The sequence below is a fragment of the Lolium perenne genome, chromosome 4 (assembly GCF_019359855.2).
Source record: "Lolium perenne isolate Kyuss_39 chromosome 4, Kyuss_2.0, whole genome shotgun sequence".
Taxonomy (NCBI): domain Eukaryota; kingdom Viridiplantae; phylum Streptophyta; class Magnoliopsida; order Poales; family Poaceae; genus Lolium; species Lolium perenne.
The window spans coordinates 20,834,358-20,894,269 of NC_067247.2; the positions used below are offsets into that span (position 1 = coordinate 20,834,358).

The window sequence follows — 59,912 nt, forward strand, 5'->3', positions numbered from 1 at the left end:
CTGAAACTTAATCTTCTGTTGTGTTGCTTCAATACCTTTACTAAGAATTTATTGCTTTATGAGTAACTCTTATGCAAGACTTATTGATGCTTGTCTTGAAAGTACTATTCATGAAAAGTCTTTGCTATATGATTCAATTGTTTACTCATTGCATTTACCTTGTTTCGAATCGCTGCATTCATCTCATATGCTTTACGATAGTATGATTAAGATTATGTTGGTAGCATGTCACCTCAGAAATTATCTTTTATCGTTTACCTACTCGAGGACGAGTAGGAACTAAGCTTGGGGATGCTGATACGTCTCCAACGTATCTATAATTTCTGATGTTCCATGCTTGTTTTATGACAATACCGACATGTTTTGTTCACACTTTCTATCATTATTATGCGTTTTCCGGAACTAACCTATTGATGAGATGCCGAAAGGCCAGTTGCTGTTTTCTGCTGTTTTTGGTTCCAGAAAGGCTGTTCGGGCAATATTCTCGGAATTGGACGAAATCAACGCCAAACCTCCTATTTTTCCCGGAAGGCTCCAGAACACCGAAGGAGAGTCGGAGGAGAGCCAGGGGGCCCCACACCATAGGGCCGCGCGGGCCAGACCCTGGCCGCGCCGGCCTATGGTGAGGCCACCCTGTCAGCCCTCCTGCGCCGCCTCTTCGCCTATAAAACCCCTTTCGACCTAAAACGCAGTACCAATTGACGAAACTCCAGAAAGACTCCAGGGGCGCCGCCACCGTCGCGAAACTCCAATTCGGGGGACAGAAGTCTCTGTTCCGGCACCCTGCCGGGACGGGGAATTGCCCCCGGAGGCATCTCCACCGCCGTCTCCACCGCCATCTTCACCGCCATCGCTGTCTCCATGATGAGGAGGGAGTAATCCACCCCCGGGGCTGAGGGCTCCGCTGTAGCTATGTGGTTCATCTCTCTCTCTTTGTGATCAAGTTGAATATTATCTATGTGCTACTCTAGTGATGTTATTAAAGTAGTCTATTCCTCCTCCATGATGTAATGTTGGCAGTGTGTGCATCATGAAGTACTTGGTTTATGCTATGATTGTGATCTCTTGTAGATTATGAAGTTAACTATTACTATGATGGTATTGATGCGATCTATTCCTCCTTTCATAGTGTGATGGTAGAAGTGTGCATGCTATGTTAGTACTTGGTTTAGTTGTGTTGATCTATCTTGCACTCTAAGGTTATTTAAATATGAACATTGAATATTGTGGAGCTTGTTAACTCCGGCATTGAGGGTTCGTGTAATCCTACACAATGGTGTTCATCATCCAACAAGAGGGTGTAGAGTAGTCCTATTATGTGATCATTGTTGAGAGTGTCCACTAGTGAAAGCAGGATCCCTCGGCCTTGCTTCCAAGCATCGAATCTCCGTTTGTTTACTGTTTTGTTGAATGTTTACTCGCTGCCATATTTTACTCGGATTGCTATTATCACTCATACTCATCCATATTACTTGTATCTCACTATCTCTTCGCCGAACTAGTGCACCTATTGTATTAGGTGTGTTGGGGACACAAGAGACTTCTTGTATCGTGATTGCAGGGTTGCTTGAGAGGGATATCTTTGACCTCTTCCTCCCTGAGATCGATAAACCTTGGGTGATCCACTTAAGGGAAACTTGCTGCTGTTCTACAAACCTCTGCTCTTGGAGGCCCAACACTGTCTACAAGAACAGAAGCTCCCGTAGACATCAAGCATCAATGTTATGTATATGCGTATCACTACTATCGAGATCTAACAGAAATAAGCCATTCTTTTCAGGTGCTCGACCATAAAAGATATTATTCATAAAAATAGAACAACCATTATTCTCAGACTTGAATGAATAACCGTCTTGCATTAAAAAAGATCCAGATATAATGTTCATGCTCAACGCGGGTACAAAATAACAATTATTTAGGCTTAAAACTAATCCCGAAGGTAGATGTAGAGGAAGTGTGCCGACAGCGATCACAACGACTTTGGATCCGTTTCCAACGCGCATCGTCACTTCATCTTTCAGTAGTCTTCGTTTATTCTTTAGTTCCTGTTTCGAGTTACAAATATGAGCAACCGAACCAGTACCAAATACCCAGGTACTAGAACGAGAACCAGTGAGATAAACATCTATAACATGTATATCAGATATACCTTCTTTCTTCTTCTTGACAAGGCCGCTCTTCAGATCAGCCAGATACTTGGAGCAATTACGCTTCCAGTGTCCCTTCTCCTTGCAGTAATAGCACTCAGCATCAGGCTTAGGGCCGTTCTTAGGTTTCATAGGAGGCGTGGTAGCTTTCTTGCCACCCTTCTTGAATTTTCCCTTAGACTTGCCCTGTTTCTTGAAACTGGTGGTCTTGTTGACCATCAACACTTGGTGCTCTTTCTTGATCTCAATCTCAGCAGCTTTTAGCATGCCAAAGAGTTCAGGTAACTCCTTGTTCATGTTCTGCATATTGTAGTTCATCACAAAGTTCTTGTAACTTGGTGGCAGTGATTGAAGGACACGATTAATCCCCAGTCTGTTAGAAATCACTATTCCCAAGTCACTGAGTTTCTTCGCATGCCCGGTCATGGCGAGCATGTGCTCACTAACGGAGCTGCCTTCTTCCATCATACAGCTGAAGAAATGTTTCGATGCTTCATAGCATTCCACGGCCGCATGAGTCTCAAAAATAGCTTTCAGCTCTTTCATCAACTCATGAGGATCGTGGTGCTCAAAACGTTTTTGAAGATCGGATTCCAGATCGCACAGATGGCACACTAAACTTGAGAGTACCGAGTTTTCCGAGTCTCGTAAACAGCTTTTACTTCATCGGTTTCAGTTTCTGCAGGAGGGTCACCTAGCGGTGCATCAAACACATATTGCAGATTTCCGCCAGAGAGGAAGATCCTCAAATGACGGAACCAGTCGGTGAAGTTGCTACCGTTGCTCTTAAGTTTTTCTTTCTCTAGGAACTGGTTAAAATTGATTGGGGACGCCATCTCTACAACATATATTTGCAAAAGTTTAGACTAGGTTTATGACAAATTGAGTTCAAATTTTAATTCAACATAATTAAAAATCTAGGTGAACTCCCACTCAAAACAATATCCCTCGCATTGTCTTAGTGATCACATGAACCAAATCCACCGCACCTAAGTCCAATCATCACGAGACAAGGTGTGATTTCAATGGCGAACACTCAAAGTGTTCATCATATCAACCATATGATTCATGCTCTACCTTTCGGTATCACGTGTTCCGAGACCATGTCTGTACATGCTAGGCTCGTCAAGGCCACCTTAGTATCCGCATGTGCAAAACTGCCTTGCACCCGTTGTATGCACTTGTTGATTCTATCACACCCGATCATCACGAGATGCTTCGAAACGACAAGTCTTGGCAACGGTGCTACTAAGGATGAACACTTTATTATCTTGAGATTTTAGTGAGGGATCATCTTATAATGCTACCGTCGCGATCTAAGCAAAATAAGATGCATAAAAGGATTAACATCACATGCAGTTCATATGTGATATGATATGGCCCTTTTGTCTTTGCGCCTTTGATCTTCATCTCCAAAGCACGGACATGATCTCCATCATCTTGGGCATGATCTCCATCATCGTCGGCGTAGCGTCAAGGTCAATGGCGCCGTCTTCATGATTGTCCTCCATGTAGCAACTATTACAACTACTTTGAAATACTACTCAACATGAAATTTAAAGACAACCATAAGGATCCTGCCGGTTGCCACAATACAATAATGATCATCTCATACATATTCATCATCACATTATGGCCATATCACATCACCAAACCCTGCAAAAACAAGTTAGACGTCTCTAATTTGGTTTGCATATTTTACGTGGTTTAGGGTTTTCGAGAGAGATCTAATCTACCTACGAACATGAACCACAACGTTGATACTAATGTTGTCAATAGAAGAGTAAATTGAATCTTCACTATAATAGGAGAGACAGACACCCGCAAAGCCTCTTATGCAATACAAGTTGCATGTCGAACGAGGAACAAGTCTCATGAACGCGGTCATGTAAAGTTAGTCCGAGCCGCTTCATCCCACTATGCCACAAAGATGCAAAGTACTCAAACTAAAGACAACGAGAGCATCAACGCCCACAAAACCATTGTGTTCTACTCGTGCAACCATCTATGCATAGACCTGGCTCTGATACCACTGTAGGATAACGTTGCATAGAAAACAAAAAAATTCCTACCGCGAACACGCAATCCAAGCCAAGATGCAATCTAGAAGACGGTAGCAACGAGGGGATTATCGAGTCTCACCCTTGAAGAGATTCCAAAGCCTACAAGATGAGGCTCTTGTTGCTGCGGTAGACGTTCACTTGCCGCTTGCAAAAGCACGTAGAAGATCTTGATCACGGCGCCACGAACGGGCAGCACCTCCGTACTCGGTCACACGTTCGGTTGTTGATGAAGACGACGTCCACCTCCCCGTTCCAGCGGGCAGCGGAAGTAGTAGCTCCTCTTGAATCCGACAGCACGACGGCGTGGTGTCGGTGGTGGTGGAGAAATCCGGCAGAGCTTCGCTAAGCGTGCGGGAAGTGGAGGAGCGGGGCGGCTAGGGTTTGGGGAGAGGGGGCGCCGACCACTAAGGGGTGCGGCCACCTTGGTGGTTCTTGGGGTTGGCCGGCCCCCTCCCCTTGGCCCTCATTATATAGGTGGAAGCCCCAAGTGTTGGACTACAAGTCTCCGAATAAGACCCGAACCCAAAACCTTCCATGTGATAGGGAAACCTACCCAAGGTGGGAATCCCACTTGGGGTGGGATTCCCCCCTTCCATGTGGGGGGGTGGCCGGCCCCCATAGGGGGAGTCCACTTGGGACTCCTCCCCCTCCAGGGTTGGCCGGCCATGTAGGTGGAGTCCCTTTGGGACTCCGCCTTCCATAGTGGTTTCTTCCGGACTTTTCTAGAACCTTCTAGAACCTTCCATAGAACCTTCCGGATCATTTTAAATCTCATAAAATGACTTCCTATATATGAATCTTATTCTCCGGACCATTCCGGAACTCCTCATGATGTCCGGGATCTCATCCGGGACTCCGAACAAATATTCGAACTCCATTCCATATTCAAGTTCTACCATTTCAACATCCAACTTTAAGTGTGTCACCCTACGGTTCGCGAACTATGCGGACATGGTTGAGTACTCACTCCGACCAATAACCAATAGCGGGATCTGGAGATCCATAATGGCTCCCACATATTCAACGATGACTTTAGTGATCGAATGAACCATTCACATACGATACCAATTCCCTTTGTCACGCGATATTTTACTTGTCCGAGGTTTGATCATCGGTATCACTCTATACCTTGTTCAACCTCGTCTCCTGACAAGTACTCTTTACTCGTACCGTGGTGTGTGGTCTCTTATAAACTTATTCATATGCTTGCAAGACATTAGACGACATTCCACCGAGAGGGCCCAGAGTATATCTATCCGTCATCGGGATGGACAAATCCCACTGTTGATCCATATGCCTCAACTCATACTTTCCGGATACTTAATCCCACCTTTATAACCACCCATTTACGAAGTGGCGTTTGGTGTAATCAAAGTACCTTTCCGGTATTAGTGATGTATATGATCTCATGGTCATAAGGACTAGGTAACTATGTATCGAAAGCTTATAGCAAATAACTTAATGACGTGATCTTATGCTACGCTTAAATGGGTGTGTCCATTACATCATTCATACAATGATATAACCTTGTTATTAATAACATCCAATGTTCATGATTATGAAACTAATCATCCATTAATCAACAAGCTAGTTAAGAGGCATACTAGGGACTCTTTGTTGTTTACATATCACACATGTACTAATGTTTCGGTTAATACAATTATAGCATGACATATAAACATTTATCATAAACATAAAGATATATAATAACCACTTTTATTATTGCCTCTTGGGCATATCTCCTTCACTTCTACTCTAGCTAACTAGCATGGTGGTCCTCACAAATGCGAGTGTATCATCTTTAGTTGGTTTCCGTAGAGAGGAGAATCGCCAGTGTCCAAATTACCAAAAAAACTATATATACATAGAAATTCACATTATGTGATAAAAATATAACATATTCTTTATCACCACTCATGCTAAATAAGTACCATGTGTGCAGACAATATCATCAATTGTCTATCATATTTTGTTTAATGATTATCAGGTTCTTTTCGGAAACATTATAATTACCATAGATATCATTAGTTGTCCATGATACAAAAATTTCATATACACTTAAGTTTAGTATGTGAGCTAGCTGGTTAAAATAAAAATAATTTATCCCCGTCGATATAAAGGTCGACTAAACAATAGGTATTTTAGTTTAACTATAATTTGATCTATCTACATATTGTTCCTTCATTAGTTTGGAAAATACATGACATTCTCACTGTGGTATGAAATACATGTCGTGTTAGACACAGAAAGTTTACATTACATAACTCTGAGCTTTGATTAGGAAATGAACATGTTATTAAAAAAATAGGGTATTATTTTAATCTCATATTTTGTGTTCTTACGTTATTTTTTCATGTTAAAGCAATACATTTGTGTATCATTAACTATGGTTGTCAATATTTGAATATTTGGATTGTTATTTTCCAATGAAAACAATATTATGTTTAACAATTTTCAACTCTCTCCCCACTAGCCCTACTCTATAGTCCAGTCATTCTATGACATATGTCATTGTATTTGGCATGTCACGTGACATGACTTCGCTGGTATGGATGGTATAGTTGTGGAATCTTAATAAAACATTTTTTTGCTTCCAAATGGTTATGAATTCTAATGGTGCGTCTCATTAAAATTTAAGGATAAGGAACCATATAAAATTTCTTGTAGAAACCATACAAAGTAACGTATAAGTATATGCAATCACATAAAGGGAAAGCCATACTGATTAGACATCAATATTCTCAAAACAAATTATGCTCAATGCAACTATATATTTCCAATTGAATGTGATTTACAGAAATACCTTATAAGACTTATAGTCTAAAAAATAAACAATGTACCTACACAGAAAATTCATATGAAGTAAAATTTAAAATGACTCTGAATTTCTTTTGAGTAAAAGTTGTTGCTTCTCGTGTAGTGATTCCATAGCTCAATTCTCGCCCAATTCTCGGCCGGCCGCCGCCGACGCCCCTCTCTTCTTCGTCCTCCTCTCCACGATCCGCGCGTCGCCACAGGAGAAGAGGAGGAGGAGGCCTTACAGGGCCGGCGAGGCGGCGCAGCCACGCAGGCGATTAATCCGCCGCCCCCTCCTCCTCCTCCTTGAGGCGCCTCCAACGGTGGCACCGCCCTCCCCTCTGTCTCCTCTGTCTCCTCTCGCAACTAAGGTACGCGCGTCAGTTCCTCTTCTCTTCTCTTGGTCGAACTGATGCTGGATCCGATTCAAATTCTTAGCCAGAATCATTTCAAATTCGCCTCTGACTCTCTCTCTCTCTCTCTCTCTCTCTCTCTCTCTCTCTCTCGCACCTGAAGAAGAGGGGCTGCTGCTTCCGGTGCTGCTATTATCTATAGTTGCAGAATAAGAAGGTGCTAGCATTGAGTTTTCCTCAGGGAGACAATCGCCTGCAATAATCGTCCTCTGCGGTCTCCTTAAGGGTTCGATAAAGGAATAAAAAAAGATCTGCAGGCCAGCTCATTGAGTTTCTCCATGGAGGCCAACAACAATAATAACAGCTCCCAGAGCCAGAGCCAAGTATGTCTCTCAGCGTCGCGCTGGCCCTCTCTTCTTGTATTACATGTTGATCTCTTTGTTCATAATTTGTTGCTTTCAGTTCTATTGATATTCCATTGTGCAAATACTATGTGGTATTCAGATCTGCAGCGCATGGGCTTCATCTTTTGTATTAACGATCTGAAGATATCACCTCAATATATGTAACTCACTTTATACAAACATAAATACATCACCTTGATGAATCTGAATGGCACCCAATTATCGATAGCAAGTGTATTTTGCTTTATCAAAGGCTAGATAGAGTATTGTCTTTGTCACTATGTAACTATTTTTCTGTTTGGGAATTCTCAATTCAGTTAGTGGCAGCTAAATAATGGATCCATAATTTATGTTGCAGCAACTGGAGGATGAAGATAGGCTCAGCATGCTGACTGATGATATTTTACTGTCTATCTTGGAGAGAGTCAGTACACGTCTGGCTGCAACGACATGTGTGCTCTCTACACGGTGGAGGCATTTGCCTTGGTTGCTGCCAGAAGTTATGATTGATGTCAAGGATTTCCTATCTGTTACACGCCCTAACCCTGTCGAGGCAAATGATATGGAGAAATCTATGGTGTCTTTGACCAAAGCAGCCAGGAGTTTCTTGGCTGATCATCAGAGAGGATCCACCATCTCAAGTCTGCATCTTAAGCTCTATTTAATCAACACTTTCTTGTGCGAAGTTGGCCCACTAATATGTGACGCAGTCGACAGCCGTTTGCTGAAAGAGTTGGATCTCTCCGTTCTTGACGAGACGGATATTTTGGACTATAGTGAGGAGGATATGCTGCAGCGAGCTCAAGAAATAGATGTTTTTTCAGTGCCTACCCTAGTGTGCCCCACTGCCTCACAAAGCTCACTCTATATAATGTAGGCTTTGACAAATTGGACATGCATCATGTCTTGTTTGACTGCTGCAACCAACTGAAGCATCTAATACTTGTACATTCTGATAGTGGTGCCAACTCCCTCTTTAAGATTGATGCACCAAACTCAAACCTCTGTGCTCTAAATATCTACAAGTGTCGCTTTGAGATAATTGAGGTTGTCTGCCTTCCGAAATTAGAGAAGTTCTTATGGAGTACTTGGGTATCTGAGTATGCCCCAGTAACCTTTGGTTTTGTTCCATCTCTTGGGGAATTAGAACTCTCATGTGGTTCATCATATGATCAATGTGAATTTAAATTAAGCGAGCTTCTACATGGAGTAACAGGCCTACATACTCTCACACTCGATTTCCAAGGAGAAAATGTAAGTACCATTACATTTTTGCTAAATGGTACCTTTTCTATGCTTGCAAACTAGTCATTCTTTATTTTATCCTGTGATCAGCTTTGGTTGCAACCTGAGATTGAGGGACTCTTCACCGCTTTCAACAAGCTAAGGAAGCTGTCAATACGTGGTATCTTTGTTGAATTTGACATTTTATGGACGATGGCCTTTCTTGTAGCAGCACCATCTATCGAAATATTACATATCGAGGTGATATTTGTTTTTCTGTATTTCATTCCTTCCACATTTAGAGCTTTAGTTTTCAAAGAAATAGCTGAAAGTCGATCAAAACTTTCCTTCCACATTTGCAGCTTTAGTTTTTTTTTAAAAAAAAAAATAGCGGAAAGTTGTTTAAAACTGGATTCCAATCACATATGTAATGAACTGGTCACATAAATACAGGTATGGGAACATTCATGCGATGTAGGTGACGCTAGACTTGACTCCTACCCTGAGAGAAGGACACCTCAGTGGGAAATGCGCCTTGGCGGCTCCGAGAACAGGCTTCTGAAGAATCTGGAATTCAATGGCTTTAAATCACTAGAGCAGCAGTTTACATTCATAAGATGTGTGTTGGAGCGATCTCCCAACATGCAGAAGATAGTTTTGAGAGGAGATGAGCAATGCAAGTACTGTGATGCCCTTGAGGAATCTCCTCATCCTTCGAAATTTCCAAAGAAAAAAGCTGATCAAGAAATGGTGGTTAAGCAGATTAGACATGGCACATTGTTGCCAGAGATAATTTTTAAAGAATGACATGTGCTGTAATAATATACTACTACCTACGTTCCAAATTGTAAGATGTTTTGGTACGCTATTTTAGCCTACTAGCCTACCAAAACATCTTAAAATTTGGAAATAAAGTAGCACTCCGTAGTATGGTACTCCCTCCGGTCCGGTATTTTGGACTCCTTGTGAAAAACTATTTGTTCCAAAATACCTAAGGAATAAGGCCTAATTTTGTTTAATTTCCTAATCAATTTTCTCCTAGATGTACTCCTAGCCACAACGTCTGCTTCTCTCTTCTTTTCCCTAGGTTGTGTGAAACGGTTTCCTTGCATGAGGTGGGCCAAAATGATGCTTCACTTGCCCACATTAATAGCGATATTTAATGGAAAAAATCAAAATGACATGCTGAGTCGTGGAGTTATACGGGAAAACGAGACTCAACTTAGCCAATAGTTTTGCACCTTGGTTGCGGTGTTATTTCTAATAAGCCCAGAATACCGGACTGGAGGGAGTAGTTAGTGATTGTATCTCTCAAAGCCAAACTAATTTGCTATACTTTAATGCTTTAATTAAGTTGTAAAAAAATAGTTTGTATTCCTGGTCGCAGACGATCTCAGATTTGCCTATGTCAACAGATAGCGTACACAACTAAGCTGAAATCATATTTATTATAGTAGTGCTCGGCTTCAGAGTTTTCCTTGTACTAGTTCTAGATGACCAATCTGTTCTTGAGCTAGCTTTCCGACCGTACGTACATATCGATCAGTTCTATTTTTTCCTTAAATCAACGATTAGTTTTGGAGTCAGCTTCTGTACGTCCAACCTGAACAAAAGTCAAAAGCACACAAAGAGAAGGACCGCTTGAAGCCTTACGTAGGTAAATGGGCTGCCAAAGATTGAAGCCCATACAAGCGATCCTTGAGCTCTTGAGCGAAACGACAGGTAGGGGGCGCGCGGGCGTCAGGGAGGAGAACCCTGCTTCGGGCTCGTGCTTCTTGGTGGCCCGATGGCCAGGATTAGCACAGACGGACGGGAGGAACCAGCGCCCAGCCCTATTCTCCGCTCAACGCGGGAGCGAGCGATCGCTCCGCTCAGAGCGGGATCGAGTTGGGCCGGCCCAGTACCGACGGAATTGGTTTTCCTTCGTTTTTTTTCTTCAGTTTTCTCATTTTCAACTGGTTTTTTATATGGTTCTGTTGGTTTTTTTTCTCCAGTTTTTTTTATTTTGCCGATTGGTTTTTTCTGAACTTTCGAAAATTTGTTTTTTTTTTGAATTTGAGCTTTTTTAAGTTTCAACATTTTTAGATTTGATTTTTTAAAAATTTGAACAATTTTTATTTCGAACATTTAGATATGAACATTTTTCGCGTTTGAACTATTTTCAGATTTCATAATTTTTTAAAAAAGTTGCATACTTTTTAATTTGAACTTTTTTCAATTTGGAACTTTTTCATATTTGAACATTTTTTAGTTTGAACATTTTCGAAATTTGAAGAAGTTCAGATTTTAAAATTGTTTTGATTTTAAAATTGTTTTGATTTCAAAAACATCAATATTTTTAAAATTGTTCAGGTTAAAGAAATGTTCCTTTTGGAAAATCGTTAAAATTTGAAAATTGTGTAGTTTTTTAAAATTGTTTAAATTCAAGAATCGTTCAAATTTAAAAAGTTCAAATTAGAAAATCTTTCAAATTAAAAAATGTTCAAATTCATAAATCGTTCAAACTTAAAATTGTTCAAATTCTAATTTTTTCCGTTCACGGCATATTTCCGTTCACGACATATTTCTGGTCACAACCTTTTTTCTGTCCCGTTCACGATATTTTTTTGTTCACAACTTTTTCTTTTTCACAATTTTTTTGTTCTTCGCAAATGTGTTCATGGCATTTTTCTGGGCACCTTCCTTTTCTGTTCTACATAAGTTGGTTCACGGCTTTTTCTGTTTAGGAAATTTTTCTGTTCACAACCTTTTTTCAATTCATGATCTTTTATTGTTCATGGATTCTTTTTTGTTCTTCGCAAATTTGTTTAGGGCTTTTTTCTAGTCACGACCCTTTTATGTTATTCATAAATTAGTTCATGGCTTTTTTTGTTCACGGAATTTTTCTGTTCATGGACTTTTTTCAGTTCACGAACTTTTTATTTCTTCTATTTTATTTTTGTTCTTTGCAAATTGGTTCATGGCCTTTAACTGATAAATTATTTTTTCATAAAAAATCGTTAGAATAAGATGAATGTTGTCATTAGAAATCGTTCACCGTAAATGAACAAATCGTTGCATAAAACTAATATGTTCGCATATTCAAATATTGTTCACGTGGTACGTTCAAATTTTTGAAGATCAACACAGTTGTCCAGGTTCTGGACTTATGAACTTCAACACATAGTAGTACTGTTTTTTTTAAGTTTGGTCCATTTCAAAAATATGTGACGTGAAGATCTATTACAATGTTTCTTTGTGAAGATTTACTTTCTAGCGAGGAACCAAGCGAGAGAAAAGAACGGCGAACCAGTCGAGTAAAAAAGCACGTGGAAAAAACTGAAGCAGACGAGAGAAAACAATGTGAAAAGAAAGAGCAAAGCAGGATAAACGATGGCTATTCCTATTCTCCGCTCATAGCGGGAGCGATGCGACGCTCCGCACAGGATGGATTATTTCTGGGCCGGCCCACTAACGAGGACAGCGTGTGTTTTCCGGTTTTCTTCAGTTTATTCATGGTTTTTTCTGTTTTCTTCAGTTTATTCATGGTTTTCTCGGTTTTTGATGGTTTTCCGATTTTTTGTCTGTCAGTTTCTTCGAATTTTCCAAAACTGAAATTTTTTAAATTTTAAATTTTCAAGTTTTTCTGAAGTTTTTAAAATCAGAACGAATTTTGAACATTTCGAAATTTGAACATTTTTTAGATTGAACAATTTTAGAATTGAACATTTTTAAATTTAATATTTTTCAGATTTTGACCTTTTCAAAATTCGAACATTTTTCACATCCAACAATTTTTAGATAACGATAGTTTTCAAATTCGAACATTTTTCAGATTCAAACGTTTTTTAGATTTGAACATTTGTAAAATATAAACATTTTTGATTCAGATATTATTCAAATTCGAACATTTTTTAGATTTGAACAAATTTTAGATCTAAACATTTTTTAATTCATTTTTTAGATTCAAACAATTTTTAAATTTGAATATTTTTCAATCCAATTTTTTATGAACATGAGTTCTGAAGCCTTATTTTAAAACATGAAACGTATGTGCGTACGTATACTCTACTGTGCGCTGAAATTGCCATGAAGCACGTACCCGTGCCTTGAACGAAGAAACGGGAAAAGATCTGCTCAGCCGAAATGGGCCGAGCCCATAGTTGCCAGGCTTATGCGGAGCCAATCGTCGCTCCGCTTAAAGCGGAGAATAGGGGCTCCCGGAACCAGCGCGTACGCATTTCGCCGAGCAGCTCTCCGGCGGGACCGTGCCGGTCGGCGTTCACCGGCGGCGACCCGCTTGGGATTCACCTCCTCCTCCTAGGGCGGCGGCTCCGTGCCGGTTAGTGGTCACCTCACTCCCTCTCCGATTACTCTGCACTGTTTGGCTTGTGCCCCCTGACAGCTCGGTAGCCCCAGCAATGGCAGCTTCTCGAACAACGCGACCTCCCGGTGAAGACGGCAGGACGGGAGCAGCGATGGGGGCGCGCGTTCGCTCGTTCTTGGTGGTGGCCGGCGGTCGCTCGCTTGCGCTTCGACGGCGAGGGCCAACGACGGCTTGCCTCGGTGTCGCGAGCAAGCAGCGATTCAAAATTTTCTTTGGACTACCTCGAAAAAAAAAAATTCTTTGGTGACCGTCAGCCCTATCCCTGCCACAGGTAATTTCTTCCGGCCCAGCACGACCACTCGAGCAGAGCTCATGTATTATTCCTGATTTCCCCATGTGAAACTGTGTGCAGGGTGTTAAACACTCTAGATCGATAGGTGTAGGATCTGTGCCGGTAGAGAGACAGTCTGTGAGCATTTACCTTATCCCTGGAGGACGACGAACCCGTCGGATTAGACATGGTGGCGATGGCGACGATGACGGTGTGAGGTTGAGGGAGAGAGGTGGCGGCGGAGCTTCCCGTCGGCACTGCACTAACCCTAATCGGTGGGTCTGGTGGGGCGAGTGGCTGCTCAGGGCAACCTCGTACCGTGTGCCACTGGCCCTCACCACTCTATATAGTGCAGGCGACAGGGGCCCACCAACCAGCGAACGGTTGGGCGCCCCCGATCAGGGCGCGGACGAGGTCAAGGGGTCGTGCCAGAGCCGTTGGGCTCTGGTGCGGTGGAGATCAATCCTAACATTCTCCCCCTTGATCTCAACTTTTCTTTTAACTTTATACTTTCACTTTATTCGTTTCATTTTGGATCAGTCCATAGGGCATGTTTCATCGTCACAGCTCTATTACCGATAGAATCAGACAGCCACAATACACTTCTCTGTTTTGAAACAAATTCTTTTACTTTTGGGCCTCTTATGATCCAGGATAGGTAAGACTTTCCCTTAAACCCATGCCGGCTACGTGTTCCTTGAACACGCTGGGTGGTAAGCCTTTCGTTAGCGGATCCGCAAGCATATCTTTTGTCCTTATATGCTCGAGACTTATTGCTTGATCCCGGACCTTGTGTTTCACAACATAATACTTAACCTCAATCGTTTCGTAGCATTACTCGACTTGTTGTTGTGAGCATAAAACTGCAGGCTCATTGTCGCAGTACATCTTTAGTGGTTTGTCAATACAATCTACCACTTTCAAGTCGGATATAAATTTCTTTAACCATAATGCCCGCCCCGTGGCTTCATAACATGCTATAAATTCTGCATACATCGTGGATGATGCAACTATGGTCTGTTTGGAGCTTCTCCACGAAATAGCTCCCCCTGCGAGGGTGAATACATATCCAGATGTGGATTTTCTATCATCTTTATCCCCCGCAAAATCTGCATCTGAATACCCTCTTATTTCTAGGGAATCAGATCTTCTGTATGTTAGCATGTACTTCTTTGTGCCTTTCACATAACGTAATGCCTTCTTTACCATTTTCTAGTGTTCAAAACCTGGATTTTCTTGATATCTACCGAGTACTCCGGTGATAAATGCTAAGTCAGGGCGAGTGCACACTTGTGCATACTGTAGGCTTCCAATAGCCGAAGCATATGGAACCGCTTTCATTCGATCGAGCTCGTATTGATTTTGGGGACTTTGATGTTTCCCAAAACTATCGCCCTTGACTATAGGGGCAGGTGTGGCACTGCACTTATGCATATTATACTTACTTAGAATCTTTTCTAAATAAGCCTTTTGCGATAGTCCTAATACTCCATTGTTCCTATCTCGGTGAATTTCTATGCCCAAAACATATGACGCTTCACCAAGATCTTTCATATCAAAATTTGAGGACAAGAACTTCTTTCTATCTTGCAGTAGACTAACATCACTGCTGGCAAGCAGAATATCATCCACATACAAGGTTAGGAAAATATATTTCCCACTTTTAAACTTTGCATAAACGCAATTGTCCTCAATATTTTCTTTAAATCCAAATCTCTTAATTGTCTCATTGAACTTTAGATACCACTGTCTGGAGGCTTGCTTTAATCCATATAAATGGATTTCTTTAGGCGGCATCCCATTTCTTCCTTGCCTTCCATGATGATTCATGTAGACATTTTCTTCTAAATCCCCGTTTAGAAATGCCGTCTTTACATCCATTTGATGCAACTCTAAATCAAAATGTGCAACTAGTGCCATGATGATTCTGAAGGAATCCTTACATGAGACCGGAGAAAATGTCTCATTGTAATCTATCCCTTCTCTTTGTGTAAATCGTTTTGACACAAGTCGTGCTTTGTACTTTTCAGGAGGTGGTTGTTGTTGCTCCCTTTCATGCTCAACAAATGGTTCATTCGTCTCCTGACGGACATGTTCCGAACTTTCACTCATCGTTGTCATGGGTGGAGTCACAACAGGCGCCTGCACCACAACAGGTGCACATGGTAGCGCAAAAAATGGCTCTTGAGTCATCGGATTAGGTGCATGCACCCTCTTCTCCTCAAGATCAATTTTCGGAGCTACCATGCTCCCCCTCATCATTTCGTCTTCTAAGAAGACATCATGTCTCGTTTCCACAAACTTTGTGTATTTCTCTAGACAGTAGAAATGATAAACTTTTGACTTTTCAGGATAGCCGATAAAATGGCAACTGACTGTTTTGGTATCTAACTTTGCGATATTTGGATTGAATACTTTGGCCTCAGTAGGGCTCCCCCACACTTTCAGGTGGTTTAGAGAAGGCACTCTCCATGTCCATAGCTCATACGGCGTTTTGGGCACCGATTTGCTTGGTACTCTGTTTAGAATGTGAATAGCGGTTTTTAACGCCTCAATCCACAATCCCATGGGTAGGGTGGAATAGCTCATCATACTGCGCACCATATCCATAAGGGTACAGTTGCGCCTTTCAGCTACCCCATTCTGCCGAGGTTCGCCCGGCATCGAGTACTGAGCGACTATTCCAGTCTCCTGTAGAAACCTTGCAAAAGGTCCAGGGACTTGGCCATATGGAGTATGTCGACCGTAGTACTCCCCTCCATCGAGTAATCATCCGTGAATGTTATGAACGAATCATAGCCATCCACACTTTTCACCGAAAATGGTCCACATATATCGGTGTGAATTATTTCTAGTGCTGCTGTGCATCGATTTGCACCTTTTTTTTAATTTGCTTTACAAATTTTTCTTTAATGCAATCGATGTGCTGTTTTATGGCTGAGAATTCTAATGGAGGAAGAATACCATTTTTAACAAGCCTTTCTATTCTCCCCCTTGAAATATGGCCTAAGCGACAATGCCATATTTCGACGATTCATCAGTTCTTTTCTTTTCTTTTGTTCTTTGTCCGACACGGACAACACTTTTTCTCATTCACTTTACACACAGACAATACCCACATAAGCATTATTACACCATATGGCACACTTGCCATGTCCTTCCTGTCAATGCGTACTTTTCTGTCACCAGTTGCTACAGCAGCTGGGTCGCACATATCTTTGAAGAACCAGTGAACTGGCTCTTTATTCTTTCAAGATACTTCCCTACGAAAGCACACTCTGCAATTGAGCCCACAATAGCGTTCTCAATTGTATTCTTTATAAATGGCACGTAGCCACTTTTTATTCTGCCATGCAGAATCATCTTTCTTGTCATTTCTGACTGGATCTTTTGGTCTGACCGACTGTGGGGAACGCAGTCCACCTCAGCCAAATCGACCTTCTTCTTCATTCAGTGTAGTTGTCACCTCTGAGGGTTGGAACATCCTTGATGCAACTTATCAAGTAGTACCCTCCTTTAAACCACAATGAAATGAGATCATAACAACAATTGCATGCAATAATTCAACGTTGGTCAAAATTAGAACATACAACTGTTTGTGCAATTAAAACTATATCACCGTTGGGCAGAAAATAGAGATAAATGCACACCTTATTGCAACAAAACATGATCATGTCATTAATAACGTTGGTCCAAAATAACATAATCATAATTCTCACAATAATCACTTTAATCATTTCTTTAAAATGTAACTTTAACTATTTGCAGCGGAAACTTTGAATTTGAACTTTTCAGAAGCATCTCTGTTACTTTTTAATTTTCTAAAACAAATATCTCGTTGGTTCAATTTGCTCAGAAAAAACTTAACAAAAATGCTTCTTTTACTATTGCAGCGGAAACTTTAACTTTAAACTATTAACTTTTCAACTTTTCAGAGACATAAACTTTCACTTTTAATTCCTGAACAAATATCACGTTGGTTCTATTTATTCAGAAAAAATCTAGACAAAAATAGGCCTAAAACTGACCTAAAATAGTCAAAAAAGCCTCTGAAGATAATTAACAGAAAAACTGTTAAAAAAAAATGGCCGCATGCCAGAAACCCGGCCCATGGCCTGCCCAGCATGGGCATTGCTTTTCTTTCGCCGCTCGGGGCGTCACTGTGTGGCCCACGCGGCCCGCGCACGCCACGCGGCGCTCACGCTGCGGCTTGCCACGCGGCTTTGTCGGCACGCGGCCGGCACACGGCCCACCACGCGGCCCGTACGCGGCCTCGACGCGGCCTGCCAGGGACGCGGCTAGGGTTTTGATCCTGGCCGTTGATTTCGATCGGACGGCCGTCCTTTCATATCGGGAGAACAAAACCGCCCCCAACCGGCCGCCCCTGCTGAAAAACCCTAAAAACATTTGCCCCTTGCTCCGTCTCCCGCTCGCTCGCTCGCGGCGGCGGAGATAAAACTCCGGGCGCCCGTGGCCGGCACCACGCCGGCGACGGCGAGCCCACCACGGCGGCGGCTCGGTGGTATTCAGCCCCGACGAGCTCCCCTCCTTTCCTCTCTGTATCCGGCGGCGGCGCGGAGGCTTCACCTCCCGCCCGCGAGCGCGGCCATGGCGGCTCGTCGGCGACGGCAGGCTCTCCCGCCACTTTCCCTTCTCTGCCTTTTCCATTCTCACTATTGGGGTTAGGGTTTGGTTGCGGGGATCTTCACAAGATCTATCCTGTTCATACTTTTCTACCCGAAAAAACACAGATCTACACACTACCTCGGCTCTGATACCAATGTTAAACACTCTAGATCGATAGGTGTAGGATCTGTGCCGGTAGAGAGACAGTCTGTGAGCATTTACCTTATCCCTGGAGGACGACGAACCCGTCGGATTAGACATGGTGGCGATGGCGACGATGACGGTGTGAGGTTGAGGGAGAGAGGTGGCGGCGGAGCTTCCCGTCGGCACTGCACTAACCCTAATCGGTGGGTCTGGTGGGGCGAGTGGCTGCTCAGGGCAACCTCGTACCGTGTGCCACTGGCCCTCACCACTCTATATAGTGCAGGCGACAGGGGCCCACCAACCAGCGAACGGTTGGGCGCCCCCGATCAGGGCGCGGACGAGGTCAAGGGGTCGTGCCAGAGCCGTTGGGCTCTGGTGCGGTGGAGATCAATCCTAACACAGGGGAGTAGGAGACAGTCCTCCTATTGGTACTTCCCCGGCATGGCCGCATGGGTGAGCAGTCTAGTTCTCTCCCCAGGAAGGAACGTATCTCCTTCGACTCCAAACAGTCTCTTCAGTCATGGTGTGTCCATCGATTTAACTCCTCATTTTACAAGCCAGGATGTTCAGTCAGAAATCACATGGTATGTGCACAACTGCACATCTCTAATTGTGCATCCACTAGAACATGACTAGTTGCTCGCACTCACGATCACGCGTCGTCGTATCCATCTTGCCTTTTTGTGACCGTAACTAGCACGAGTCAAATGCGTCTTGCGTGCATCTGTGTCACCCCAAGCAGAGGTCTCCAAGTCTTGCTCAACATCGCACAAGTCAGCAAACTTTTATTGTAGATGTTGATGTATGGAGTGCACACAGATGACCAATTCATGACCAAGTGGAATTGTCTGTTCCCTTTTTGATGTACCCATGGTCACGCGGCCCGTCTGGTTGACGACAAGGTGGTCTAAAATTTATATGCAAGAAAAGTCTTCCATGCTCTGAAGAAAAGATACATATGGTATACAACCTTCCCCCAGTTGCTATGCAAATCACTCTCTCCCACCTCATGGGTTCAACGAACAGAACTGTATTAGCTAGCAGGCAGCTGTTGTTGCTGATGGCGTGGAGCCTAGCACCCACTGCCATGAACATCAAGGTGGCATCTGCAACCCCTCCTTCTGCCGCTAGCCTTGCGCACTGCCCCAAAACCTGTGGTGATGTGAGCATCTGGTACCCCTTCGGCGTTGGGCCAGGCTGCTTCCGGCAAGGCTTCGAGCTCATCTGTGACACCGCCACTCAGCCTCACAAGCTCTTCCTTGGGAACACCACCACCCAGGTGACCAGCCTCTTCCCTTCAGGAACTGTCCTTGCATCAGTCATGTACACCATCCCCCCCATGGCGCTGGGCACTGGCACCTACAACCTGTCCTGGGAGTCTCCAGGAAGGAACCTTAACATCGTGACCTACAATTACCTGGCGTTTCTTGGCTGTGGCGTCGGGGTCTATCTATTCCACCCTGACACTGGTGGCCTTGTCGGCCATTGCACGGTCAAGTGTGCCTCCGTGGCGAGCATGACCGTGGCAACTGAAGGGGGGATCTGCAATGGCATGGGCTGCTGCACCGTCACTTTCCCCGTGTTGTTTCGACGGTTTAAGGTGACCATCATCAAGAACAACGAGACGGTACCACAGCCATTCGCCAATATAACCATCAAGGCCTTCTTGACATTCCGCTCGTATAAGTTTAGTATTGCGGATCTGTTGTCTGACAAGATAAATGCGAGCACTGTTGGTGCTTCCTCTGCATACCTCTCGACTGTAATCACGGACAAACCCAATTGTGCAAGAGCATTGTCCGATGATAACACACAGTATGCCTGCGGCAGTAGCGACTGTGTGGATGTGCCAAATGGAGGCTACTCATGTACCTGCTCTGGCAGTTCCGACGATGGCAATCCATACCTTCCTGATGATTGCAAACAAGGTACTTGCAAACACTCTAGCACTAAACCATGCCCAATGTTTAAGATTGTTTGCTCATCCAATGTTCTGATGTTCAAGAATATACTGGAAGTTTTAATAGTTTTCTTCAACAATTGGAATATATTAATATCGCTAATATACTACCTCTGTTCCAAATTAGTTGACGTTGATATTTAGTACAAATCAGCGTCAATTAATCTGGAACGGAGGGAGTACCGATAATATGGGACCTGAACTATAAATTTATAGAGTGGTTAATTTATTCGCTGGCTCTTATCTTATCACACATACTAATATTTCTTAACTGGAACAGAGTATAACCCTACCCCCAAACTGAATTGTTCAAGATCATGTGGTAGCATGAACATTCCTTTCCCTTTTGGGATTGAACCAGGCTGTTATGCTACAAGGAGATTTCAACTAAATTGTGCATCCAATCGCACTCTTATTGGCAGACCACCTGCAAAATATGAAGTGACAAATATTTCATTAGATGATGGACTCCTGTATGTTAATAAGCTTTCTGAGTTTGAAGATGCTAATACGAAATATCTATCAGTATACTATGGTGGCTCTGTATATTTTAGTCAGCAACTAGTATATGGGTTGGATAAGTCTGATTTATCTGAGGAGTTTGCTGTGTGGAGGTGGTCTGCGACCAATCTTACATGTGAAAATGCAAAAAGCGGCAGTGCATATGCATGCCGTAGCACACATAGTGAGTGCCTTGGTGTCACAAATGGGAAACTCTACATTGGTTATCGTTGCAAGTGCTCTCTTGGCTTTGAAGGAAATCCTTACGTCCAAAGTGGATGCATAGGTACGTCTTCTTGTAGTTTAGTGTGTTCTGTTTTGTGGTATGCGGCAGAACTATGGAGATTTATCATCGAATTGCCAAGTAAATTGATATGTTATACATGGAATTTTATGGTATGCTGTTTGCAGATCTTAACAACTTTTTAGTAAACGAAGGAAAATAGGACCATAAAATGATATATTGTCATGGAGATTTAACATGGAATTTCCAAGGGAAGTGATTGTTATCTGTAGAATTATATGGTATACCGTTCTCAGATATTAACGAGTGCTCACTCCAAAGAAAGAAAAGAGGGTCATAAAATAATATATTATACAACACCAATTTACATTTTGGCCTTTTATTTGCAGATATTGATGAGTGTCTGATACCCAATAACTGTAATGGGATATGCTATAACCTGAAGGGAAGCTTTCGTTGTTGCCCTCATGACACGTATTTTGATCTGATAGGAAAACAATGCACTCCCAATAAGCGGCAAAATCTTATTTTGGGTATGTCAGTGTTAGGTCTTTCTTACTGTTCGCTGTGTTGTGTATTCCGATTGTCATAGAACTACATTAAAACTTCATTTGTTGCAATTACTCATGTAGGAGTTGCTACTGGGATTGGCAGTGGTTTTGGTGTTCTAGCTATTGCACTGAGTACAATTGTAGTAGTGAGAAGATGGAAAAGAGACACTCAAAAGAAAATCCGAAGAGCATTCTTCAGAAAAAACAAAGGCCTACTCCTGGAGCAGCTAATCTTATCCACAAGTGAAAGTGTTACCCACACCACAAGGATATTTTCTTTGGAAGAGCTAGAAAAGGCAACCAACAACTTTGATCTAACACGCATTCTCGGGCACGGAGGCCATGGCACCGTCTACAAGGGGATTTTATCCGACCAAAGAGTGGTGGCTATCAAGAAGTCCAAGATTGTTGAGCAGAGTGAAATAGACCAGTTTGTCAACGAGGTTTCCATCCTGTCCCAGATCATCCATCGCAACGTCGTGAAACTCTTTGGGTGCTGCCTTGAGTCTGAGGTGCCGCTTCTTGTGTACGAGTTCATCTCTAATGGCACACTACATGACCTCCTCCATGGTGATCCGGGTGCCAAATGCTCGTTGACTTGGGACGACCGTATCAGAATTGCTCTGGAGGCTGCAGGGGCGCTTGCTTACCTCCACTCGTCTGCTGCAATGCCTATCTTTCACAGAGATGTGAAGTCAGCCAACATACTCTTGGATGACACTTTCACCGCGAAGGTTTCGGACTTTGGTGCCTCCAGGTCCATTTCCATTGATCAGACTCATGTGGTTACAATCGTGCAGGGGACATTCGGGTACCTCGATCCAGAATATTACTACACTGCAGTGGCGGAGCTTGAAAAAAATCCTTGGGCGGGCCAGGCTTAAAGAAACACCATAAAATTGTTCTGAGATATCCTCACCTCTTCAATAGATATTAATCATTGATCAAATCTTTTTGTTCCATTGGTTACAAAATCAGCAGATGAATACATATATCTAATATTACGATGTATCAAAAGAAGCTACACAAAAATAAGCATACGTATATCCTTTTTTTTTCAATACAAAATCTATGAGTGACCTTTCCGATTGTTGTTGGCTGTTGCATTTTACAAAATTGAAGAAGAAATTCCCAATTTAGTAAACAATGAACAACAAATATGCTATAAATTTCTACTCCATGAACAATGAACATCTAAGAATTTAGGAAAATAAATACGATTCTGTAGTATGTAACTCGGGCAGGGAATTGGAGAAGAAATGTGATTGATTCTGTCCTGGGTTTGGTCTCACTTTTCAGGCAGGAAAATCGCTCGGTCTCAGGCTGGCAGCGTGGCCCCGTGCCCTTGCAGTGTGTCCGTGGCTGCGGGCTGCGACGACCCCCTGGCCGACCCCCGGCTGCTAGCGGCGGCGCGGCACTGCTTTGCCTCCTCTGCTCCACCACTTCCCCCTGATTCCCCCTCTATTTTTGTCCAATTGCAAAACCTAGCGAGGAGAATCCATGGCGATAGCTTCCGTCCAGTCTCGGGACTGAGAGGATAGCTGACTAGAAGACAACGTAGGTAATGCGTGCTGGTGGGCTAGGCCTTAGATGTATAGGGGTTACAATTTTTTGGCAAAAAAGCTGGGCGGGCCATGGCCCAGTTCGGCCCCAAAGGAGCTCCGCCAGTGCTACACTGGACAGCTAACCGAGAAGAGCGACGTCTACAGTTTTGGTGTGATACTTGTCGAGCTACTAACAAGGAAGAAGCCAATTTTCCTCAACTGTCTTGGTGATAAACAGAACTTGGGTCATTACTTCCTTCGAGGGCTAAGAGATGACACTGTCATGGATATAATTGATCCTCAAGTTGTGTATGAGTCTAGCCAAAGCGAGATTGATGAGATCGTATCGGTTGCGGAGACGTGCTTAAGGAATAAAGGAGAACAGAGACCTAAGATGAAAGAAGTGGAGTTGAGGCTGCAGCTGCTGAGAGCTAGGAGACCTCCTAGAACACACAACGAGGAGTCGCAATGGGACAGCGAGGCCAAGCCTCTGTTACCTCCAACGAAGTCCAAGTCTACGTCTCTGGTCATGGAAAAGAATGTTGAGCTTGGCATTGTCGCTAATCCGGCGTCGCAGGCTCTGTCTAGGTGCTATACCATGGAGCAGGAAATGATATCTTCATCTGAATTTCCCCGTTAGATGTAGGTTTTGTTAAACCAAACTCACCGAGTGTTTTGTTTTATTATGTAAATACAATACCTTGTTGCTTTTAGTACTCGCTCCATAATGCATCACAGATTCAGTCTCTGTAACTAGTGACCAAGGGGTGGATAGTGTCAAAATGTGTACCCGAGATTCAGTATAAGAATGTGTTCAGGATGTTCATTGTAAGAATGTGTACACGATGTTCAGTGAAAGAAACACGTGGTTGTCTTGTTTATTCCCTCGAATTTCGTTAGCCAGGAATGTGGGTGAAGAACTACTAGAATTTCCTGTTATTTTGCTCGATTCTTTCCTCTGAAAGGCTTCTGACCTGGAGCGTCTGGGTAGAGCAATTTAATATTGCACCCAGGTTTTAGCTACAGCATACATATTACCACGGTTGCCGTTTCTCACAACAAGGTCGATATGTCCGAGTGGTTAAGGAGACAGACTCAAAATCTGTTGGGATTTGCCTGCGCAGGTTCGAATCCTGCTGTCGCAGATTGTTTGTTCGGTGACCATGTTTTCCCCTCCACTTGAGCACACTTCGACTAATGTTTTGTAGGACTTGGTGAATGGTGATTGTCTTGTCACGGTGTACAACTCTTTTTTTTAGACTATACAAGGTGTAAGAACTTAGGTAGTAAACTCTCGTGTTTACTCTTTAGCAAATGACATTGCACGGTTCATGCCACAACATGGCAACTTCACATCCCACGAGAAAAATGTCTTGGTCCATGTAATTTGAATATTTAGACTATACAAGGTGTAAGAACTTAGGCAGTAAACTCTCGTGTTTACTCTTTAGCAAATGACATGGCACGAGAAAAATGTTTTTTTTTTTTTGAGAATTGCTCTGCATTTATATCACGAAAAGATATAAAGTTGTTGACCCTTACAATCATAGAGAAACACAAACACAAAGTACCAAGAACACCTAGAACACCCTAAGTGATGAGGACATCCCTACCTCACTACTACCTCCGTCATTGCAAGCTGAAGATGAACCTGCTGTGAAGCTCAAGTCCAATGAAGTTCGGATTGGACCAATTACAAGGGCTCGTGCGAAGCTACTTAAACAACAGGTGAACTTGTTTCTAAACGGTACTTTGATTGATGAGAACTTTATACCGCCTAAGTCCTATTACTTATGTATCATCAGGTATCAAGAGGAGACGAGCATCGCACGAGGAGAGGAGCAGCTGGACATGAAGACGGACGTCAAGATGGCAGTGAAGATGGACATGGAGCTGGACATGAAGATATCTCATGAACGCGCGAGGGAGGAGCGGGAGGCATGCGCGAGAGGAGAAGACGACGTCCGGGTCCGTAACCCGGTCAGACCAGCCCCTCAGACGGACCGCCGGTCCACAGGCCGACCGGTCGGCAACCGGCCGCCAACCGGATGAGTTTTCTCGTACCGGGCAAAAATCGGAAAGTTGCGAAGTTTCCGGTTTCCGCCCGGTTGACCGGACCACCGACCGGCCCGCCCGGTCCACAGCCCGGTCGACCGGATCCCAGACCGGACGCGTCCGAGTCTGTCTCGACCAGATCTATTCTGGGTCGGTTTTCTTTGTATCTTTTCGACCAGAACTTGTCCCGGACGCCTATATAACTGTCCAGGACGCCCCCTAGCTGCTTTAGACCACGTTTAAGATAAACCCTAGTTCTTAGTTGTTTGCTCTGCAAAACTATTGAATTCCCTACACCATATTGCTTGATATTGTGTAGATCCTGATAAAGTCTTGTGTGATCTGCTGTTCCATTGGGAATTAGACGATTGCAACTTACCGCTTCGTGGTCGGCGGCTACGTGCGCAAGTGTGTGGAGTTGCGAATATCTTGCAGGGTTGAGAGCTGTTGCATTGGCGACAGGGACCAATCGAGAGAACTCGTTGCGTCATACAAGTTACCATCCACTACATCGTCGTGTTCCTCCGCTGCTATCACCCCGTGATCATCATCACCACCGTTGCTTACTGAGAAGATCGGGCCACCCCTTATCATCTTGGTATCAGATTTCCAGTTTTCCTCGGTAAGCCATCCACAATCCACCCCATAGTTGAGTTGTGAGTGTTTTCCTATCCAGAAAAAGCCAAAAAAAGTTAGGGTTAGGGTTTGCCATAGCCTTAGATTGCACTAATTTCAAGTTTTAGTTGCTTTTCGTAGTTGTTTTTGCGTATCTTTGTCTATCATCTAGTTGTTAGGGTTTGAGTCTCTACTTTCATCTAGTTTTAGTTTTTGTTACTCCGAGTCCACATAGCGTACAGTGTGCTTTTCCCAGCCATAGCCACAGCCTATCGATATACGTGACTAGGAACTTCCCCAGAAGAGACTAGTTTTACCGCTCGTCAGGCTGCTCATTAGGGTTTGGTGCTTTGCATACTTTGTTGGCCGTGTTATCAAGGAGTTGAGTCAAAACAAATCAAAAAAAAAGAGAAAATTGAAAAGAAGCAAAAAGAGCTACATAGCTGCGTGTGTTACAACAAGAAAAATCCAAAAAGAAAAGTGAAGTGCTAGTTGATTCAAGTGAAGGCCTAAGTTTACTTTACTGCACCCGTAGTTGAGCAATCTTGTGCCTGTCTCGTTGAGCTTTGCTAGCGTCTCTCTAGTGCATTGCAACCTTGTTCCCACATATAGTTGCATTGCCCCATTATATCGCCTTGTGTGAGTATCATTGGTTATCTACGGTCAGCGCTAGAGCTTGTTATTGGTGCAAATAGGTAGCCCACCTACAGCCCCACATATATCCTGCTTTGCCGTGTGATTTGTTCTTATACCCTTGATATTCGCTTCGCTACATTCGTGCACTAGTTGTTACTACAAGTGGTAAGCAACTCTAATTTACTTTGGAACGGTAAGATCTCCTTTTCTTATCAGTTGTTGAGTGAGTTGTGAGCGTACCACCATATATTTTTTGATTTAGTGCACTAATCTACTAATGATGTCTGCTAGTGATCATAAACTTGTTAACCAGGAACACAAGAGTGCTGCAGATATCATCACATGGAGGGAGTATGAGGCTCTTCGTAATGAGATGCGACGTGAATTCCGCGCTCAGGATGATGAGCTTCAGGGGACGGTCCAAGAGATCTCCCAAAAGTTGGATGCTACACATGTGACCGTCACTACAATGCAAGATCAAATGACGGATGTACAGCGTACTCTTGCTGATTTGCGCTTGGCTGTTGAGAATTTGACCGCGCAACAACGGCACGACAATGATGATGATCCTGAGCTTCAAGATGACGCACACAATGCTCGTGGTGCGCCACGTGGTTATCGTCCTCGCGGTTGGGCTCCACTTGGCCGCAATGGTCGTGGACAAGATGAGGAAGATGGATTGGGTAAGCCCAAATTCTCTATACCCAAGTTTGAAGGAGGTGCTGATGTTGAAGAATACCTCACTTGGGAGCTCAAGATTGAGAAGTTGTGGAATCTACATCCGCACTACACTGAAGATAGAAAGATCAAGCTTGCTTCTTCTGAATTTGATGGCTATGCATTGCGTTGGTGGGATGCTTTTGTTCGTAATCGTGAAGAGGATGGTGAACAACCTATACGCACATGGCTTGCTATGAAGGAGGCGATGACTTCTCGCTTTGTGCCTACAAATTACTTGCGGAATATATATGATAAGCTGACTCTATTGAGACAAGGTGTGAAGACTGTCGATGAATACTACATGGAGATGGAGATGCTAATGCAGCGTGGCCGTGTCCGTGAGTCTCTTGAGATGACAATGCAGCATTTTCTGAATGGTTTGAAGTATGATATCAAAGGCATTGTTCGTCACTATAGTTACACCAATATGAATCAATTGTTACATCATGCAAGAGAAGCTGAATCACAGTTGGCTGACGAAGCAAAGATCAAAGGACGAGCTACAGGAGCTGGGCGTTACACACCCCGCGTGGCCCCATCTACGGCGCCGGCGCCTTCGACGCGCTCCGCCCCTTACTCTACTCCGCTTAGTAAACCGGTTTCCAATGTGTCTAACACAAAGAAGTCCGAATCAGCTGCAAGTACGAGTGGCTCTAATGTGTCTACTGCGCGTAACCGTGATATGGTTTGTCACACATGTGGTGGCAAAGGCCACTTCAAGAGAGATTGTCCTAACCGTAAAGTTATGATTATCAATGAGGACAATGAGTATGAGACTGGAGATGATGTTGATCCTAATGCTCCAGAAGATGATGACTATGACACTGATGGTGAAGATGCATATCCGTCTGATGCCCGCACCATTGTTGTGTCGCAGCGTGCTCTTAATGTGTTGCCTAGTGCATCTACTCAGCGCTGCAATTTGTTCCAAACAAAAGCTTTAGTTGGTCCTGACAAGGCTTGCAAGGTCATTATTGATGGCGGGAGTTGCCGCAATTTAGCAAGCAAGGAGTTGTGTACCAACCTGAAGTTGAAGTATCTACCGCACCCGCATCCATACTATATTCAGTGGTTGAGCGACAATGGTGAAATGAAGGTAAACCACATGGTGCGAGTTGAATTTGCTATTGGACCGTATAAGGATTGCATTGATTTTGATGTGGTTCCTATGACGGTGTGTCACCTACTATTGGGTCGGTCTTGGCTCTATGACCGTTCTGTGCAACACAATGACCGTGCCAATACATATCACTTGGAGTTCAAGGGCAAGAAAATCAACTTACAACCTATGACACCACAGCAAATTGTCAATGAGTCTCGTCAGAAAGTTGAAGTGAACTTGGAAGATGCATCTTTAGATAGGCGAGAGAATTGTAATGTTGTGAGTGATATAACGAAAAGTGAGAGAGTGAATTCCTTAGTCTCATTAGCCACCAAAGAAGACATGAGAGAATTTAGTGAGGATCCTACAGCCATGCCTCTTGTGCTTTTATACAGGGGTACGGTTTTGGTTTCTAACGACATGACCCCACTTTCTCTTGGTGTTTCTAATGTTTTGCAGGAATTTGGCGACATGTTTCCGGATGAGGTACCCGCAGGACTTCCACCATTGCGAGGTATTGAGCATCAAATTGACTTGATTCCCGGAGCTTCGCTACCCAATTGGGCACCATATAGAACGAACCCCGAAGAAACGAAGGAGATACAGAAGCAAGTACAAGCGCTACTCGACAAAGGTTATATCCGCATAAGCCTTAGTCCTTGTGCTGTTCCTGTTATTCTAGTTCCTAAGAAAGATGGTACATGGCGTATGTGCGTAGATTGTAGAGCTATAAACAATATCACTATTCGATATCGTCACCCTATTCCCCGTTTAGAGGATATGCTAGATGAATTGAGTGGTGCTGCTGTGTTCTCTAAAATTGATTTGCGTAGTGGTTATCATCAAATTAGGATGAAAGAAGGGGATGAGTGGAAAACAGCCTTTAAAACAAAATTTGGTTTATATGAGTGGTTAGTAATGCCTTTTGGTCTAACTAATGCACCTAGCACTTTCATGAGACTAATGAACCATGTTTTGCGTGAATTTATTGGCAAGTTTGTGGTTGTGTACTTTGATGACATATTAATCTACAGCCGCAATGAATCTGATCATACTATACATATTCGACATGTTTTGCAAGTGTTGCGTGATAATAAACTCTATGGTAATCTTGAGAAGTGCACGTTTTGCAAAGATAAGGTCATATTTCTGGGTTATGTTGTCTCTAAACATGGAGTAGAGGTAGATGTGTCTAAAATTGAAGCTATTCAAAATTGGCCTACTCCCATGAATGTGAGTCAAGTAAGAAGTTTTCATGGTCTAGCTGGGTTTTATAGAAGATTTGTGCCCAACTTTAGTACTATTGCTGCACCTTTGAATGACTTGACTAAAAAGGGTGTTCTATTTGAGTGGGGCGCAGCCCAAGATCATGCTTTTGATGAACTTAAGAGATTGTTAACTTCTGCACCGTTGCTTGCACTTCCTGATTTCAATAAGCAATTTGAGATTGAATGTGATGCTAGTGGTATTGGAATTGGTGGTGTGTTGATGCAAGAGGGTCGCCCAATTGCATATTTTTCTGAGAAACTATCTGGTGCTAAGTTGAACTATCCTATCTATGATAAAGAATTGTATGCTTTAATTAGAGTTCTTGAGGTTTGGCAACATTACTTGTGGCCAAAAGAATTTATCATACATTCTGATCATGAAGCTTTGAAATACCTGAAAGCTCAGTCTACTTTGCATAAGCGTCTTGCTAAGTGGGTTGAGTTCATTGAGTCTTTTCCATACATTATTAAGCATAAGAAGGGAAAAGATAATATTGTTGCTGATGCTCTATCTAGGAAGAATATGCTATTAACTCAACTTGATGTTAAAATTCCTGGATTAGAAGTGCTATGTGATTTATATGCTACTGATCATGATTTTGCTGAACCATATCGCTTATGTGCTCTTGGTAAAGCATGGGACAAATATCACATACACGATGGGTTCTTGTTTAGAGCTAACAAACTATGTGTTCCAGAATCGTCTGTGCGTTTGCTCTTATTACAGGAATCACATGCTGGAGGTTTGATGGGTCACTTTGGGCGTGAGAAGACGCTACTCATGCTAGCTGACCACTTTTATTGGCCAAAGATGAGGCGGGACGTGGACAGGTATGTGAAGAGGTGCATTACTTGCAACAAGTCCAAGTCCAAGCTGAAGCCTCACGGTTTGTATACTCCTTTACCGGCACCTACTACACCTTGGGAGGATATTAGTATGGATTTTGTGTTGGGTTTGCCGCGTACTAAGAGAGGCCATGATTCTATATTTGTGGTAGTGGACAGATTTTCTAAGATGTCACACTTTATTGCCTGCCACAAAAGCGACGATGCGTCGCATATTGCTAACCTATTTTTCAGGGAAATTGTTCGACTACATGGAGTCCCGAAGACTATTGTTTCTGATCGTGACGTGAAGTTTATGAGCTACTTCTGGAAGACGCTGTGGGGAAAGCTAGGGACAAAGCTACTGTTCAGTACTACTTGTCATCCCCAAACTGATGGTCAAACTGAGGTGGTGAATAGAACATTGTCAAAATTATTGAGATCCATGATCAAGAAGAACCTGAAGGAGTGGGAAGATTGTTTGCCGCATGTGGAGTTTGCTTATAACAGGGCGGTACATTCTACCACGGAGCTGTGTCCTTTTGAGGTGGTGTATGGTTTCAAACCCATTACTCCACTTGACTTGTTGCCTTTGCCCATACATGAGAGAGTTAATATGGAGGCATCCAAGAGGGCAGATTTTGTGCGAAAGATCCATGTGAAGACTAAAGAGTTGATAGAGAAGAAAGGCAAGAGCAATGCTGCAAGGATGAACAAGAAGCGTAAGGAGATGTTGTTCAAGCCTGGTGATATGGTCTGGGTACATTTTCGCAAGGATAGGTTCCCAAAGCTACGGAAGTCTAAGTTGAAGCCTCGTGGTGCTGGTCCTTACAAAGTGCTTGCCAAGATCAATGATAATGCATACTCGATAGATCTTCCAATTGATGAGTTTGGTGTCAGTAATTCTTTCAATGTGGCTGATTTGACACCATGACGGAGAAGACCTTGGAGCGTCGGGGTCGACGCCTTTTGAAGGGGGGGAGATGATGAGGACATCCCTACCTCACTACTACCTCCGTCATTGCAAGCTGAAGATGAACCTGCTGTGAAGCTCAAGTCCAATGAAGTTCGGATTGGACCAATTACAAGGGCTCGTGCGAAGCTACTTAAACAACAGGTGAACTTGTTTCTAAACGGTACTTTGATTGATGAGAACTTTATACTGCCTAAGTCCTATTACTTATGTATCATCAGGTATCAAGAGGAGACGAGCATCGCACGAGGAGAGGAGCAGCTGGACATGAAGACGGACGTCAAGATGGCCGTGAAGATGGACATGGAGCTGGACATGAAGATATCTCATGAACGCGCGAGGGAGGAGCGGGAGGCATGCGCGAGAGGAGAAGACGACGTCCAGGCCGGTCCAGAACCCGGTCAGACCGGCCCCCAGACCGGACCGCCCGGTCCCTGGCCCGATCGACCGGTCGGCAACCGGCCGCCAACCGGATGAGTTTTCTCGTACCGGGCAAAAACCGGAAAGTTGCGAAGTTTCCGGTTTCCGCCCGGTTGACCGGACCACCGACCGGCCCGCCCGGTCCACAGCCCGGTCGACCGGATCCCAGACCGGACGCGTCCGAGTCTGTCTCGACCAGATCTATTCTGGGTCGGTTTTCTTTGTATCTTTTCGACCAGAACTTGTCCCGGACGCCTATATAAGTGTCCAGGACGCCCCCTAGCTGCTTTAGACCACGTTTAAGATAAACCCTAGTTCTTAGTTGTTTGCTCTGCAAAACTATTGAATTCCCTACACCATATTGCTTGATATTGTGTAGATCCTGATAAAGTCTTGTGTGATCTGCTGTTCCATTGGGAATTAGACGATTGCAACTTACCGCTTCGTGGTCGGCGGCTACGTACGCAAGTGTGTGGAGTTGCGAATATCTTGCAGGGTTGAGAGCTATTGCATTGACGACAGGGACCAATCGAGAGAACTCGTTGCGTCATACAAGTTATCATCCACTACATCGTCGTGTTCCTCCGCTGCTATCACCCCGTGATCATCATCACCACCGTTGCTTACTGAGAAGATCGGGCCACCCCTTATCACTAAGACCACCATAACCCATGAAGATCTCCGGAGCCCCGTGTCATCATCCCATAATCTTGAGAGAAGATCTCCGGAGCCCCGTGTCATCATCCCATAATCTTGAGAGAAGACCCTGCATCAGAAAAAACTACAACCAAGCGCAAGCAGGTCACCATCTTCGACCACAGTACAACTGCCACCATGCTGCTTCCTCCTTCCTTGACCCCAGCACCGAGAGGGCATGGACACCAATCCAACACACCTACAGCAGCCGTCGCCATCTTTGGCTTTGAGTACCGCGAAAAGTGTCCCTTCCGGAAGGAAGAGAACTCGAGTCAACCGACCGGTCTAGCACCACGGCCGGGCCATCCTCCCGGGCAAACCAGGAACTCCCTCCAGGATCAGCGCCGAGGAAGAAGAAAAACAACAACAGCAAATCATACAGACAAGGAGGAAGAAGGGTCTTTCTCCCACCAGCAGAACGCTCGACCATCTGGCCAATTTTGGCGTCGACACGTCGGATCGCCTCCTCCCCTCGCCACCAAGGCCGGCCGGAAGAAACTGCAAAACATAACAGCCGAAAACCACCAGAAGAACACAAACCCTAAAAAGGAAGATAATGGTGCCATCTCCTTCCTCTCCCTCGCCACCACGGACGGCCGAGGAGAAGGCAACAACATCAGCACTCCTCCGACTCCAGAACAGACTCCGCAAACTCCACGGCAGGGTTGAAATTCGACCGTGCCCGGAAATCCACCCTCCCCCGATCCGCAGATCTGAAAGGAAACCAGGCCAGCAGCTCGTCGGCGCCGCCACAAGTGGCCTTGCCGAGATGGGGATCGAGCTCCAGCATCCTTATTTCGGCACGACGCCGTCTCTACCATCTCGACGCCGTCCCAGTACACCACGCGAAGACTAGGCCGGGCGCTTCCCGGCGCAGCAGAGGAAGACCCCCCGCCGCCGCCACATCCCCGGGGCTTTGCCCGGCGGCGCCAGCGGCGGTGATGGCGGGAGGAGGGGGTGCGGTGGGGGCTAGGGTTGGGGGTCGTGAGGTTTTCTTGTTTTCTCCATGTCCTACGAGAAAAATGTCTTGGTCCATGTAATTTGAATGTTTAGACTATACAAGGTGTAAGAGCATCTCCAGCAGGCGCGCTATATCGCGGCGCGCTAAACCTCAGATTCTGCGCGCTGTAAACCGTTGCCGCGCGCCGGAGCGATTTCTCCCCTGTCGGGTGCGCCATTTTGCAGCGCGCGTTGGCGCGGTAAAATAGCACCTCCGCCGGACGCGCCATTTTGCAGCGCGCGGGCGCGGCGCAAACAACAAACACACACAAGTATGCATCCAACAAGATCAAACAATATATAAAAATTCACAAATAAATTGTACCATCCAAATACAATACATTGTTCACAACAATACTTCACACCAAATACAACACGTCCAACATACAACAATACAACATGGTTTTCAGACAATACAACACATAGTTTTCAAACAAATACAACAAATATGCAACTATTGTTGTCCATTCCAATTCCACCATTCTTCCATGAGATCTTTTTGAAGCTCATCATGTGTGTCGTTGCACCGAATGGCATGGTATGAGGCAATGAATCGGGAAATCCTATGTGCGGATCTCCTCACTTGCACGGGAACCCCCATCAAGTCGTAGTGGGTATGATCCACATCTTTTCCGCGATCATCCTCTATAATCATGTTGTGCATGATTACACACGCGGTCATGATATACCAAAGGCATTCTTGATCCCAAAATCTAGCCGGTCCTCTAACAATGGCAAATTGGGCTTGCAAAATCCCAAATGCTCTCTCTACATCTTTCCTAGCCACCGCTTGTGCATTGTGGAATTGGGTTTGCTTCTTACCTCTTGGTTGAATAATTGGCTTCACAAATGTTTGCCACCTTGGATTTATGCCGTCGGCGAGGAAGTAGCCATAGTTGTACTTGTGGTCATTTGCTTCAAACTCCATCAATGGACCTTCCCGCATTGCAAGTCTTGTCATTAGTGGTGACCGTTGAAGAACATTGATGTCATTGCAAGATCCGGGCATTCCAAAGAAAGCATGCCATATCCAAGTCTCTTGATCGGCCACCGCTTCAAGTACTATGGTGGCATCCTTCTTGTAGCCTTTGAATTGTCTATGCCATGCCGCTGGACAATTCTTCCAACTCCAATGCATACAATCAATGGAATCAAGCATACCGGGAAACCCCCGGTTGGCGTTGATCTCCAAAAATCTTGCCGTCTCTTGAGCATTGGGGGCTCTCAAGTATGTGGAGCCAAAGACATTGAAAATTGCAACGACAAAGCGCTTCACACATAAGATAGAAGTGCTCTCTCCCATGGCCAAATGATCATCAATAGATCCGCCGGTATACCATATGCCAACATACGCAAGGCGGCGGTCACCTTTTGATATGTGCTATGACCAAGTTCTCCGGCGGCATTCCTCCTTTACTCAAAGAAGCGATCTTTTTTTGTGACCTCCGTTGCAATGTGCTTGAACAAGTTGAGACTCATCCGGAAACGCCGCCGAAAATAGCTTTCGGGGAAAATCGGATTCTCATTGAAATACGACCGCATCAACTTCTCATGCCCTTCAATCCTTTCTCTCCACAACTTCTGTCTACCGAACACCGATCCACTAAATTTTGGCCTCTTAACGGTGCGGTATGCTAATAGTATCGATATGTTCTCCTCTTCTTCTTGGTCGAACTCGTCATCCGATGAATCATATGATGAACTCTACAAACATATGTATAAAATTACTTCACTATGAACTATTGTAGATAATTGGCGAGTAATAGAGGCCGGCCGGCGGAGGTTCATACCTTGCGAGCAAATGGGCGAGCACCATGGGCGCGCCATGTTGCTAGCAAGCTCTCGGACGACGAGGACGACATGTCGACGCCTGCGCGGAGGAGAACGCGACGGCGACGAGATGGTTTGTGAGCGGTGAGAACTGCAGGGCGTCTTTAAACAGCGGCGGCAGCGGGTGGTTGCACGCAATAACGCCGGCGCGGACGGCCACGCGGCCATGCACGACGAGACGCGTCCCTGCGTCGCCTGGGAAAACAGGGACGCTATTAACGTCGCTTGACCAAAGCTAGCCGACGGGGTTTTAGGCTTCCGAGCCGCTGACGCGTCGGACCCGCGTCGGTTCGCCTCGCTTTTCGTTGTGTCCGGCGTGCCCGGAGCGTCCCCTGTGGGACGGGGAGGGGCTCGGACCGCCGGACACCGTATGGGACGCGCCTGACAAAAATAGGCTTTGAAGAACGCAGGTGGAATGATTTTTTGGTCTGGCGCGCTCTAAAAAAACGCTTTGGGTTGTTTTCGGAAAACGTTTTTGACGCGCGTTGCTGCAAGAGTTGAGAGCATTCGCCGCGAATCAAAGCCAACATGGTTCGTTCCCACGCCGCTCTCTCGGCGCGATGCGATGCGAGCGATTGCTCTGTTCTTGCGATCGCGCCATTCGCGCTACCCATGGAATAAACTTGTGATTAACACAACCGATTGGAAATATACAAAACAAACAAATAGATTCTGATTCCCGCGCGTGTTGATTTGATTCTTTACAAAAAGAAATTCAAAATTCTCAGCCCAAGCTTCTGGCCCAGCATGCTCAAGAACAGAACAGGGGAGGCAGGGGAGGAGATATAAAAGGCAAAATCTGGCTAGGGTTCTCGGCCGGCCGCCGCCGCCCCGCTCTTCTTCCTCCTCTCCGTGATTTCTCCAGCACTGCCGCCCCAGGAGAAGAGCAGGAGGCCTCACAGGGCCGGCGACGTGAAGGCGGCGCAGGTAGGCGGGGAAGCCTACAGGGGAGCCGCAGCCACGCCGGCGAACAAGCCGCCGTCCCCTCCTCCTCTTTCTTGAGGCGCCTGCAACGGTGACACTGCCCTCGCCGCCTGCTCCTCTCCCAACTAAGGTACCCACGTCAGCTCCTCCTCTCTGCGTCCGATTGATCCTGGATCGGATTCAAATTCTTGGTCCGATTCGATTCAATTTCGCCTCTGACTCCCGCGCGCGCGCAATTCTCAGCCACGGCGAGCAACCCCAATCGCCGCCGGCTCCTCTTCCGCCTCTCCCAAGTAAGGTACCCACGTCAGTTCATCTCTCTGCCTCCAATTGATCAGTATTCGATTCAAATTCTTAGTCCGATTCGATTCAAATTCGCCTCTGACTCTCTCGCGCGCGGGCAATTCTCAGGTCTGCAGTCGCCGCCGGCTCCTACTCCTCCTCGTATTCAATTTAAGTAAGGCACGGAGCTGAGCTCCTCTGCTCTGCTCTGGGTGCAATTGACCCCGTACTCGATTCAGATTCTAACTAACGCGCGCGCGCGTGGGGTCGAATTTCAGGGAATACGAGCACGACCGGGATTGCGCGCCATATTTTCCTTCTTCCGCCTTCCTTCTACTTGACGATCGGGATTGTTGATTTATATATATGACCGGATCAATAGCAGCAGCGGCAGCACAGAATTCGACCTCCGGATCAATAGCGCGAACCAACTTTGGTTTGCTCCGCTGTACAGTTGATAAATTATTTAGGAATAGCAATAATAATCATCCGGCGACTCCAGTCGAATTAGGTCTGAGAGGGGCTGCTGCTTCGGGTGCGGTTATTTATACCTAGTATATAGCAGAATAAGAAGGTGCTTGCATTGGGAGGCCAGCTCATTGAGTTTCTCCATGGAGGCCAACAACGATAATAACAGCTCCCAGAGCCAGAGCCAAGTAAGTCTCTCTGCGCCACGCTGGCCCTCTCTTCTTGTAGTATTATACATGTTGATCTCTTTGTTCATAATTTGTTGTTTTCAGTTCTATTGACATTCCATTGTACAAATAGTAGCTGTATCTTTGAACTAATACTACGAGTTTAGAGCCTGAAATGCTTTTTCTAGCAATACAGAAGTACTAAAACTGAATTTTGTTTTTAGAATCAATAGTACAAACATGTATTAAGCCCATACGTGGAGATATGTTCTTCTTGCTTCTGTGATCTACTAGTGGAGATTTGATTCTTTTTTAGCATTCCGTTATCAGGTAATATGGTACTTCTAGCGCTTGATTCTCAGAACTAATCTCCAAACTGTACAACTGTTTTAGCGCATGAGGTAAAAAATTAGCAACTCCGTACTATTTTACAGCTCCTCAGTATGTAGTATTCAGATCTGCAGCGCATGGGCTTCATCTTTTGTATTAACGATCTGAAGATGTCACCTCAATATATGTAACTCACTTTATACAAACATAAATACATCACCTTGATGAATCTGAATTGAACCCAATTATTGATAGCAAGTGTACTTGGGAGGTATTTGGCGCTAGATAGAGTATTGTCTTTGTCACTATGTAACTATTTTGCTGTTTGGGAATTCTCAGTTCAGTTAAGTGGCAGCTAAATAATGGATCCATAATTTATGTTGCAGCAACTGGAGGATGAAGATAGGCTCAGCATGCTGACTGATGATATTTTACTGTCGATCTTGGGGAGAGTCAGTACACGTCTGGCCGCAACGACATGTGTGCTCTCTACACGGTGGAGGCATTTGCCTTGGTTGCTGCCAGAAGTTATGATTGATGTCAAGGATTTCCTATCTGTTACACGCCCTGACCCTGTCGAGGCAAATGATATGGAGAAAGCTATGGTGTCTTTGACCAAAGCAGCCAGGAGTTTCTTGGCTGATCACCAGAGAGGATGCACCATCTCAAGTCTGCATCTTAAGCTCTATTTAATCAACACTTTCTTGTGCGAAGTTGGCCCACTAATATGTGACGCAGTCGACAGCCGTTTGCTGAAAGAGTTGGATCTCTCCGTTCTTGACGAGACAGATATTTTGGACTGTAGTGATGAGGATATGCTGCAGCGAGCTCAAGAAATATATTCTTTTTTCGGTGCCTACCCTAGTGTGCCCCACTGCCTCACAAAGCTCACTCTATATAATGTAGGCTTTGACAAATTTGACATGCACCATGTCTTGTTTGACTGCTGCAAGCAACTGAAGCATCTAATACTTGTGCATTGTGATAGTGGTATCTGCTCCCTCTTTAAGATTGATGCACCAAACTCAAACCTCTGTGTTTTAAATATCTACAAGTGTCGCTTTGAGATAATCGAGGTTGTCTGCCTTCCGAAATTAGAGAAGTTCTTATGGAATACTTGGGTATCCGATTACGCCCCAGTAACCTTTGGTTTTGTTCCATCTCTTGGGGAATTAGAACTCTCATGTAGTTCATCATGTGGTCAACGTGAATTTAAATTAAGCGAGCTTCTACATGGAGTAACAGGACTGCATACTCTCACACTGGATTTCCAAGGAGAAAATGTAAGTGCTATTATATTTTAGCTAAATGGTATGTTTTTTGTGCTTGCAAACTGGTAATTCTTTATTTTATCCTGTGATCAGCTTTGGTTGCAACCTGAGATCGAGGAACTCTTCACCGCTTTCAACAAGCTAAGGAAGCTGTCAATACGTGGTATTTTTGTTGAATTTGATATTTTATGGACGATGGCCTTTCTTGTAGCAGCGCCATCTATCGAAATATTACATATCGAGGTGATGCATTTTTTCTGTATTTCTTTCCTTCCACATTTGGAGTTTTAGTTTTCAAAGAAGTAGCGGACAGTCGTTAAAAACTTTCCTTCCACATTTGGAGCTTTACTTTTTAAAAAAAAAAATTGCGGAAAGTCGTTCAAAACTGAATTCCAATCGCATATGTAATGAACTGGTCACACAAATACAGGTATGGGAACATTCATGCGACGTAGAGGCCAGAGTCGACTCCTTCCTTGACAGAAGGACACCTCAGTGGGAAATGCGCCTCAACGGCTCCGAGAACAGGCTTCTAAAGCATCTGGAATTCACTGGTTTTAAATCACTACAGCAGCAATTTGCATTCATAAGATCTGTGTTGGAGCGATCTCCCAACATGCAGAAGATAGTTTTGAGACGAGATGAACAATGCAAGTATTGTGACGCCCTTGGGGAATCACCTTGTCCTTCGAAATTTCCAAAGAAGAAAGTTGAGCAAGAAATGGTGGCTAAGCAGATTAGACATGGCACATTCTCGCCAGAGATAATTTTTGAAGAATGACATGTGCTGTAATAATGTACTACTACGTCTGTTCCAAATTTTAAGATGTTTTGGTAGGCTAAATTAATGGAAAACGCTTCAGATCCGGCGACCGATCGCTCGCCAGCGATCGGTCGTCGTCCCTCGCTCCGCGCGGCCCTTTATCGGCCTGGTTTTCGGCCCAAACTGGAGTGTTACTTTTTTTTTAAAAAAAATGTACAGTATTGTTTCCAGATTTGTAACAATTAGATAAAAAATTTGTTGTAAACTCACACGACATATTTTGTAAGATTTTTCTAAGTGATATGTTACGAAAATGTGTGTTTCTTGATACGTTGTAAACAGATGACTTTTTTATTGTAATTATTTGTGATTTTTGGTGTAATTGTTTTAGTCATGGACACTTTTTTCGTAGAGATGTTGTATATGTTCGTTAGTTTTGTAACAAATGCATATAAAAGTTATAGAGAAAGTATGTTAGAGATGTTGTAATGTTCACCTGGACGTTTGCTATAAATTATTTTGTTGTAATCGCTAATAATTTTTGGTAAAAATAGCTGGTGATTTTTGTTGTAATTTGATATATAAAAAATGTGTTATTTTCAATCAAATTTTCACAGCCACGAACACATGTTTTTTGTTGTTATAGCTTTTGATTTTTTATTGTAATTGTTGTCAATTTTTGTTGTAAACCAACCTATAGCAAAACAATTGTTGTTTAACCATTTTTTTTATAATACTATTTTGTTTATATTTTTGTAATTTTTTTGTTGTAATAGTACATATTTTTTGTAAGCGAAGTGAGATATTTTGTTGTAATACTTAGTATAAGGACCGCGGGTTAAGTTTCAGAAAAACAGGGGCAAAATGCAAATCTCGCACCGCGGTAAATTTCGGACGTCTGATCTTGATCGTACGGCGCGGAGAACGACCGATTTTCGGCCGTCCCATCCGGCGACCGACGCGTAGCGTCCGCCTAAATTAATATCCTACCAAAACATCTTAAAATTTGGAAATAAAGTAGCACTCCGTAGTGTAGTGCTCCTTCCGATCGGAGTTAATTGTCATTGGCACTCCCGTGTTGATTAAATGCGATCCGAGGTAGTAGTTTGTGATTGTATCTCTCAAAGCCAAAATAATTTGCAATGCTTTAATTATGTTGTAAAAGAAACAGTTTGTATTCCTGGTCACAGAGCATCTCAGATTTGTTTTGAATCTTGCTACTTTGACTGCACATTCGCACTTATATTGATCTTGTGTAAAAGATAAGCTTCAGAGTTAAATTTCATGCACAGAAATCTTATGTGGCTATTGGGAGGGAACCTTTGTTTTGGCTTGTGATCTGTCACCTGTACAGCCATTGGCACACAACTAGTCAGTAGTTACAAGGGTTTGACGCAAAGCTTGTAAGATTGATCAGAAATTAACAGTTGCAGTGTGCTAATCAGTTTTTTTTTTTTGGCACATTGAAGCTTTATTTGACAACCATGGCAGTGAGCTTCCCGTGTAGGATCTGAAGAAACAGCATCCACAAGGAGCTTCCTGTCTGAGAGGAAAGAAAAGCGAGGCCAGACCAGCCCCCAAAACATATGCTGATGTAGTTCCAGTGAGGTCACAAAACAGGAAATCTGTCAACAACCTGTGAACCTGCTTTCTTGCTTGTTGCCAACAGCTTGAAAAGCATCATCTTGATATCCAAAACACGCGGCAATATATTAAACAGATAACGTGACATGAAATCAGAAATATGTATGTTTGAAAGATAAATTCTCTTGTTCAGATAATCTTTAGAAACCAATCCTCGTATCAGGCAATCAATGCATTTCAATAGATTGTCATCTTAATCTAATAAGGATCAATCCTCATCCTCGCGGATACATGGTCATCTTAATCTAATAAGGATCAATCCTCATCCTCGCGGAATGTTACACCGTACTATGGGAATAGCTAAGCATGGCATACTGGTTGGATGATAATTCTTCTGTTAATTGGTGGAATAAATCCATCATAACACTGGACAGAGAAATCAAACATTAGCTAACACTAGTAGGAAAAGCCTCATCAGTGGCGCACCAAAAATTGATTCTGTGGGATCGGAAGTGGCGGACCTGGGACTTCGTCCCCGTGCGATTCATGGCTGGTGCTGGTGGTGGTGGTGGTGACCGCGGCGGAGTTTCGATTTTGGTTTGGGTTGCCGGTGGCGGTGGCCGGTGGTCGGTGGAATCTGCTGTGAGTGCGACGAGAGGGGTGGCGTGCGGATTATATAGCGGAGGCGCGGAGTTCCTTCTGATCCGACGGCTCAGCGTAATCTTGCAGAGATGGAAAGAAGATCAGCCGTCCGATCCGAGGAATGGGCTAAGAGCCCACCCCTTTCTGCTGGGCCACCAGCCGAAATTCGCTCCGCCGATCCCACTTCTCTTCTCTTGGGATTTCACGTTTCGAGGATTTTTCAGGAAAGACCTCATACTTCATACAAACGCTCCTCCACGGCCAGAATTATTATTAATAAGAAAACTAAAGAATGGACTCCCCGTGGAAAGCCTTGCACCTGCCTAGATTTGACAAGTCCCCGTTCGACTGGATTTGGATTTAAGAAATGTCACCATGACCCTACTAAAATTAGCATAAACCCTCAATTGTGGAGGTATTTTTGCAAACAAGATCGTTGGTTTCCAATAAATCATGGATGGGTCCCTCTTCTAATCATAATAAAGCTTGTAGAAAAGACCTGTAATTCCTTGAATTACTGAAGGAACCCTATTACAACAAAAGGCAATTTTCAAATAAAACATCACAATTCCAGTGAAATTGCATGAAAGTCCATGGCAAAAGATTTGCAGATAAAGGACCTTAACTACTCGGAGGAGCTGCACCAACTCACCGCCTGCTGCCACAACGGTGGCGCTGTCGCTTCGTATCGCCGGCCAGGAGACCACGTGGAATAATCTATGCCGATGGCAATGCCGTTGACATAGCTTCCATGTGGCAGTGTTTGGTACACTTGAAGGAACCCTACGCCGGTGGTTATACCGCCGACACCGTTGTCCAGTAGCTATGTCGGCATAGATCCCAAGAAGATTTTTGCCGCCGCAGCTGCTTCCACGTCATCGCCGCATCTTAATATTGCATGCATGCATAGAAGATACAATTATTGTAATCAACCATCAAATCAACACATTGCACATGAACACAACATAGCTCTAGAAATTCCTACGGCCAGGTGACTCCGACGCCAACCGTCGGCTTACATCCAACTATGCCGACGTTGGCGCAACACCGTTTTCCTGGAGTGCTTATACTTCTTCGGGAAGCTCTAAGACAGGCCAGTTTTCTTAGATTCTTTTTTCATCCAATTTCAATGTTGTGTTGTTTTAAGAATAAATTATAGTTCAGACCTAAACTATAAATGTATAGATTTGCTCATTTATTCAGTTATTATTATTATCTCATTGCACATGTCGTTACTCATAATTCTTAAATAGGATAGAGTATAAGCTTCCCCGTAAAATGAATTGTTTAAGATCATGCGGATGCTAGAAGGAGAGACTCCAACTGAATTGTACGACTAATCGCACTCTTACTAGCAGACAATCTGTAAAATATGAAGTGACAAATTTTTCATTAGATGATGGACTCCTGTATGTTAATAACCAACCAGTGTTTGAAGATGGTATCGATCAGTAGACTACGCGTGGCTCTTTATCGAAAAAAAAAACTATGGTAGCTGGATATTTTGGTCAGTAACCAGTATATGGCCTGGATATTCTTTAAAAAACGTATATGGGCTGGAGAAGCCTGATTTATCCGAGGTTTCGACTTTCGAGTGTGGTCTGTGGAGGTTCTCTGCCACTAGTCTTACATGGGAAAATGCAAAAAAAAAAAAAAAAAAAAAAAAAGAGTGCACATGTGTATGTCGTAGCACGAATTGTGAGTTCCTTTGGTGCACGGGTGTGAAACTCCACATTTTTATAGTTGAAAGTGCTCTCTTGGTTTTGAAGGAAATCATTATTTTTCGAATCTGAATAGTGTATTTCCCCACTGCATATTTTTATTAAATTTCAAATAAAAGTTATGTATAAGGCTAGGTGCTAGAGGTTAGCAACTAAGGAAAAGTACAGGGCTATAAGCCAGAGATGTCCAAAATGGATACACAGGTTACATGTACGCCTTCTTGTAGTTTACTGTGTTCAATTTCATGGCATGCTGTAAAAACACGGATATTTTACATGAAATATCCTAGGAACGTAATATTCTTATCCATAAATATGTCGGTATCCTGTTTGCCGATATTAAGCAGTGTATGAATGTGAATAGGACCAAAAACTGACAAGGAGCCTTTGAATCAAAGGGGCATCAATCCCATTGCCTAGGTCCGCCGCCATCCTCAAAGGTGTCGCCTCCAATGCCGGGTTGTTGCCACCACCACCACAACCATCTCGATCATCATCCACAGCCTGAGGTTGCGTCTATTCATCATCAACTTCATCAAAACTCTTATCTTTGTAATTTCTTGTGGTTGTGAGTAGTTCCTCATGTTACTGAGCGCATAGGATAAATTGGATATGACTTCTATACAATAGCTATGAGTATCCAATCAAGTTTTACGATTTGATGGATCTATGATGGTAATAGGTGAACATCAATTGTGTGGTACTTCACCTATATAGACTTATAGGGCTACACCTAATGCAATCAAATCAAAATGTATAGCAGGAGATGATAGAAAACCTTATCCAATTCTTTAGAGTTGTATTAGGGGGTTTATATGATCAGGAACCTTAGAATTTAAAACAATGATTGGGCATTTATGTTTTAATGAATCCTTAATTGACTCATGTAAATGGATCAGGGACCAACCATTAGGGGTGTGTTTGCTCATGATTGTGGGCACCTATTTTAGGCTACGTCCAATGAGAATAAAACCTTACAAGACGCTTGCCACAATATTCTAGAAATTTTCATGCTATGAAGTCTATGCCGCCCTCGGCAACTTTTGTCTCACATAAGTACACAGCTAAGCTTGTCCTCTTACGACATAGATGATTGAGCTTTCTCTAAAAAAGCATTTACTTTCTTGCATATTTACTTTCTTGTACTTTTAATTTCAGTTTTAAACCTCTCCAAAGCAGCCATCCTTGTTTATTTAGTTTTTAGTGCATAGATAATTAGAATAGGGGCATCTAATTTTAGAGAATAAAATACTTAAACTTTCAGCTACTCGTGAGATCGACACCAATATTTAGACGTTGAAGATTTCAACGATTCCCTACACTTGTGGACATTAATTAGATGTCCAATTAGTTTATGTTCAAGTACATTTCAAGGTGATTGTAGTCATGATGTTTTTAGAATACTATGTACGTAGCTACCTTCTATGTAAACACATACTTTTACATGTGCCATATTTACATACGAGAGCAATCAAGCATTTGTCGGCTTGCGCTCCTCCTCTGAGAAGCGGATGTTGTTGGGGCCCGCTTCAAGATTGGTGTTGTCGTGTTGCTTATGGCAAGCGAGTTGGCACTATCAGATGTGCAGGGAGTCTCAACAACCAGTGAGTTTGGCGATGGAGAGTGTTCCGAGGAGTGTGCTTGGTGCGCATGGGTGTCCACCATCCGACATGTGATGGAAGTTGGTTTGTGGCATGATAAGGTCGTTGGCGTTGTGTTGCACTTGATCTAGTTGGATGGCACCCCGTTGCATGCATTAGAGATCTATGTCATATTGTCATGCTCTCACCTTGGGTTGTTGTTGTGTGCACCGGGGCATACTGCGAACCCGGTCTTTGCCGCAGGTTTGGGTTTGCCGGTGCACTGTCATTTTTGGCTTATGCTAGCTCCTCCTGGGTTAGCGTCGTGGTCGGCCCGTGGTGGTCCCTTATATGTGTTGTGTGTGGTGGCCTTTGTTAGCGGGCTAGTGGGGCACCCTGGTTCTCGAGTTGGTGCAGTTGCATGCGTTGCTAGGTTTTGCCACTTGTTTTTGTGGGGTTGTTGCCGAGGCGTGAATTGTGGTTGTGGTGCTCCAGACAAAGGTCGTGCGAGACGTTGACGATGAAGGGGTCTGCGGGCGTTATTTCCTCCTTGCTCTTGTTGTCGAGGATTCTTGATTTACCTCCATCTCTTGTTGCCGGCCTTCATTGAGCCATATCGGACAACGACAACGTTGATGACGTTGTCACCCCTTGGAGGCATTGTTCTTGAAGGTCTTTCCCTTTGTTAGCTCATGACTTGGCGCCACACGCCTTGACTTCTTGGTGAATCATATGCGCGTCAACGTTGTACCTGAATGTTTACCTTGGTGGCATGAGTAGCGAACTGCGGAGGATCTAGTGTTGCGCGCACTAAGACACTCGATTGCTTTCGTGTGACAATGGTGGACCCAAGTTGTGACTACCAAGATGTGTGGCGACACGTGGTGCTGCGACATCCAGGGCACCAATGGCGGTTGGCACATCGAAGGCGTTCAACGGTCTCCAACGCCATTACTGTTCCAAAGCGGGAGTGTTCTAATTGTGCCTTTGCGGGATCAGAGTTTATCTCCCCCCTTCAAGGGCTTTGGGAGGGTGTGGTGCCCTATGTGTTTATGTGGTTGACTTCTAGTTCAAGAATAATTTAGTGGTGTCGGTAAAAAAAACGTGAGTCACTGTTGTTGTTCTCGTTTTGTGTGATGGGGTGTTCGCTAAGTGCTCCTCTATGCTAAGCTTTTTTGGGTCGATTTTTATGATTAGGTGTTTGCTCTCTCTTGTGCTTGTATAAACCTTCTTTTTCTGAGACGGAATGCTGAAATTGACATCCAGAAATGTGGTCGAAGGATAAGAACTTCCGTTACTTTGCTCGACTGTTTCATCCGAAAGCGTTTGGATCGAGCAGTTCGACATTTCGTCGTGGGAAGCACTGTCTATATATAGCCTACGTTGATGTTCAGATCAATAAGGTCGATATGTCCGAGTGGTTAAGGAGACAGACTCGAAATCTGTTGGGCTTTGCCTGCGCAGGTTCGAATCCTGCTGTCGACGACTTTTTCTATTTATTTCTGTTATTTTCCCTTTTGCCCCCCTCCGCTCTCATAATTTCAAATAAACATCTTTAGTTTACTAGCTGTAATGAGATGAAGCGCAATGGCTTGTTTATAAGACTTAGTGAGTGGTGATTGCTCTGTCACGGATGGTTTATAAGGCTTAGTGAATGGTGATTGTTTTGCCACAGACTCCCGGTGGGCATCTGCTCCAGTACAACCCCCTCCCCCGAAACTCAGAGCAAAGTCAAACACAAAAATGGCTGAGATCGCTCGATACCCCTTGTTATTAAAACACAATACGTATACGTTGCCCCGTATAAAGCCCGTATGGCCCAAATAAATTGTACAATCTGTAAAGTACATATAGATATGAGTAGCACGCCGTCGTCGTCTCTTCCAAGGTGGCTTTGCCGGGTGAAGGCATTCATGGCCTCCCCCGAAACTCAGAGCAAAGTCAAACACAAAGATGGCTGAGATCGTTCGATACCCCTTGTTATTAAAACACAATACGTATACGTTGCCCCGTATAAAGCCCGTATGGCCCAAATAAATTGTACAATCTGTAAAGTACATATAGATACGAGTAGCATGCCGTCGTCGTCTCTTCCAAGGTGGCTTTGCCGGGTGAAGGCATTCATGGCCGGCCGGAGCCATGGACATGCAGCGGTGTGCCGGTAGGCAAAGCTAGCGGTGATGGCCAACACGATCAGGCCATACGGCGGCGTGCATTAATGGTGGTGCAGTGATGGCCGGCGGCATACAGCATGGTGGTGTGCAGAAACGGCGGCGGCGGCGACGCGGTGGTCGGACTGTCCGGCCACCCACTCGCCGGACAGTCTGGGTGTTGAGAAAGAAGGCCGCCGGCCATCCTTGTGTTTATACTGACGGAAAGTCCAAAAAAGTTTTACGCAGCTTATGGGCCGGATACTGTGGCCACGAGCGCAAGATAGTCCACGGTAGTGGCAGGACTTAACAGTGTCACGACCAACATGAGCTACACTCATTTCTCTCTTCAGAGTGGACACACACGCGCAGCTCTGAATCAACTCAGGCGATAGTGAGGTTTCAGGCAGAGAAAATACAGAGGAGACAATTAGAGTTTTCCAGCCCCCTACTTTGGGTGCCCTTTCTTTTTGAGCTTAACTGGAAACTGCTACACAGCTGCAGCTTTTCTTTTACAACACGGCCTAAACATAACAGTGTGCCCAGTCTTACCTTCCAACCAGCTAACATTGCAGACGGGTACACATTGCATCTCTACTCCCATACTGCTACACACAAGTTGCACACACTAGATGATGCACTCACACACTGCCAAATCCATGCTTATGCAATTGCATCAGGAGTGACTGGACAATTCTAAAACACACCCAAACACATAGTGTTTAAGCACAACAGTCTATGGGCCAGATAGTCTGGCCACGAACGCAAGATAGTTCCGGGAAGTGGCGGGACTTTTTGGTCTACGCCGGACATGTAGCCGGCCTGTCCGGGCATAGAGTTACGAAGATGGTCGTAGGTGACGCTGGCAGATGGCCGGGCATGGCGTGCGAGGGTTTGGAGATGCGAACACGGGGATCGGCTGGACGGCGGCCGGCGTCTACGAACGTGGAGGTGCAGATCGGCTGGACATGGAGATCGTGGAGTTGTTGGTGGCAAATACAGTATACCCATACATAGGCATATACTGGGTTTGGATTTGGGCTTTAGGAGCCCAAACTGAGTTTGGGGTGGGGGTTGTAGTGGAGCAGATCCCCTCACGGTGTACAAACGTTTTCCTTAGCAGTTAGCTCTAGATCAATTGACATTACTCGGTTCATGCCACAACATGACAACTTCACAACCCTCTCGAGAAAACTGTCTTGGTCAGTTCGTCCATGTAATTATTGCGAGAGAGATTTTCACAGCCCAAGAGTATATATATGATCCGGTGCTCTGTTGGTTTAGCCATGTTCATCTTTTTCTCGGCTACCAGAAACCAATCACGACTTGGAAATGCCTCCTTTTATTTGTTGATGTCAACGTTTGTTCGTAGGCACGCAAACTAGTGACAAGAAGATTTATTAATATCTTCCTATTTAATCAATCGCCAAAGTTTTTCAAGTATACCTCGTTTGAAGAGTTTCGGAAGCCCCTTTGTCCTTTCTTCGCTATGATGGTGGGATTTCTAGAGGTTCCACCTCAGAAGCAAGGTTTCTTTTGCGAGCAGCGACTGACCATTCACGAAAAAGGGAACAAATAAGAAAACAAAAGTATAAACACGAACAAATATGAGCTTCTTCCTATGCGTATGACAAATATGTAGAAAACAAGTGGGTTTTCTTTTGTGATGATAGAAAACAACTTGCTCCTCGCTAGAATACAAAATGGGATGCGTTCTAAGAAGGATATATAGAATCACGCACACACCCCGGAACGCTCTCACAAGGGTGAAGAAGCTCAGGAGTGGTGCCTGACACGCCGTCGACCAACGTCGAGAGTCACCTCAGCGCCCACATGACTCGAGGTCAAATACCCCCAAAGTTGTCGATCTCTCGGGGCCGCCATTCCGCTGCTCCGCCACGCCCTGCGCGAACAACCAAGTCCACCACCTTCCGGGGCCACCGCTGTGGTGACCCGGCATACCACTGCATGGTGTAGTATGCAAGTCTGATATAACACCAATGAAACACCGTTCCACTAGTATTATATCGCTCAGAGTGGTACAACAGAAACATATGCGGGTCCAAGGTATGTCTATAGAATTACAACACAGACTCTGTTACATAAGATCATCACAGCCTCCTACTTTACAATGAGGTAAAACTGCAAATAAACTCCAGAAGAACGACTCGTAGTCTAGTCTTATCACGAACTCTATTTGTAGAGTATTTAACTAGCTACTATGGCTATGAAAAGATTCTAGCTAAATAGGAGCTAGATTTAGGAAGCTAGTTCCCTTCTATAGCTAAACTAGGTTTTCTCCTTGATGTATGTGGTATCTGACTCTTCTGACAGGGTCCTGTCTCGTGAAGTAGTTGTTGACTTCTCGGCCTTCGAGTTGCACTGTAGATCCTCCTTTGATGCCTCCATATCTAAGCAGGGGATTTAAGAGTGGGATGAGTACGAGCGTACTCAACAAGTTCATTATAGGAAAGAGGTGTTTAATGCACTAGCTACAGCATTAGACCAGAAAGTCTAATACCAATGCAAGTTTTTCATAACCATTTCTTCAAAAGGTTGCTTTTATTCAGAAGAACTATGTCCGTCAGCCTTCACCGGTTTACTAGAACTTCATGGAGCTCCTTTCCGGCCGCGTTCGCGATTCCATATCCGGAACGAGGAGTGACAGGTCACGGTTCTTTACACTCTGCAGAGGTGTGTTGCTTTACCCATAAGAGATCTTAACCTTGGTGCCAACCGAGCCGCGAGCTCGTCCACACTTCCTATGGTGTGAGGCCCGGTATAAGGTCTAGCCAATCATGTTCCTCCGCTACCTCGCACACCCACCCTTTGTTGCATACCCCGACCACAGGTCCTCGTCGGTCCTCTTATACCAATTAAGGATGGACCCCGACCACGACAACGGTTGGGACTCGTTAACCAAACTCCTTCGCCGTAGCTGCAACCCATCATAGACCCCTGACCGTGGGGAATTAGACTGGGATCCCCCCCCCCCCGCTTGCCCAACCGCGGGCAAGTGTCTACGGTAAGCGCATCCGTTGATGTACCAGAGGTGGAACCACTTTTGACTACGCCGTCCCACTCCGGATCTTTTGGTTAACACGGGTATTACGGCACAAGAATCACTGGCGACATTTGTTGTTTAATCCTAGATGGATATAAACCCGTGCAATGGAACCTCCACCATATCAACACAATCCATGGTTCCATTGCCCACCACATAGTCATATTCATAGTTATGAAAATAGTGGTTTTGATTTTTATGCAATAGTGATAACCATAATACTTTGCAAGTAATTTGATAGAAATACTCAAATGACATGAGCAAGTGATGAACTTGCCTTTCTTGACTGCAAGATTATGCAGACAAGGCCTTCGATACGCAATAACTCCAAATTCTGAAATAGCATCATCGTCCGGTAAGGACGATGTTTAAAAGATTGGCAAGGATGCAATAATGCATAAGTATGAGATGCAATCGCTCTAAGCGTGTCCTAACCCGATGATTTAGGATTAGTGAGTGGTAATGATTAGTTCAGGGTGTGTTGCACTTTTAGAGTGATTCACAAACAAGGTTCTTCTTCGTGTGTGATTACTTGGTATTATAAACAGGTAGATAATGAAGCATAGTAATCAATTGAGCAGACAAGGAATAATAATTGGCATAATGTTAACAAGTAAGGAACAGGTGGTCGTTTTAGTACTATATGGCATGGTTAATGATTGGTTATCATGTACTTTAAAAGAATAACTTTTGAAGAACATATTCTTTAATAAAGAATAAGTATGATAGTTAAGGTTGTGGAGATCTATGGTTTATTATGGTTCCAAGTAGTTTCTGGAGTAAGTATGGGATGGATCACAACCAAGTTGGATTCATCAACACCAAGGGCTTGTAAGGTTGAGATGAGCCTAGGTATCCTAAGCAATTTATTATACATGGTTGTTGGCAAGGTTAGTTTAGCTTGCTAGTGATAGGCAGCTAGGGTTTATAGGTCCTTATAAGCGGGGTTGGTGATGATTCTTTATTTCCTTCAAAAGAATAACTTTTGAAGAACATACTTCTTAAATAATAAGAAGTATTACAATTAAGGTTGAGGTTGTCTTGTATTAGCCATTGGATCTCTAAGTAGAGGATGGTTGGTTCCTAAATAGGATGGTTCATAAGTATCTCACACTGGTGGAGTTTAGTGGAGTATGGTATGTAATACAAAATAGTAGGTGTAGTTGCTATTAGGGTTCATCACAATGGTGTGATGCTAATTATAGATAACTAAGGATGGTGGTCTTTGGAATAGGAACTAGGGTTTTATACTTGGTTGACCCTACTTGATTAGTTAGGTCTGATGAGGATGAATATATGGGATACCCATATATTGGTGATGGTCTTCTACACTTTATGTGACCAAGACTAGTGTTTAGTTACTACTATGGTTCTATGATTTGAAAGAAGGTACCATGATCACATGTGCTAACCTAGGGTTTAGATTAGAAGCAAACTAGGGTTTACATGTAATAATGGAGCTAGGTTTCCTAATGATATTAGGGTTTTAGGGTTTCACATGCAATGGTAATGTTGTAATACCATCCAATAAGGAATTAGGGTTTGCTATTTACCATATAGTTCTATGATTAAGAACTTCATTTTTTTAAAGTTGAAGTCATTAATAACTTTGAAATTAAAATAATATTTAATTTGGCATTTTATTATTTTTAATTAATTAATAATTAGGTAATTATTAATTAGGATTTAAATCCTTCTAATAAGGATTTGCCAAATTAACAAATAAAGAAAATTAGATTTAAAGTTTTCTTTATTTTCTTACTGGTTTTTATTTATTTTAGAGGGTTTTTTTCTAATTATAGAATTTTAATTTAATTAAGAATAAAAGAAAAGATTTAATTATTAAGTATTAAACAATTAAATTTTTATTAAAAAATAAAAAATTTCATATTATATTTTTATTAGATAGAGTTTTCTTTTCTAAGAATTTTAATATCTTATTTACATTTTTCTAACTTAAATTGAATTTTCTACAATTTTCTAAAGTTGTAGCAATTTATTGAATTGAAATTTAAGCAGAATCTACTAGAGTTACCCGGTGGCTTAACCCACACGATCATCGGTGGGGTTAGTCCACGTCAACCGCCACGGTGGCACGACGTGGCAAGCCTGGCCCTCACCGGCGGCAGTGGCGATGGTCGCCGGCGGTGTGGTGCTCCCCCGAGCAAATTTCCTACGCCAATCGATTTAACTCGCCGCGGTGAACTCTATAGTGCCAGCGCCGCCAAGAAATGGTCGCCGGAGCTCGCTCGCCGGCGAGGCCGAACGGCGGCGGACACGGGTACACGCAGTGAAGATGTTACGGGCGACGATATGCTGCAATAAGTAGCTCAGTAGGTGCGTGGGCTCACCGTGAGCACGACGGGCATGCCGGCGAGGTCGCTGAAGGTCCAGTTCGCCGGAATCCATGGCTCCGGCCGTCAGAGGGAATGGGCTCAATGGAGAAGCTACGGATCGCTAGGGCTCGATTCCTTCTGTACGATGGCCATGTCGAGGTCGGCGATCACAGTGGTGGTCACGGCTTGGCCAGGGGAGGTCCCCATCGACGGTGATAGCCGGAGACTATACGGGCTAGGGTTTGCTGAATTGGGGAAAAGAGAAGAACACGAGCGAGGATGGCTTCGGCCGTGTATTTATAGAGTCAAGGCGGGTCGTTGTCGGTCGCGCGGTCCAGAATGGCGGCCGGGACGTGGAGTTCGTCGTCGCCGTGGCGTCCTCCTGTGCGTCGATGGTGGCGAAGAAGGAGACGACGCTCTCCTCGCCCTTATCTGCACGAAACGGTACCCGGGCTGGTGTTGGGCTGCGAAGTGGCGCTGGGCCATGGCTGCTGTTGGGCTCGGTTGGGCTGCACTTGGTGGGCTGCACGTCCAGGTAGTCTGGTAAGTCCCTTTCCTCTTTCTTTATTTCTGTTTTTCTTTTTATTGTTTTCAATTCTGTTTTGAATTCATGTTTTTGAATTCTATTATGTTTGCAGGTGTCTTAATTATGTTATTTCAATGAACATGTAGTACAGTAACTATTTCACCACTTTCTTATTTGTAGAAAGTATTTTATATTTGATTAAATTTAATACATGTAGAATTACTCAAAATATCTAATGGACATGAGTTTATTTTCTTATTTAAATTTCCTTTTCCTTATAGATCAGAACTTTTGGAATGTTTGGAGTTAATTTTGTTAACTCAAAGTATCTCATAGATTGTTATTAGTGCTTGGTTTTCTATTTGAGGAATTTGTTACTTGCACATGATTTTATGTGAGCTCATATTTATTAAGGTTTTATCACTTCTAGTATAACCCCCTTATTAATGTTAATACTATCACTACATTTGAAAGTATCTCATTAGATATTGTTTCCATCATGGTTTATCTTGGTTACAAAGTTAAGTGGTTGATCACTACACATATGGTTTAATTATAGGACTTAACATTAGGTGGCTCTTATGTTTTATAATTGAAGCATTGGATTTCATTAATGAACCATTATGGTTCAAATTATATTTTACTAATTACACATGGTTTGAATCTCAAATATGTCTTAGGTTTTAGTTGTGATCACTCAAGTGATACACAAACTAGGGTTAAGACATAATTCTAGGTTATAGAGATGAAATGACATCATAATGCATTTTGCTAGGGCTTAATCTCCCCCAACCATGGTAATATGGTTACTTGCTTCCTATTTTAGGTGCTTTCCCTAATTACTAAGGATTTGAGAATTGGTTTTATCTTCTACCAAGTAACTTCTATCATTATTTCCAATTTATTATTAAAGTAACTACATTGGTAATACTTATTTTTATAGTTAACTTTGGTCAAATGGATTGTTGGTTTCTCACCATATAAAGTATGGAGTTTTACTCTAAGGTTTTCCTAGGTTCTTTAATTTTTATGAAACATAGATATGGTAGGATTCTTCTTATGATCACCAAGTGATTCATAAGTTAAGGTTGGAACATAAGTTTAGGGTTGCTTATTAATTACCTCCCTATGATTTCATGTGGTGAAGGATATCTACTTATCCTTTTAGAGTTTTTCCTCAATACCTCAAGAGCATGATCATGGATTAGGCATGATCATCTTTAACATTTTTGCCTCAAGTTCTTAGGGTTTATGATCATCACTCAATTTATAATGATCAAGGTTTGGCTCCCTAATGATCTCTCATTAAATGGTGTTCTCACTTCCATGGTCAAATATTGTCTTGATCAACTATGGTATAGTATTTCTAATTTTATCTTCTAGGATGAGCTATTATGATGGCCTCTATAGTTTATATCCCAGGAGATTGCCTGAGATAATTCTTAGGGTTCTTTCTAGGGAATGATGATATAATCATCTGGGTATATGGATAATTCTCGTTCCCAAGTCCAAGTGTTGCCTCATTAACTTGAGTGTAACACCATAACTTGAGTTCTCTCATATAGGAATAGTTATTCTAGGATTTATGGTGTACTCCTAATATTTATTTAGGTAGCTAAGCTAAAGATTCAATTGTCTAACTTAGTTGGATTGGTCTAAACCTTATTTCCCTAATTCATGGATACAGTCTTATTCCACTTGGTATTTGGTTATCCCATCACTCCAAGATGAAATGGTTTACAACTCAATTCTTTAGTTCAAAGATTGTCCTCTATTCATTAATAGGTAAAACTAGAATTGATATGAATGGGCTCTCTCACTTGGGAAGGACTTGAATAATATCCTAGGGTTTCTCTTTAAGATGATGATTTGAATACTTGGATGCATATCCAAGGTTTAGCTCAAGGTTTGTTGCTTCTCTAATAATTATTGTAGAACTCTCATCTCTCTTGGTTTGATGTAATAATTTGGAATAGAGAGGAATATATATTTCTTGAGTTGATCTCCTTGTCTTGTTTCCAAGAGTGAAGTAAAATGAATACCATGAGGTTCATGGTAGGATCAAGGATTAGTTTTAAGACATGGAAAAGATAAGTGAAGAATGGTTTCTTCATTTATGGTTAGTTGATTTATAATTGAACAGATGTTCTTATGTTATGGCAAGGAATACCATGTTGTGATATTTAATAAGATCAAGTAATTGATCCTTGATTAATAATTTCTTGTGTTTATTTTACTTCCATTTGATCTAACCCTTTAGATCAAATCATCTCTACCCAAAACAAGGTTTTAACAAAGTCATATTGAGGTTTATAGCGCTTGACTTGATGAGCTACTTCGATTCCACCAAGGTCAAGTGAAACTTCAGTTACTGTGACTGTTTTACTTTAAAGCGCGAAAATTCCCCAGATTTTCTATGCATGAATGCAATGCACACATCTGTTTCCTCTATTTTTGTAACCCCAATACCTGGGATATTACAGTCTCTACCCCTTAAACTAAACTTCGTCCTCGAAGTTTGATATCTCTCACGTTTCGGAGTGTGGATCTGTCTTGTGCAGACTACATCTTTTCTCAAACTCCTTGGTGATCTCACTGGATATAATTGAATATATCCCTTGTCCAGATTCTTCCTGGAATCCATTAGGGTTTGTCTCTGAACATTAGTTTCTTACTCCAGTTCTATGATTTTCTTCCTGGAATCTAATAATATCTGTCTCTGAACCATGGTTCTTTACTTTGATTCATTGATCTATTCCAACTTTATAAGCTTGTTTCCTTTCTCATTGAAGATTCAATGATTGAGACTTCTTCTTGTCCTGACAGTCTTAATTGAGGACTAATTGGATAACATTCTCCTATTTGATACAATAGGTCTTTGTTTTTCCATTACTACCAGAACTGCAACAATGGTACTAGTAAGGTATTTATCATGGGAATGTTCGTGATGGTTTATTTCCCTAGGAATGGATTAGACTCATTTAGTCCATCCAATCATGGTTTATATTTAATACCTATAACTATTTTGGGTTATTTAGGTTCCATGAAAGGAATCATTCAAATGGACTTAAGTTTTGGTATAGTCAATCTCTTTTGGTCTTGGGTCTTCTAGAGCTGTATTTGGTCTACGATATTTCCTTCTTCCAACTTCATTAAGCTTAGCTTACTTGAGCTTTCGTACTTCTGAGTAAATCTTACTCACTTTCTCGAGTTATATTCCACTTCTTACTTCCTCGAGGTATAAACCTCGGCTTCTGGTCTGACATCCTTCTGAAAGTAGTGTTCAATAATCTTATGCAATAAGATCGAACTTCCTCTCAGTTCAGACCCTTTTGCTTCTATCAAGCTTAAAGTATTGAGTTATGGTATATCTAACTCAATCTTTACTCTACCCCTTTGAGTTTTCTTATAGTCTTCAACTCCTTTTATTCCAACCATTCAACTTATGGTTGGAATATTGGTCTGGTTCTAACTTATGGTTTTACTTCTTCTAAGGTCTTGTGGAGAATGTTTGTGGTGTATCCACTCAATTGTGGACATCCAATGTGAATCCTTCAACTAAATGATTATACATCTAGCTATCTGGCTGTCAAAATTTTTTATTTGTTCACAAACTTTGGTTACAATTAATTAAATCATGGACTATTTGTAATACCAACTGATACCAGCTGTGGTTATTATACCAACTGTGGCTATTTGATATCTAAAAATGGATTCTGTTATAGGTTCTGATCAACTGGACGAGATATCTTCTGCTTTATCTCGCAGTATTGATCCTATACCAATTGTGGTCTTCTGATATCAACTATGGTTTCATATATCATCTTCCTTCATACAGGGTTTATTTTGCAAGAAAACCACTAGCTGACACTATGAATATAGTATCCTAAGTGATTTCCCATGCATTCCCTCTTCTATGTTGACTATGGATCTGCTTCAGCTTCTCCATAATCACCAGATTTCTCACCTTCATGCTTCTTATGTACTAAAGTACTCCTATGTTGAGGTAAAGCATTATTTTTGATTGGTACTATCTTCTGAGTATTGTGGTTACTTCCCACAACTTTGCTTCCTTTCTCTGATGAACCTTCATCTTGTCTTCCGAATCTTCCAAAATTCGTCGCTTCCTCACACGAATACTATTACCCTCTAGATCTATAGCATCAAGTAAGAACTTGATATTGCAACATGCATTTGCATACCAAAGTCAAACTTCATGTATGGATCTAGTCAAACAATGAAAATCCAATAAAATCCAAGAAGATTCAGCTTCGTGTTTATAGTACACACCATCATAAGCCTGAATATAATATTTGAGTAAGACATCTCTAAACATCAGGCTGAGATGTGTAGTATATAACACCACATAAGATAGGTTTATATCGTGATACTTAGCACGAATATTTGGTATTCTACTCTTTGTCTCAACATTTACCTTAATTGCACAATTGCAATGAGATAAACTTGACACAAAGTGGTCTGGAATAGTTCAAGTTAACCTAATTTTCTTTGGAAGTACTTCTTAACTTCCATTTTGTTGAGGACTGCCTCACATGGTATCTCTAAGTTCTATCATGTCTACTCTAAACACCTATTTATTAGGATATATCTCATATACTTCTAAGTGTTTATACTATCATAAGACTATGGTTATGATGTGCTTGGCACACTTCTTATTGTTTTGGAACACAATTCTTGCACTATTGTTGAACACCTATATTCTTATTGTACTCCTCTGAATTAATTATAAGATTCTAGTCCATCACATAACGATTCTCAAGTGAATCATATATGATTAGCTACTCTACCACGTAAGTAGACAACTTTTATTCTTACCTCCCATGATTAACTCATCATGGTCTACACTACCTCATATAAATTATATATGTCACATGCTATTAGTTGTTTTCACAAGTTGGGTGAATTATACCTTCCTATTACTTGTCTTGGTATACCTATTCTACTATGCTATCTTCCTACTTTACTTATCTTTATTACTTGATACCACTCCTATTATAGGTCTGGATAATTCTTACTTAACCATAACATGTGTTGGTACACATCTTCCAATAGGATATCTTCCTTATGGTTATATCCTCTCTTTGGATTACCATGTATTGTATACCAACTGTGGTCTACTCATCTATTGTTCTAAGGACTTAATGGTGTACTACAAGTTTGGGATTAGTTACTAACTTTACTTAGGTAAGATAGGTAAAAAGGTTGACTCAAGTGTGTCAGGATTATTCTCAAGTGAATATCCATCTCAAGTCATAAGAAGTATTTGGTTTAACTAAAACAACTTCATATAGACACTACCAATCCTATAGGTCTCCTTTAAAGGGTTTTAATCCTAGAGTCAAAGCATTTGCTCTGATACCAACTGTGGTGACCCGGCATACCACTGCATGGTGTAGTATGCAAGTCTGATATAACACCAATGAAACACCGTTCCACTAGTATTATATCGCTCAGAGTGGTACAACAGAAACATATGCGGGTCCAAGGTATGTCTATAGAATTACAACACAGACTCTGTTACATAAGATCATCACAGCCTCCTACTTTACAATGAGGTAAAACTGCAAATAAACTCCAGAAGAACGACTCGTAGTCTAGTCTTATCACGAACTCTATTTGTAGAGTATTTAACTAGCTACTATGGCTATGAAAAGATTCTAGCTAAATAGGAGCTAGATTTAGGAAGCTAGTTCCCTTCTATAGCTAAACTAGGTTTTCTCCTTGATGTATGTGGTATCTGACTCTTCTGACAGGGTCCTGTCTCGTGAAGTAGTTGTTGACTTCTCGGCCTTCGAGTTGCACTGTAGATCCTCCTTTGATGCCTCCATATCTAAGCAGGGGATTTAAGAGTGGGATGAGTACGAGCGTACTCAACAAGTTCATTATAGGAAAGAGGTGTTTAATGCACTAGCTACAGCATTAGACCAGAAAGTCTAATACCAATGCAAGTTTTTCATAACCATTTCTTCAAAAGGTTGCTTTTATTCAGAAGAACTATGTCCGTCAGCCTTCACCGGTTTACTAGAACTTCATGGAGCTCCTTTCCGGCCGCGTTCGCAGTTCCATATCCCGGAACAGGGAGTGACAGGTCACGGTTCTTTACACTCTACAGAGGTGTGTTGCTTTACCCATAAGAGATCTTAACCTTGGTGCCAACCGAGCCGCGAGCTCGTCCACACTTCCTATGGTGTGAGGCCCGGTATAAGGTCTAGCCAATCATGTTCCTCCGCTACCTCGCACACCCACCCTTTGTTGCATACCCCGACCCTGGGTCCTCGTCGGTCCTCTTATACCAATTAAGGATGGACCCCGACCACGACAACAGTTTGGGACTCGTTAACCAAACTCCTTCGCCGGTAGCTGCAACCCATCATAGACCACTTACCGTGGGGAATTAGAATGGGATCCCCACCCCACCGCTTGCCCAACCTGGGTCAAGTGTCTACGGTAAGCGCATCCGTTGATGTACGAGAGGTGGAAACACTTTTGACTACTCCGTCCCACTCCAGATCTTATGGTTAACACGGGTATTACGGCACAAGAATCACTGGCGACATTTGTTGTTTAATCCTAGATGGATATAAACCCGTGCAATGGAACCTCCACCATATCAACACAATCCATGGTTCCATTTCCCACCACATAGTCATATTCATAGTTATGAAAATAGTGGTTTTGATTTTTATGCAATAGTGATAACCATAATACTTTGCAAGTAATTTGATAGAAATACTCAAATGACATGAGCAA

The 59,912-nt window shown here is 43.1% G+C and overlaps 2 protein-coding genes, 1 long non-coding RNA gene and 2 other non-coding genes across 8 annotated transcripts; all 5 read left to right on the plus strand.

The window, feature by feature from the left end:
- Nucleotides 1–7,122: 7,122 nt before the first annotated feature.
- On the plus strand, nt 7,123–9,952 carry LOC139830445 (uncharacterized). 2 transcript variants are annotated; one of them, XR_011742388.1, is made up of 5 exons: nt 7,123–7,377; nt 7,523–7,742; nt 8,122–9,017; nt 9,099–9,248; nt 9,441–9,952. It is a non-coding gene; the product is annotated as an uncharacterized lncRNA (long non-coding RNA). The 2 variants fall into 2 exon arrangements; XR_011742389.1 differs by having other exon boundaries at nt 7,526–7,742.
- A 9,315-nt stretch (nt 9,953–19,267) lies between these two features.
- On the plus strand, nt 19,268–24,075 carry LOC127291862 (wall-associated receptor kinase-like 1). The gene is made up of 5 exons (XM_071818489.1): nt 19,268–20,322; nt 20,635–21,141; nt 21,489–21,632; nt 21,732–22,495; nt 23,334–24,075. Exons 1-5 carry the CDS (start codon nt 19,353–19,355, stop codon nt 23,832–23,834), a joined length of 2,886 nt encoding a protein of 961 aa, XP_071674590.1. The 5' UTR covers nt 19,268–19,352; the 3' UTR covers nt 23,835–24,075.
- A 182-nt stretch (nt 24,076–24,257) lies between these two features.
- TRNAL-CAA (transfer RNA leucine (anticodon CAA)) lies at nt 24,258–24,342 on the plus strand. The gene has a single exon. It is a non-coding gene; the product is annotated as a tRNA-Leu (tRNA).
- Nucleotides 24,343–35,910: 11,568 nt separating this feature from the next.
- LOC127291860 (uncharacterized) lies at nt 35,911–40,781 on the plus strand. 3 transcript variants are annotated; one of them, XR_007844790.1, is made up of 8 exons: nt 35,911–36,387; nt 36,501–36,555; nt 36,669–36,714; nt 36,818–37,195; nt 37,891–38,787; nt 38,869–39,018; nt 39,206–39,614; nt 40,512–40,781. XR_007844790.1 is itself a non-coding variant. In XM_051321182.1 (7 exons), exons 4-7 carry the CDS (start codon nt 37,151–37,153, stop codon nt 39,554–39,556), a joined length of 1,443 nt encoding a protein of 480 aa, XP_051177142.1. In that variant the 5' UTR covers nt 35,911–36,387; nt 36,501–36,555; nt 36,669–36,714; nt 36,818–37,150; the 3' UTR covers nt 39,557–39,619. The 3 variants fall into 3 exon arrangements, 1 of the variants encoding a protein (XP_051177142.1); XR_007844791.1 differs by having other exon boundaries at nt 35,911–36,555; XM_051321182.1 differs by lacking the exon at nt 40,512–40,781 and having other exon boundaries at nt 39,206–39,619.
- Nucleotides 40,782–46,468: 5,687 nt separating this feature from the next.
- On the plus strand, nt 46,469–46,550 carry TRNAS-CGA (transfer RNA serine (anticodon CGA)). Its single transcript has one exon. It is a non-coding gene; the product is annotated as a tRNA-Ser (tRNA).
- Nucleotides 46,551–59,912: the final 13,362 nt, after the last annotated feature.

Coding starts and splice junctions, on each gene's coding strand:
- LOC127291862 (XM_071818489.1), top strand. CDS start 19,353: ATGGTATACAACCTTCCCCCAGTTGCTATGCAAATCACTCTCTCCCAC. Junction 21,633..21,731: donor GCGGCAAAATCTTATTTTGG/GTATGTCAGTGT, acceptor TTACTCATGTAG/GAGTTGCTACTGGGATTGGC. Junction 22,496..23,333: donor AATATTACTACACTGCAGTG/GCGGAGCTTGAA, acceptor TACACTGGACAG/CTAACCGAGAAGAGCGACGT.
- LOC127291860 (XM_051321182.1), top strand. CDS start 37,151: ATGGAGGCCAACAACGATAATAACAGCTCCCAGAGCCAGAGCCAA. Junction 37,196..37,890: donor GCTCCCAGAGCCAGAGCCAA/GTAAGTCTCTCT, acceptor TTTATGTTGCAG/CAACTGGAGGATGAAGATAG. Junction 38,788..38,868: donor TGGATTTCCAAGGAGAAAAT/GTAAGTGCTATT, acceptor TCCTGTGATCAG/CTTTGGTTGCAACCTGAGAT.